Source organism: Crinia signifera, chromosome 2, assembly GCF_055691185.1.
Source record: "Crinia signifera chromosome 2, ASM5569118v1, whole genome shotgun sequence".
Classification (NCBI taxonomy): domain Eukaryota; kingdom Metazoa; phylum Chordata; class Amphibia; order Anura; family Myobatrachidae; genus Crinia; species Crinia signifera.
In genome coordinates this window covers 129,840,939-129,905,790 of record NC_139218.1, presented here as the reverse complement: position 1 = coordinate 129,905,790, position 64,852 = coordinate 129,840,939, and the positions used below count along the sequence as shown (strand labels likewise).

The 64,852-nt window shown below is 43.5% G+C and overlaps 1 protein-coding gene across 1 annotated transcript; it reads right to left on the bottom strand.

Annotated features, from left to right (window-relative positions):
* Window positions 1-4,566: 4,566 nt before the first annotated feature.
* Window positions 4,567-48,796, bottom strand: LAMB3 (laminin subunit beta 3). Its single transcript, XM_083172824.1, has 20 exons — window positions 48,560-48,796; window positions 47,014-47,087; window positions 45,286-45,468; window positions 44,801-44,864; window positions 41,321-41,514; window positions 39,041-39,161; window positions 35,611-35,799; window positions 35,282-35,437; window positions 33,602-33,798; window positions 29,483-29,579; window positions 27,089-27,458; window positions 24,051-24,211; window positions 23,703-23,908; window positions 22,334-22,537; window positions 21,061-21,205; window positions 14,060-14,267; window positions 12,886-13,027; window positions 8,780-8,956; window positions 6,143-6,296; window positions 4,567-5,024 (listed from the first exon to the last, which is right to left on the bottom strand). The coding sequence occupies exons 1-20, from the start codon at window positions 48,666-48,668 to the stop codon at window positions 4,885-4,887; spliced, it is 3,291 nt and encodes a 1,096-aa protein (XP_083028950.1). The 5' UTR covers window positions 48,669-48,796; the 3' UTR covers window positions 4,567-4,884.
* Between the last annotated feature and the right edge of the window lie 16,056 nt (window positions 48,797-64,852).

The window sequence follows — 64,852 nt, the reverse complement described above, 5'->3', positions numbered from 1 at the left end:
TATTATCCTGCTAGGAGGGGGAGTCAGCCACAGAAGCAATATCAGCGGTATTAAATTAACTGATTAAAAATTGCAGGCAACAGCTAAGAACACAGTTTTACTGGCTAAGGATGTGGAATGAACACTTATTGAAATATGGCAATAATAAGTGAACATTTATGGATTGTTTTCCTTTTTTAACTATCCTAAACTATTCTAGCATTCAACAAAAGGCAGCCAATAGATTTCATTCAGAACAAGGCTGCTGGCAGTATCATTCGGGGCCGGCAGGTAATGTCATTGTCAGGCAAGCCTGGAAAAGTGGAGCAAGGCACTGTCCCAGCGGGAACGCTTCCTTTATGCTGGTGGCCCAAATATATCAGTTTAGCAAAGATGGCTAAGTTGTAAAGAACCAAAGGAACATGGACATACCAGCAAACCAGACTAAATTAATAATAGTGATTGTAAGAATGCGAAATGGGAAACGGTTTACGCCACATACTGTACTTGTTTTATAATGAATAAGAATTACATTAAATCGTTTTTGCTTTTTACATAAACCAAGTAATGTATTACTTTCCCCATCAGTACATGCAGCTGACGCTCCACTAGGGGATCGATTATGCAAAATATGAGCAATATAAAGGCATTTTATTTGAGTTTCAGTGACATTGGTGTCCCTCAGTGGTGGAACATTGTCCCCAGAGTTCTGAGACAAGGTACTGTATCCTCTATAATGGCTCCTTCCCCACCCCCACTTCTCATAGTTGCCGCCCAAGAATACTGATAGTACCTATGTATTACAGACTGTTACAATTTAGATGCCATTTAATCAATGTTTTGGCGGCCATTTAAATTTATGATAAATGTTTTATTTTATGTTGCGATAGATGTGAGTGCTCGGACCCTTTACCACTTTTATGAAAAAGTTGGAGAACAGAACAAAGGAACACTGTTTAATATTATTTGGTGATTGTGTAACAAGTACATCTCAATGACTGTAATAAGCTAGACAATACCCAATTTGTTGAATAGTGACTTTATTTTTTTTATTATCAAATACATACAGTTCATGATATAAATAAATATATAAAATATAACCATTAACCTAGAGTATTAAAATGTCTTCAAAAGTATATTTTTATGGAAAATAATGAAAAAAAGGTGACTTAAAATTATATATAAATATATATCAGGCTAGCAGAAGTTAACAGCAGTAACATGGCTTAACAGACTTGTAAAATATTTAAATGAACAGGACATAAACATATTTTTGCTTATTTTCTAGAACTTGCTTTTGCTGTATGTACCAAAACGATTTTGACTCAAACACATAGGACATTCTGGGTGAAATGACTACATAATTACTGTATGTTTATGGGTAAGAATAGCAATGGAAGTGTGGTTTTATGTCACTTGTAACTTATTGCCCCAGCTGCATGACATAAATACTGTGCAAGGTACAATGAAAGCAACGTTAATGAATAATATACACAAAAATGTCTAGAAAGGATTTCTCTCTACATCTGCCAGTTTTTTTTTATAAATATATTTACATGTTTTTCACTTGAATGCTCTTTTCAGCAAACTGAAAGTTGTATACTTTTTTAATAAATATTTCATTTCACACACATTAGCACCATTTTTACGAATGTTTCTTTAAGTATGCAAATTACTTTCATCATTATTTATTATCAGTTACTTATATAGCACACACATATTCTGCAGTGTTTACAGAGAGAATTTTTCCAATCACATCATAAAAACCATCTGACGTTTGAAAAACAATATGCACTAGAAAAAGCATTTAAATCTAAAATATATGATTTACAGTTTACTTTATTGGGCACATATCTGATTATCAGCTTAGGAAAATCTTGCTTACTATTAGCATGCCATCCATGCGAACAAAGCCAATGATGGCCAGCCATCACTATCTGTTTGCAAATTGACAGATGGCCAGACAGTAGTTTCTGCCCCGGAAAACTCAGGCATTGCCTGGACGATGGGAGGGAGGGCCGCTGCCATCCCAGCACAGCGCCTAGACTTACTCAGCACCAGACCAGTGGCGGCTCCTGCCTTTAGACTTAAGGGGGGCTGCAATTTCCTGGGTACTGCTCGTTGCAAGCAGTCATTCATTATTTGCAGGTTATTAGTTTGATTTGCACTGTACTAGTGTTTGTCTGCATTAACTGTAAATACATGATGTACTCATAAGCACACAAACACAGGTACAGAGCAAAATACACACTTTTAATAACTTTAATATTAATTAAAGTACACAAAATGATACTCTTAATAAAGATCTACACTCAAATATAATTAAAAAGTAAATAAACTTCCATGCACCTCTCTGGTGCAATGCATAGCTTCCTTCAGCTGCATCACACTGAGTGACTCACTGAAGTCTGGGCATGCTCACTGCAGAGATTTGCTTCTGGGCTGCACAGACAGCAGCCCATAGAAGCACTGTAGCTCTGGTGATTTGCACAGAATGGCTTCCTGTTGGAAGTTGTTGCTGTCATCTCTCCATGAACTGGCAGCCCAAGAGGGGGAGGAGTTTCCAGCTCTGTGTATGATGATCAGTAGCAGCTTCCAATAGGAATCTTCTACATGCTGACCTCCTCCCCACAGGGTTGGGCTGTTGCTGGGTCTGCCCTGCTGCTTCATGGAGCCTGGTGAGAGGAGGTTACCAGCATGTCAGAGACACAGACAGCCAGCACCAGAGCTCCTGAGGGGGGTGCCCACGGGGGGATGCACCAGAGTGCTGTCTGTCTGTGTCTCTGGTGTTGTGATTTTAACTGGAGGGGCTGCAGTTTTGCAGCCCTATAGCAGGAGCCGCCACTGCTCAGCACTGTGAACAGGGGGAAAACCATTTGATGGTGAGTGATTGCGAATGGTTTTCCCCCTGTGTGCACAGCTGTGAATGTATTCACTGCTATGCACAGGGGCAAAGGGAACTCTGGCGGGGTGGCGTTTATTTGATCGATGGGCACCAAAGATTCGCTTCCCAGTAATCAGGTCTTAAATACAATATTTGCAAACAATATGCATGATAATGGTATCGTTAACAATATTATCATGCATATTGTCTAGTGCAGTGTTTTTCAACCACTAATGTGCCTTAAACTGTTCTCAAGTGTGCCCCCAGATCTAGAGATGCCCAAACCAGTTTACAGCAACCACGAGTTCAACTGTTATTTACTGATCTCTTCTTTTCATGTAAAGGGCCAATGTTTTTTTTTTTTGTTACCTGTGGGGACCAGTGTTATTGTTTTTTATATGGGGCCAATAGGTTTGTTTTTTTTTCCTGTGGGGGCCAATGTGTTTTGCCCTGTGGGGATCTCATGGTGCGCCTTGGCAATTTTTAAATCTTATTTAGTGTGCCGCAAGGTAAAAAAAGGTTGAAAATCACTGGTCTAGTGTGCACAATGTTAATGATGCATGATCCTGTGGGTAGTTGATGACCCCCCCCCCCCCCCCCCCCGTCACCTGAACACACAGTAAAAACTTGTATTAAAAACTGTATTGTCATGTTCAGCCGGGGTCCAGGTGACGTCACAGACAGATATTGTTAACGATATTGCTCAATGTGTATGTGTATGCTCTAATTGTTCGTCCGGCAGCACCACCGATATCGTTATATTGATGGTGGAGTATGTATACAGATTATGATAAAATTATAAGCTATGAGAAGTACTTTTATCTGCGATACACTACATCATAATACTGTCATCTTATTAAGAAGTATGTTATTCTTTATGACAAGTTATAACAGTACAAGGGATGTAACAGTAAAACTTGAAAATACTAAAGTGATGTCACAGTTTTTTGGCATTTACTAAACACAGGATTGTTATTTGTTTTATGTGCTGACAATGTAATAATATTTATTCTAACAGTCTACAAAAATATACATGAGGTCATCACAGCTTAAACATGACCGGTAGATTAAATTCCAACAATGAGCACGTTTCAGCTGTCTCTTTCTGGCAGTATTATGTATTATTAACAGTAACTTCTTGTGCCTACATGAGCTTTATATAGAGTACATGGAAACATTCACATCAGTCTCTTTCTCAGTGAAGCTGTAATCTATATAACCTATTCCCCGGGCACCAAGTCTAGTGTATCTTTGTCAGAAGCTCATTCATTAACCAGTATATGTTTGAAGATTACCTCTCCTGTTACTTCTATTCTGTAGGGCATTTGTTTAAATTATTTGGTAAGATATCTTTTCATATTCCCATTTTATTACTTTAGGAGTTTTAGGGGGTATTCAATACCCGCCACTATTTCCGCTGGGCACCTATGCAAGGCTGCCTTGCCCGAACGCATTGGAAAGGCCAATTGAAAGAACGGGCCCAACTTTGAAAGCTGGCAATAGGGGGGGAAATTTACTAAAGGAAATTTGTAAAAAATAGGTGTATTTGTATCCAGAAATACACTTATTTTTGACAGTTACTATCCCGAAAATACGGCAATTCGTATTCGTATTGATGTGCTACGAATTGCCGTATTTTCGGGATAGTAAATGTCAAAAATAAGTGTATTTCTGGATACAAATACACCTATTTTTTTACAAATTTCCTTTAGTAAATTTCCCCCATGATGTCGAGCAAAACAAAAATGGGCCAGGGTCACGGCTGTTGGGACAGATCGACAGTTGTGACCCGGGATTGAATACCTCCCTTAATGTTCTTTAAACTATTTTTTTTGCAACTATTACAAAACATAATTCAATATTAATTACTTAGAAAGTGCAAAATGTGCAAATACACTGACCTATAACAAGTAATCACATGTGGGCTTTTAACAGTGCTTAGTGCTGATTGGTTGCCTGTATGACTGCACATTTGTATGTAGAGATAAAAGCTAGAAAAAAAATGTCAGTTCAGCATATTTTTAATCCCTGCAGGTTGCATAGAAGATAGCTCTGGCACTGATGAAATCTCGGATTTGTATCACCTCCTCTTCCAATCCCTCCAACTCTGAAAATTTGTCCATCACAGATTGCCGCCCCGCTAACAGCTCACTTTCAATTTCTGATACAAAGAAAGAAATAACATTAAAAATAGACATGGCAGTGATGGTGGACATTAGACACAGGCATGGTGGTGATGGTGAACATTAGACACAGGCATGGTGGTGATAGTGGATATTAGACACAGGCATTGCGGTGATGGTGGACATTATACACAGGCATTGCGGTGATGGTGGACATTAGACAAAGGCATGGTGGGGTTGGTGGACATTCGACACAGGCATGGTGGTGATGGTGGACATTAGACACAGGCATGGCAGTGATGGTGGACATTAGATACAGGCCATATGTGTAGTGGATTTGTACTTTTAAAAATGAACATGAATTGCTTAGTATTTGCTTAGCGGAACCCCCACACACTCTGTAAGCTGTTGCATATACCCCCAGCCCCTTTGTCTCCGGGAGTAGACGCTGTGTGCATGCACAGAGCAGTGACAGGCTGGGAGGACACCCACCCCCCTTCCCCCCACCGTGGGACACTGCTGATTCCCATGTGTGGGACGCATGACCATCCCCCAAAAAAGCCAGGACAGTTAGGGGGAAAAAATCAGGAGAGTTAGGATGTATGGAATTGTGAGTCGCATGGAATATTGTTTAGACTCATATAAAAAAAAAGATTTCTGAGGGTTGGATTCCATTTCATCCATCTGCTTATTGATCTTAATGTAGGTGAGCAAACCGTATTACTGTTTCCTGTAGGAGTTGTGCCGTGTCATTTACGTGCATTATAAACATACAGTATATAACTGGTATTCTGTCATTCATAATTGGGATCTGCCTATATCCTTTATTTCTTGATGAATAATACAATTCAGTCCCCATGTAATTACAGACTGGGCAGTTTCAGAGTGAGTAGAAGGAGCTCAGGACTGTATTAGAATCAGGTCCTTAGGCGCTTGTATAAAGTGTGTGGGAAGCTGCTGAATATACAATTGCAGACCCTGCCAATCAGTATGCAGCTCCCGTAGTAAGCAACTAGTCATAATCATGCTTACATATTAACCATTTTGGTACTCACAGAGGACAGCACTGTATCAAAGATACACAAACCTGTTAACATTTGTCAGGAAGAATATGGGACCAGCAGACATGTAGAGTACACACATAGTGATGTCTTACCTTTCATCCTTCTTATCATTCCCTCTGATTCTTGGAAAAGACGGTCAGCCTCCATCTTGATGTTTGCAACCTTTTCACCCTGAACCCCGAGGTTGGAGTTTTGGCCTAGGCGGCTCTTAAGCAGTGCATATTTTTGCTTCACAACAGCTAGACCCTGTGTGTCAGATAATAAATATAATTACTATTTAACAATTTCATAGAATCAGGAATATTGCTTTATAAATAATAATTATGTTATTCCTTTCTAAATGCACTGACTACACTATTTACAAGCTGGCGATACTGGGACAGACATTGAATTGGTGGTAAGGAAATCTGGGGTGTTATCTATAGCATTCATTACATTTATTTCTAAGACTGCACCAGAAAGGGCAGCGACAGTTTTCCTAATGACTTGTTCCCACAAATGAGTTTAGGTTAGCAGGGGAAAAACGCAGCGGGTCTAATGGTATTGCTTGCAGTCCCTGTCAGCTGCAGCATTTGGGTAGTACCAGGCACCATACTTTAAATTGGGGGCATGTTGCCCTCATTTTGAAGGTGTGATAGGGCTAGGGTCAGAAATTTCCAGGACCCCAGTGTCTAGATCCTACACCCAGTCCAGATAAGCTTCAGCATATGTAGGCTGGCCGGTGTCCGTTACCATCACAAATTGCAACTGATGGTGATCTGAGAGTGCGTCCTCAGATGCTACAATCATATACTCACTAATGCTAACAGGAGGTGTTTATCCCTCAAAGATTGCTTAGCTGCTTCCTTGCAGATGTGCAATTCCATACAAACGTGGGTCCATTAACAGTAACATACTTTAATTGTATTGTGATTTTTAAAAATTAATTGTTATTTAAAACACCAATGATTATTCACTTAATTGATTGTGCATTAATCACTGCACATGCTGTCTACAGTAATACTATATATATATACTGTGCTATCAGTAATACTTCTTGTAGATATTTATGGGATGGTTTATTCACTTTAGCTATTCGGTTACCCATTTAACTACTATTATCCAGCATCATGGGCATAACTATAGAAGGTACATGGGCTGCCATTGCTATGGGGCCCAGAGGCTTAGGGGGCCTGGGCCCAGATTATAAAGATGTATACCAATTTCCCAGATTTGGCAGCGAAGCAATTTAGTCTGATCCATTGTCCAGTCTGTATTGTGTGATATTACACATTTGACACTGTGGGGGAAATTAACTAAAGGAAATTTGTAAAAAAAAATAGGTGTATTTGTATCCAGAAATACACTTATTTTTGACATTTACTATCCCGAAAATACGGCAATTTGTATTCGTATTGATGTGCTATCAATACGAATACGAATTGCCATATTTTCGGGACAGTGAATGTCAAAAATAAGTGTATTTCTGGATACAAATACACCTATTTTTTTTTTACAAATGTCCTTTAGTTAATTTCCCCCTGTATGTCATAATGTGAATTGGGGACACTGTGTTGCATTATATGTACTGGCAGCCCTATAATGTGACAGCATGTAAATTTAGGAACTACAGTACAATGGTTCATAAACTGAAGTAGGAGACTACTATGGGGCAATTTATTAACTAGGGCACTACTATGGTTTAGAGCAGTGGTTCCCAAACTGTATGCCTAGACACCCTGGTGTGCCTCAGTATGCTTGTAGGGGTGCCTTGGGTTGGTGGTCCAGAACCAATTATAATTAATTATGGTCAAAATAATAGAAAAAATCTATCTCTGCTGGTGGCTGCCAATCATGAAATGGGTGTGGATCAGTTGGTCAGCAGCAAGTTGTTAGACAGTCATTAGGTCGACATGCATTTAGGTTGACCTATGTGTAGGTCAACATGCAGGTAGGTTGACATGAGTCTAGGTCAACATGGGTTAGGTCAAAAGGGTCATAAAGTCGACAGGCTCATTAGGTCGACAGGGGTAAGGCCGACAGGGTCATTAGGTCGACATGGGTAAGGTAGACAGGGTCATTAGGTCGACATTATTAAATTTAACTATGAAATAAACCCACTCAACTTAATATAATATATATTTTTCAAATTTCTCCATAAAATAACTTTTGGCCTAGCAGTGCTGCTGTGTAAAACATTCTGATACTCTAATGTGCAGTGATTCAAAAAAGTTTGGAAACCACTGGTTTAGAGAATGAACTATGGCACTAATATGGGGCATAAAATGAATAACTGCTGTGAAGCGGTGACTCTTAAGAATGCCTGGGATAGGGGCCCCTTCAATATGTTGCTATGGGGCCGACAAAGGGCCTTATTTTGGTTCACTCTTTCTGACAAAATCCTTCTTAGATGGACAAAACCATGTGCATTGCAGGGGAGCATATGCAAAATGTGCAGAGAGAGTTAGATTTGGGTTGGGTTTTACTTCAAAGTGAGATCTATATTGAAGTGTAAAAATAAAGCAGCCAGTATTTTCCCTGCACAGAAACAAAATTACTCACCCAAATCTAATTCTCTCTCTGCAAATGTTACATCTGCCCCCCTGCAGTGCACATGTTTTTGTCCATCTAAGAAGTATTTTGTCAGAAAGAGTGAACCAAAATAAGGCCCAAAGTTCTGGTTATGCCCCTGTAGAAGTTTTTGAATATATGTATCGGATTTGGACTTTTGGAAGAAAGAACACCTATACCTGTTGTGCATTCATAGCCTTTCCATGAGCTCCATCCGCTGCCTGCTTGGCCTGACCGGCCTGCTGTAGACTGTCGGCAGTTCTCTCACGCAGCTTCTGTACACGCTGTGTAAAGCCCTGAAGCTGAGCACGCATGTCTGTCAGCCCGCTCTCTGCAGGGACCAAAACCTGCTGAATCTGCAAAAAGAATTTGTTCTGCTCAGTTGGGTGTAATACAGGATAAAATAAACCGTTCTATAAATAAGATTAAAAGGTGCAAAATGTATGATTGTTTTTAGTTGTTTGGTATTTTTATTATGGTCAGCTAAAAATGTCTTGCAAATTTTTACTAGTCCGAATTTCCATGGTACCCTACATTATAGGGGTGGCCAGCGGCGTAACTATATCCCTGCAGCCCCCGCGGTGGCGGGGAGGCGCTAAGAAAGTGAGGGCGCCGGGGGGCTGTGGGGCTATTGTTACCCGCTGCCGTCTGCCCGGGACCTGCCGCCGGCGCATCAATCTGGTGCCCGCCCCCTCCTAACAGAACAGCAGCAGCGCGTGCAGCGCTGCCTGACCCCCCTCTCCTAACAATGCAGCCACAGACCCCCCCCCTCACCTAAGAGTGTAGCCACAGCACGGGCAGCACTGCCCGACCCCCCCCTTTCCTAAGAGTGCAGCCACAGCAACCCTTCTCCCTAAGAGTACAGCAGCTTACCCCCCCTCCTCCTAAACAGAGCAGCGGATACCACCAACCCACCTAAACAGAGCAGCGGATAACCCCCCCCCTGCCCGACCAAGTGGCGGATGGCACCGGGGAGCAGGGGATAATGAGGCAAGCAACAGCCAGGAAGCAGGTGCTGAGAAGCAGCCAGGGAGTGGAAGCCGGGCAACGGAACAGTAGCTGAGCAGCAGCTGGTGCTGGGGACCAGGAAACCCACTGGTGAGAAGATTTGCCTCACCTCCCCACCCATACACTCATCCCCTGTCACTTCATCCCCATCATCTCTACTCCCTCTTGCCCCTTATCACCGCCCCTCCACCACCTCACCCTCTCTATCACCCCCTGTTTCCTCACCCGCTCTCAAATAACCCATGGCCACCTCAACCCCATCTCCTCACTCGGGAGAGCCGGGATCGAAGACAGATGTGGCAGGTACCGGGATTATGCAGAGGGGTAAGGGGGGGCGCTGCTAAAATTTGTGGCAGGGGGGAGCATATTTAACAGTTACACCACTGGGGGTGGCCAGCATCAGAGTGGCCCAGCAGGGGACCAGGGCAATTGACCAGTTGGCCCCGGTTATGTTTTACCCTTGACAACTTTTAATGTCATTGGGCAATTAATAGCTGATGACTGCCTGGCGTCGATAACAAAAGCATCTTGTAGCTGCTGGATTAGTCATCTGCACGCTGAAAGTGAGAAGATATGATTGCGAAGGTGTGCGGGCTGGTGTCATGACAACTGCTACATCATGACCTCACACATCAGACCTGCTCCACATCATGATGTCACATGCCGGACTCATCTCGTGTCTGGTGTCATATGTCGGACCACCACCCAGGTTTCCCTCCCAGACCTACACTAGGGTTGCCACAACATTTTTAAGTTGAAAGCTACCTCTCTGACAACTCCATCCTTGATTCTATTCAGTCTTACATTTGCCCACTGCACTCCACTGAAACTTCCAAGTCCAGGGGCTCTTCCCTCTGCTTATCCTACTGGAACTTTCTGCTTCAATCAACACTTTGGATCCTCCTCTCCACCTCCACACAATCCACACTATTTGGCCTCTCTAGCACTAGTCTTGCCTAGTTCACCTCATGAACTTCTCCTTCTCGTTGTCTGCTTCTGGCTCAACCTTACCCCTTCCATCTTCTATGTCAAGATCCCCCAGGATTCTGTCCTAAGCCCTCTTTACTTCTCCCTGTACACCTATTCCTAGGGTGCACTCATCAGCTTTTTTGACCTTCAATACCACCGCTATGCCGACAACATACGACTATACCTCTCCTCTCCTGACCTCTTACCCTCTGTCTTCTTTTGGGTATCCAGCTGCCTCTGCCATCTTCTCCTAAACCCACTCACTGGTCATCTCATGACTCAAATACTGAAACATTTCTCTCGCTGGCCTCCCACGCTTCCAGCTCGCACCCCTCCAGCTTTGTTCTCAACTATGCAGCTAGACTTATCCTACTCTGCACTGGCTTCCATTGCTCTACAGATTCCTCCTCACGCTCCCCACCATCATATACAAGGCCCTCTCTAACTCCACTGGTCTCTACATTTCAAACCTTATTTTGCTAAATACTCTCTCCCACCCTCCCCAGGCAGCAAATGACCATCACCTCTACTCTATCCTGGTCACTGCATCCCATACACATATACAACATTTTGCTTTCCCCTTCTCTGGAATGAGTTCCCTTGCTTTATTAAATTCTATCCTTGCAAATCTTAAAACAGGCACTGAAAACCCAACGGGTTATCATTACGCACAATTCCGCAAAACCAAGTACCACTGCCACTCTCCATACCCGCTGCCTCATGTCTTGGTTATCTGCCTTCAGGCCTCCTTGCCTGCACCTCCTGGTACTTGGCTGTCTTCCCCTCTTCCTTGCTTTACTCACAGCCCTCTTCTCCCAAACTTCAATTACAGCTCTCTCCTACTCGGCTACTATCTCTAACAGCAGCTCTTCTCACTATTAATGGTTCATATCTACTTATGAAAACCCATCCCTAGCAGTACGCAGAAAAAACCTTTGCTTCCCTACATCTCAGCTGTATTGTGTACTGAGAATTGTGCTGCTGATTGTTACCTGTGTTCTTTTTCAGTTTTTCAGTTATTTTAATGTTCAGTTCTGTGTACCCTGTATTGTTCTAATTTGTGCCATATGTATGGTGCTGCGAATCACTTGTGGCGCCTTACAAACAAAATGAAATATTAAATCTAATAGGAGCCTGTCTCTGCAATATATAAAGCAAAGTGATCGCTTTACTTTATTTTGCGGACCTATTGCACATGTACAGTCATTAGGCCGCGCATGCATATGCACCAGTGGCTGTTACCATGCAGGAATCCAGAGGATCCCTCTCCCTGTAAATTATGCAATAGGTATCTCATAGACTACAATGGCTAGCACCATTGCTACTGTGATGAGAAACAAGGAAAGTGCAGATGATGTCTTTGATTACGACAAAGAGATCCATTTGTAACTCACAGCCTGGCTTAGGCTGTGCATGGAGGGTAATGTTACTTTAAAGGTACATATTCAGATAAACCCAGTGGGAATGTGGAGCTGTTGGGATGAGTGGCAGGGTGACACGAAGGAAACAGACCTGAGTGTGATCTAAGGGGGAAGAGGGGAACATATGCAGTGGGAGGTGAAAAGGGCACAGAGCTGATTTTAGAGGAGGGGTCATCCCCAAAAAAATGTTTCTGGCATTGCTCCCTCTTCTCACCAATGTCTTAATGATACTGTTTTCTAATGCCAAATGGAATATCAGAACTAAAATCCGCCAGCTCCTCATTGTTAGTAAAGACAGTGGCTTCAATGTGACTGGCAATGACCTATTGGAAGTCCTACTTGCCAGTAAACCGCATGGCAGGCAGTCCCATTGGGAGGTGTTCCCTTCCTCCAGGACTGCTAGCCCGGGCTGAAATACGCAGAGAGCTTGCTTCCTGTAGGAGACTCCTCTCTGCCTCGCCATGCAGCCCTATCCGGCTTCCATGGGGTGCAGCCGACGCAGCCAATAGAATCCAGGCTATTGCGCATGCGCAGTACTGCCCTGATACTGCACATGCACTGGGCCTGGCATCTGTCAACTGTAAGGCGCCGGAACCCTGGCAGGAGGATCTGGTGTAGACCCAGTGGCGGGGACAGGAACAGATCCGGCAACGTGGCCAGTTTGAAATTATCCTTATTATGTTTTAAAGAACATAATTGTTATATGTTGCATAACAGTAACCTAAGAGATTAGCTGCTGTCAGCGCGCATATCATCCATAAAATGAATGAGTTTTTTGCAATGGTTTATAAAGAAGAGAGTAGAGTAAACATAGTAAGAGGTTATCATTAGAAAGGCATGTCCACGGCCCTCAGTGGTCCTAGTTGGGGCCTGCTTTTGTGTCTCACCTCTTGCATGCGATCCTGGATTTGCTGCAAAGATGAGCTTGACCCACGGATTTTGTCCTCAGCTTCCTGGAGGGATTTTTTTGCTTCTCTTATATTCTCTACCACACCATCCACATTATTTTCAACATCTTTAGCTTTCTTACTAGAAATTAAAAATGAAATCAGAAGCTGCTATTAAAGCATTGATTCACAAATCTTATATGAGCTTATAAATTATATGAGCTTATATGATCTTAAATATACTGCACCAGGGGTGAATTGGGATTGAAAACCAGCCTGGGAAATTTCCCTCATGGGAGGCGGAGTCTGGGGCTAATGAAGGGGCAGGATCCCTTTTAGGGCTTGATTCTGGGTTGGATACAGTTGCATCCATCTTTGTTTCTTTTCCTGCAGTTGTGTCTGCAACTCTATGCTAATTCCACTACAATGTCTTTTCCTGGTGTTATTGGTTGATATGGAAATTAAATTGACCCTGGAAAATTTTCCAAAGAGTGGACCCCTTACATGCCCATATCGCCAGCTTGCCTACTACCCCCAAACACACCCACATCAGCATGCCACCCTCTACCCCTGACACACCCACCACACCACCATTCTGTCACCCTCTATCCTCTCCTGGCTGCAGGTGGTGTGCTGTCCAATTTGAAATACTTCCTAAGGATTTCTGTTGCCAATCCGCCCCTGTACTGCACTGATAGCAAGCATTGCAACAGAAAGAGTGCAATATATATATATATATATATATATATATATATATATATATATATATATGCTATATTATTTAGTATGTGCAGTTACTGTGCCAAGGATAGTGCATAGGTAACAAATGTATAGGTAAATCAATAGAAATCTGTATTTGTGTACTTAGTGTTACAATGTAGTATGTTACGGTTGTCATGACGATGTTGGCGCAGACTGCAGATACACACTATCATTCCTATTTAAAGTATAATCTTCTAAAGTAAAAATAAAGCAAGTATGTGAGTATAATGCAGCTCAATCAAGCATTCTTGCGTTATTTGATACTCATTTGTCGTGTATAGCAGCAGTTCCTGGAGTATGAGATTGAATGTACTTCATGAACACTTGACATCTGAGTAACCTTCAGGGTCAGTTAAACTGCATCCAAGGAGGTCAATAAAATGGGCCTATTGTATGACTAGATTGTACCTACCTGGCTTCCTCCGCCTCACTCTGCAATTTCTTTGCTCTGGCAATATCCTCTTTTGTCTGTGACAACACCAGATCCACATTTGGTAACTTCCCTGCTATACTGCGAATTTCATTAATCTTCCTTTGGAGAGAGGATGCATCGACTGGTAGTTTGAGAGACAAAATATACTCGCTGACCTCTTGGATGGTGGCAGGATCAGTCGAGGGCTCTGAGAACAGAAACATTCAGTGTCACTTATTAGTTTCAAATAAGGAAAGAAAATGGTGACTGGGTATACCTGTTGTTGTTACTATTATGGTAATACATATTATACAAATTCAGGTTCTTAGGTTATGCTACAAAAAAATTTCTAGCACATTTTTTTTTTTTATTATTTGAAATTACTATATAATATTATATAATGTTGTAACAGTTGAATTAACAGTTGAATTAACAGTTGGGTACTTGTTTCCTAGCACGGCGTCCACTAAGCTAATTGCTTAGTGTGCTATTCTGCGTAGGAGAATCGCATCGCATGGGCCATTTTAGTGCTGTGCGATGCAATGCAATGCAATTTTTTTATGTCATTTATTCACTGCTCTGTATGCCCCAGGGCATCGCATCGCATTGCACCTCCCGCAAAATCGCATACGATCGCATGCGATTTTATAGGGTGTGCAATGCCATTACATTAGCTATACAATAATATGATTGTATGACATACCAAGAGGTTTTAGCCCCCCCCCCCCCCCCCCAACTATCCACGCCACCCTGAAGCGTGGTGAGCGGCGGCGGAACGCATCCTCCGACGTTTTCATACCCCCACTATACACGTCGGCGTGTAGTTGATTTTATATAGTGTCTGAAGCATGGCAAGCGTAGCGATCCCCACGAGGGGACACAAATCACATGTAAAGTAATCTGCATCCCCTCGTGGGGCTCGCTGTGCTCGCCACTCTTCGGGCTCGGTGGCTCGCTGCGCTCGCCACACTATATAACATCGGCTCCACGCCGACGTGGATAGTGGGGGTATGAAAACGTCGGAGGACGCGTTCTGCCGCCGCTCGCCACGCTTCCGGATGGCTAGGAAACAAGTACCAACAGTTGAATATGAAAGAATACTGATCACTTCCTTTCATGTTTTCTACCTTGGGAAACTATATATTGTAGTAAAGGTTGACTTGATATTCATCAATTTTTATCAATAAAAAATAAAGGAAAGAGAAAATTATCTCAATTGATTTGGGCTTCAGGGGCTGACAGATGAATTTTTATGTGAATTGTTACATGTTCGTAAATGTCTTATTCCTGGAAAGACAACATTGATTTACATTGATTTTCATCAGTTTGAAATAGATCAAAATATTTAAAATACTGTATATCCTATTAGCACAATTTCAAAATGTTTAAGCTTTTAATTCTCCTCCTGCATTTGAGGCAATAAATAAACGAAATAAAGTAAAACAGGGGTCCCAGTGGAGGGGGTGGGGCCTAATTAGGCAATTCTATGCTAATGGTGTCATTTTAGCCCAACCCCTGCAAACACGCTCCAGTCTCTGAGTTTTCCCTCAGGGGGTGGTTCTAATGATGTTATTAGCCTGGCTCTGTAAAGTAGCTTTGTAGAATTCTAAATGTACCTGAATATGTACATCCTGTAATAGCATACAGATTACTATAAAGGCAAGCTCATTGCTGCTCAGTCCAGCTTAATATGTGCCATTAAGAATGACAGCTAGGCATTAGACAGGGAATGATGTACTAATCCCTTTAGAGTGACAAAGTGGAGAGAAATAAAGTACCAATGAATCAACATCTAGTTGCCATGTTTAAAGCTTGTGTTTGAAAAATCCCAGTTAGAAGCTGGTTGGTTGGTAGTTTATCTCTTTCCACGTTAAAACTCTCCAAAGCTTAGTACATCAATCTGTCACATATTAGGCCCCAGCGGTTCTCAAACTGTGGGTCCTGACTCCCCGGCCTTCTCAGCATGGGGTTGCGACATGTTGCAGACCATCAGGCTTATGACTTTTCTAATATCAGTCAGCAGAGGCGTAACTAGAACGATATGGGCCCAATAGCAAAATCTTGGACAGGGAAAGAGTGAGAGAGGGTTCAGGAGAGAAACAGTGCCAGGTAGAGTTGGGGAGAAAGGCTGTCAGAGAGGGTGTCGGGAAGAAACAGGGCTAGCGAGAGAGAGCACAGGTAAGAGATAGGGGTTGGAGACTGCTAGAGAGAACGAAAGAGGAGATGGAGGAAAGAGAGAGGGAGGAAGCGTGGGGAGGAGAGAGTACTAAGACTAGGGAGAGACAGGAGGAGTGAGAGTTTGGGCTGAGAGAAAGATGTGCAGTAGGAAAGAGAGCAGGGAAGAAAGAGGGGGGGAGAGCATAGGAGAGAGAGAAGGACAGCCCCCCCCCCCCTCCTATAGATGGTGCTATATAACTGCTACCTTACATCCATTACTTACAGGTGCCGCTGTGTAATTACCCTCCCTCACACAGTAAAAGTGCCGCTGTGTACGCAGGAGCTGGTTGGCTGGTACTTTATCTCTGTCTACTTTATCTCTCTCATTTAGGGCCAGATGTGCTAAGCTTTAAAAGTGATAAAATGAAGAGTGCTAAACAGCCAGCCAATCAGATCAAAACTGCCATGTCACAGGTTGTTTTAAAAAAATTACAAGTAGGAGCTGATTGGCTGGTGGTTTATCACTCACCATTTTATCACTTTTCAAGGTTTCGTACATCTCGCCCTTACAGGCTGAGCATTACAACAATTTAACTCTGCACTTTATCTCTCACCAAGGTTTGATATAGTATTTTACAAATGTACAGACCAGGCTTGCCTACCCTCCCAGAATGTCCGGGAGCCTCCCGGAAATCAGGTCCTTCTCTCAGCTCCCTGGGAAGGTAGGCAAGTCTCCCGCTTTGTGGTAATAGCCCCCGCTCACCCCATGCCCGCTGGTTTAATTACTGGAAATAGCGGGTCCGCAGAGAGGGGGCGGGGCTAAAATGACTCACAAATCACGGAGTTTTTCGGCATGGGTAGCGAGGCCAAGTGATGTCAGCCTTGCTACCGCCCCTCTGACGTGTTGCCTCTCCGGGCTTCTCCCGGAGAGGTGAATTTGAAAGTAGGCAAGTATGGTACAGGTACAGATACAGATGGAGCCCCTGTCATCCTGGCAGGGGCTGGTGAAATTATCACCAGCCCCCGCCAGCTTCCACCAGGAGGTTTAGCGCGCATGAGACGCTCGCCATCGCTGGTCCCCCTCGCCGTCCCGACCCCCCCTCCTAACCCTGCCCATCTCCCTGAAGCAGAGACACGCAGGGACGCACTGCACTGCCGTCGAAGACTGGGATTCGCGTGCACATGAGACGCACGCGCATCCCAGTTTTAATGGAGTCCCTCTCCACCGGCGCTCGCCGGCACTGAACGAGAGGGGCTACATCTGTATGTTACAAATATGTGACTGTAGACTGAACAGTTTTATGCTATTATTGATCTTATTGATATTATTATGCTATTATTGATATTATTTATGCTATTATTGATCAGACCATGTAGAGGCTTATGCTTTTACAGATGATGGTTAACAAGCCTTGGGGATCATTACCGGAGTCAGCATTACCAATTTATTTTGCTCTAAATCACTTAGAGATGTTGGTAACTACCAAGCGCCTCCTGTTGTTATGAAGAGAACTTGTTCAGCAAAGTAATCCCACAAATGCCGTCCTGTTAATAATATGATAAGCTGACATTGTAAAAAGTCAGCAGCTCGGCTTATTGCTCAGACATGGTGTGTGATTACGGAGTCTGCACAGGTAGCACCTGAACCTGGCTCACGTGTGACCGGCAGATTATGATATCTTTAGGACTCAGACATCAGTGTCTGCCTAGTGTTATAATGTAGGTGCAGAGGAATAAGTGTCTGGGACTGAAATTAGCTTAACAATAAATAGTTTGTATTATGTCAGTGGGACATCTCTAATTTGTTTGTACAGTAAATTGTAACTATGTTGTTCGGATGATTTTAATGGTACTTAATGTTTATATTGTGATAATGTTCTGTAAATTCTATTTTAAATTGCAATGTCATTATTTTTCATTAACTAGTTTTATCATCAACACTTCAATCACAATCATTGAATCACTGGCTACTATAGCAACCGTTCTCTCAGTTAAATGAGCCTGTCTCCTAAACATAATGGACCTCATTTACACAGCCAGTGGCGTAACTAAAGAAGGTGCAGGGGGTGCAGCTGCTATGGGGCCCGAAGGCTTGGGGGGGGGGCCGAGGATGCAGCAGGCAATCCCCTGCATCCTCTATAATTACAGCACTTTTGAATATTTTTCCTATATATTTTTTTTCTATGTAGTGCAGCATTGAGTGGTCGGATCTGGGAATGAGGCGGGTGCTGGGGTCCTGATAGGGCAGGCTGCGTCTAGCGCCAGACTTAAGGGCGCGGCAACTGCCCATCCATTTGCCGGGCGCTTGCTGAGATTGTGCTAACAGCGGGTGCCCCGGCGGGTGGCGGCTCCTGCAGGGATGTTGAAGTGAGAGCGATATAAAGCATTCCTGTCACAGTCAGGTTGTAGCAAGGGTTCTGCTCTGTCCATGCCGGGGAATAAGCCTGCGCCTGTCAGTACTTTGCACAGTGTTCTTCAGCATCGTTTTTCCAAGTCACCAGTTTGCACAGTGTTCTTCAGCATTGTTTTCCAAGTAGTCACCTCAGTGTGCTTCAGCATCATTTCCAGTCACAATTACCAAGTCTTAACAGTATTCTTCAGTCTCATTTTCTAAGCCACAGTTGCAAAGTCTTCACAGTGTTCTTCAATCTCGTCTCTTAATCAGTGTCATTAATTCCTCACAGTATTCTGCAGTATCATTTCTGAAGCCAGTCCGCAAGTCTTGAGGTTACTCCATAACATGTCCAAAACATGGACTGCCCCTGTTTTTTGATTGCTAGGTTGTATTGCCAATCCCCCCCACAATCTCCTTTCACACAGAAAAGCAAATTATTGGGTCAAGCATTTGTATTTGCTTTTTTCTGTGAAAGATAATGGGTGAGACTTAATAGAATGAGAGATTCAGAAAATGAGAGATTTTGTGAGAAATCTCAAGTTTTTTTTTAAAGCGGCAATCATTTACATTGCAAAATCAAACTAATTTTGCAATGTAAATGATTGCCGCTTAAAAAAACCCTGGAGATTTCTTACCAAATCTCTCACTTTCTGAATCTCTCATCCTATTAAATCTCACCCAATATGTGAATGCTTGGATTTAATTATAATAAGAAGTGGATTAATGACTAAGATAACGCTAGAATAACCCCCTGACTGGATCTACAGTGTGTATTGGCAGGCTGCACTTTGGAGTCTGAGGATTTAAAAAATCTGTCTTTTTGTGTGTATGTGGATCTAGCTTTATGTGGGTGGGCCAATTGATACTCCACCCATATTGTAGCTCTGCCCACAATATTCATAGTGAGGTGCGCTAAATCTATGTTCGCTTACAAAACAAATTAGGCTTGGCCCAGCCCTGATCTATAGGCTTCATCGGCTGCAGCCTAAAGAAGCCAGCTAACGCAGCGCGGTAAGGCAGGGAGTGGCTTCCTACAGAAAGTAAGTTCTGTGCTTATCACAACCGAACTGGCAGTCCTGGAGGGAGGAAATAAATTCCAATGGGAGTGCCTTTACTGCAGATGACTGGCAGGTATGCCTTTCATTAGATAGTCACTGCCAGCCACAGTGAAGCCAGTGCAGCCTCATGGAACGCATCTGGCTTCACTAAGGCTGAGCAAGGTGGTAGATTTTACTGGGGGAGGGGGGAGGGGGGGCAGGGGGGGATTAGGTGCTGCATTCCCAGGTAAAAATCTGTCAATGGTGGTTACCATTTATTGGCTAGCTCCAGAGTCAGATTAACCACTTAGGTGGTATGCCCAAAACTTCCGGCCTGAGCTGTGCTGCTGGAGTGGGCTATCCTAGGAAAATTTCAGGGCTTGCCTCTCATGAACAGGTGGGCCAGAGTTGCCTCCAGCGGTGCACCACTGGTGCACCACCATTTGGCAGCACCTTGCCCCGCCACTGGTCCCCTCCAATGATCCTCTCTGTTGCCATTCAGGGAAGCTTGTGTGATCGAATGCCTGAACATACGACTGCCAGAGCACCCTAAGCATAACCCACCCCCCCTCCACACGTGCGGCTCTGAACTTCCCCGAGCAGTGTCAAACAGCCGAAGCCAGAAGCAGCAGCCCTAGGGAGCAGGGCTGCTGCAAAAGGCAGCAGCTGCAGCTTCAGTGGTGAGTATTTATGGGGCAGGACAAACCTGCTCTAAGGTGGGTGCACAGGGGGTAAGTAACCCCATGTCCCCCTTTCACTAGGGGCCCCCCTGGAGCAGTAGCAAACTTTGTTAGAAGTAACAAAATAATAATACAAGTTGAGTATTCCTTTTCCAAATATCCTTTATTATTAAGTGAAATTATTATAAATCTTTTTTTTTTTGCTAAAAGCACTACTGGGGACATCTGTACCAGCACTACTGGGGACATCTGTACCAGCACTACTGAGGACATGACTGGTACTAAATATGTGCAAGAAAATGATTGCTTAGCATTTAAATTCAGTATCTGAGATCATACACAAGATACCTCAAGATACACTATTGAAATAAAACAACATTCTGAAATACAGAGTAATCCGCTATCCAAAATTCTTCTGGTCCCGAGCATTTTGGATAAGGGATACTCAGCCTGTAATAATAATAACTGTAATATTCTGCAAGGCGGGTGCCGGATTACTGGCCAACAGTCGGGATCCTGACTGCCGGTGCTCCGAAAGGGGGGGCTCCTGACACACAGGGGCTATTCTCCCTTGTGGCGGTCCACGACCCCCATAGAGGGAGAATATAATCTATGGCGAGTGTAGCAAGCCGAAACACCGGCAGTCGGGATACTGACTGTCAGGATCCCCACTGTCGGAGCCCTATATACTATATATATATATATATATTGTTCTCTGATCTTGAACCTCACCTGTCAAGAAGTCTCTAACTTGTTGTATGAACTGTCGACTGCTTCCTATATCCTGTTCCATGCGATTCCTGGTCCTGGACACTTGTTCTGTCAGATGTTGAGCACTATCTTTAATCTGATTCGCAGTTTTCTCTGCTTCTCGGATCTATTAAATAGATGTTATATGACTGGGTTTAATTTTGTCACTATACACACTTTAACAACCATTAAATAGTGTGTAAATCAATAGATGAGGACATAGAAACAATCAATGCATAGTATTTGGTGGATTTCTTCACTTACAGAACAACTACATTTTAGAACTACCTGTTTATTTAAAAAACATAAAACACGTACATTTTCAGTATTAATTTTCTGTACATGCAAAATTCACCAAAACAATGCTTACTGGCATATGTATAGGCAATGCCGCCGACAGGGGGGTACCATGGGTACAACTGTCCCGGGCCCTAGCCTCTGGAGGGGCCCGGGCAGCTGCCCACAGTGGCACGGCACCACCCCCGCACCCACACAATGCACTCCCCCCCCCCCCCCCCTCGGCCAGGCACGCACAATACACAGTGCAGCCTGCAGAGCGCCGAACCTAGGATACAGAGGTGCTCGGCACTCTGCAGGCTGCACTGTGCAGTGAGTGCTCCAAGTCCTGACTGTTGGAGGAGGGAGAAGATGCTGCGCCGCCGCTGCTGGAGGGAGATGTTGCGAGGGGGGGGTGCCAGAGGGGTCTGCCGCTGGGGGCCCGGGCTGAAGGTCAGTCCCGGGCCCCAACATTACTAGTGGCAGACACTGTGTCTAGATCTATAATTCATTCAGTTGGGTTTAAAAGTAAAAGTTTAGATGTAAAAACATTTGTTGTATTTGACGTCTGCCAATCTAAGAAAAGAATGCAATGGATTATCCTCTCTGTAGCTCTCCGCTCTCTTATCTCATAATCCCTATTGTTGGGCTGACACCCTCTTTCCTGGGTGTGTAGCCTTCAGAACTTTAAATGTAGCTGATTCCGTCCTATATTTTGACTATAGCCTGGTTTAATTTAAACATTTCTCCAGGCTCTACAACCTTAAGAAAATAACATACAGAATAGTCCGGAGGTAAATATATGCTATTGGAAAGATCCTAACTGGTAGACCCTTACAGCTGTAAAAGCAGGTGATTATAGGTTGTACATTTTTTATTTCCTTTAAACCCTGAAGTAAGATTTAAATGCTAGCTCCAACTTCACTGAAATGTGAAGTGGTAACATAACAATGTACATATGATCCAGATTGCCACATACCAGCTGTGCGTTCTTCAGCAGTTGGCTGTTGAGATTCTGCAGGTCCTGGGCAGTTTTTTCTGTGTTCCTTAATGCATTCATAGACAAAGGAATTGCTCCCCTGCATAGAGATCCCACATTGCACAATGTATCATTATTCCTTTGACAAATAGTTCCAGGGCAATTTTCTGGGGTACAGGGATCTGTTCTGATACCCTCACAGATCTATAATACAGAACATTGTTAAGATGAGGAGATATTTTATTAGCGCCTATAGTCTGTTCTGTTTTATTATCTTTTATTTATATGGTACCATAAGGGTCCCATGGATGGTTTATTTGTAGCATTTCACAGGGCGAAGATGAAGAGGGGAAGCAAGTTGTGCATGTGAACACAGGAGACAGCAAAGGTGACTTTGAGGGGAAAATTAGGATAAATTGAATAGGACAATGCAGGAGAGAAGATAAGCGATCCATTGGTAACATAACAGCAATCAAGGTGAGAGAAGTTTTAGTGGACTTGAAGTGAGAAAGGGATAAATCTTGTATATAGTATGAATATGAAAGTGGCAGGGTTGGGAGAGTGAACAGTAAACTTGGTAGATAAAGGAAATGGAGCATTTCCACCTTAGAAGTATATTGGTGAAGGAGAGATGAACCATAAGTTCATCTGTTACGAGATGGCCATATGGACAGTTGACAATATGGAAAAGGACAGATAGCAGGAGATCAGTGGAAGAGTAAAAATATTGGAGTGTCATCAGCATGCAAATTGTATTGCAAATGACTTGGTAAGAGAGCAGTACCAGTGAAATGTAAATATGATCTATGGCTGGGGTAGCCAACCCTAGTCCTCAAAGCTACCAACAGTAGTAGTAGTAGTAATGTTTTGCAGGTCTCCTCACAGAATCACAAGTGAGCTAATTAGCTCCATCTGTGTATCTTTTAAAATGTGTCAGTGATTAATGAGTGCAGCTGTGCAGCAGCTAGGTTGTCTGGAAAATGTTAACTGTTGGTAGCTCTCGAGGGCTAGGGTTGGCTACCACTGATCTATGGGTTGTAATGGGTCTATGAGGGAATCGGAGGATAGAATGGAAGCATTAAGGTACTTGAAGGTCAAAGGTAGAGAAATATATGGTGGATATTAGAGCTAACTGAAGGGTTAATGGACAGTTTCTTGAAAAGGGCAGGCAAGGGCAAATGTGAAAGATGAGAGGAAGGCACTTTAAGTGATGGAAAGGTTAGCAAGATGGGTGAGGTGGGGGGAGGTGCACAGGGATGTGACATAAATAGGTGAGACATATTCTTGTCACCATATCTTACTTATGATGACTCAAAACAGAGATATTTCTATACATATATTATACAGAATTCATTGAAATGTAAATTACCCTGTTAATAGTCGGTGTAAGATTTGGGTAGGACAGCTCCTCCTTCAGTGTCTCTAGGTCCGACAATGCCTCTTGGGTATTTCCTTCAAGGCCATTTACCCCTTTCCTGATATCCCTGGATTGGGATACAGTTGCCCCAGCTGCTGCCACCCTTTCTGCTGACTCCAGTGATGACTGGTATGCAGCACTAACAGTCCTAAATAAACCTAGGAAGAAAGCACATGACTCAGATGCAATGTAGATAGCTTTATGATCTATGATAAATATGTTTCATCACTAAAATTCAGGTTTCCAGTATCAGGCCTATGTTAACAAAGCATGTAAGTGACACACAGGACACCAGTTTACCTGAGGCATCATTGGAAATGCTGTTCCCTTGTTCAGTTGTTTTACTCTGATAAAGCATATTCACACTGTTGAACTTGACCTTCAAGAAATTAAAGTCATTTGAAAGGGATCCTAAACCGTCCACAGCAGACAGGTCAGGATTCAGCTGCCTGGCATCACCTCTACAAAAGAGAAGAAAGAAAATATTCTATTTCATTTCACTATAAGCTTTGTCGCCTACTTGGCAATGTTAGGTATCTATAAATTAAACAGTATATATATATATATATATATATATATATATATATATTTACATATTGTGTATTTGTTCGGCACTCTCATTGAAGGAGCAAAACACCAGGGTGCCTTCCCAGTAATTTGTACAATTTACCTCTTAGATCTTGAAACGTCGACAATGATGCTGTATGTATAATTTCTGTGCACCATGAATATGGTTTAACACCTAAGCCAACTGAGTGCTGCCTGCTTCTTGTGGACCCCGCCTTAGGTCTCAGGATACTTGGATTTTACATATATATATATATATATATATATATCACCAAGATTCCAAATCGCGCTAATAGCCTGTTTAACACACTTAGTTAATAGATATCAGGCAGCCTCACCACTATGCTCCCTGAGGGGTAGGGAACAAACAGACCACAACACTTTTACCCAATAGTGGTATGGCGCCAACAATTATAATGTAAATGTCCAAATAACACAATCGTATCCAATGAAGCACATAAGAGGAATCTTCCAGCACTTATTTATTGGTCTTCAGAGGATTATCTGAGTAAAATCAACGAGTAGACAGTTCCCAACGCGTTTCGTCTCACAGAGACTTCATCAGGGAAAACATAAATCTTTTTGTGTAAGATTAAAGTGAATGGGTGAAGTGATTAACTCCTTATTTTTCTCAAGTGCCTCTATCTGTTTAAGGCTTGATATATCCTAATTAATATGTCCAATTCTTACTGTGCAATTAAAAAGATGGCAATATAATGCCTAAAAGATTAATAGATAAAAATAATCCAGTTGGCCTCCTCTCCCGCAAATTATTTTTACCTATAATGTGAATGGTAGGTCAATCATCCAGGATATGGTAAAAGAACTCCAATGCTGCATCTGGTCTCTCCAATGGAGTAATATGTAATTTCATGACTGTTTATGTTCTTTGAGGGCAGATTTCTCTGGAACCAAACAGCCCAGTTTCATGGGACCAAAATCATTCGAAGCCAACTCAAAAGTTCTTCAATATGATACTGGTCTCATTTAAATGGGTTAGTTGGTTCCGAAGATATAGCTGGTTGGTTAAAGGGGGGTAGGGAGAGGGGTGTGGTTGTCTCTCCCCCTCACACCAGAAAATGCAGATCTTGGGACCATATTCCCGGGTAAATCCCTGCATTTTCTGTTGTGAAAGGGGTATTATTTCAAACAGCCGTGACCTGCAGTGCTCTGAATACAGCTGGGCAGCCCCCTGCTCTCTGCCCAGCTGTCAATTACTGTCACCCCTGCAGCTTCAGCTCCAATTCTTCTCCCCGCTTTCACCTCAGCCCGCCCCCCCCCCCCTTTACTCATGTGGTGCCGGCACCCGGCGTGCTCCCCTGACGTCATACACAACAACAGCATGCACAATATTTAAAAAGGCCACTTGGCTAGAGGGGACACCAGGAGGGGAGTGGGAGAGTGCTCTGCGCTGCGCTCTGCTTCTCTCCCCATAAAAACAGCTGCACCGCTCTCCATCTCTCCCTGCAGCAGCAGTGAAGGCTCATATACAAATTTACAGTAAGTGGCACCTTTGGGGGCATTGCTTAAGGGACGCTACAAGTGGCGGTATGTGGGGGCATTACGCATAATGTGTGGCTTAATGTGTAAGGGGCATTACGGTGTGTAGCATCATGTGTAAGCGGCATTACTGTATGTCTGCAGCATCATGTGTAAGGGACATTATGTGTGCAGCATCATGTGTAATGGGTACTATGGTGAGCGGCATCATGTGTAATGGGTACTATGGTGCCATGAAGCAAGAACCCCCTAGCAATGAGCACGTAGGTAAGCAGCACTTATGTGGCAAATATATAATGGGCATTACGGTTTGTTATATAGTATGTAATGGGCATCATGATGTGTGGCACAATGTGTAATGGGCATTATGGTGTGTGTGGCCTTATGTGTAATTGGCATTACGGCTTGTGGCTTTATTCGTAATGGGTATTACGGAGTTTGCCAAAATGTGTAATGGGCATTACTGTGTATGGTCTAAAGTGTAATACCACACCCCTTTTTGTGATGCCACGCCTCCTTTCCATGAGTACAAAACCCCCTTTTTGCTGTGCGGCTACGCCGCGCAAAGGTCCCCCTGCTGTTGTGTCTAGATCTGGGTCCACCCATTACCATAATTCTAGATTCGCCTATGTTCAAATGATGATGCTACGTATATGTTTGCTTTTCGGTGCGTTCGTCTCTCATTGGCTTAGGCCTTCGCTCGATCACCCGCTCGGGGGCAGCGACCCCACCCAGATGGGTGGGTAGTCAATGCTGTAGGTCAAACGGATACCGCTTGTTAGGGTAGGCTTGATTATGTATGCAGATTGTGTGGGTGGAGCTTAGTTAATTAGCCGTTCTTTCTGGGCCACCATTCATTAATTAATTATTAATAAATTAATCTAGCTCAAAAGTGCTAAAATAAATCAGCTAACAAATTCTGCCAAACCTAAGTCTCCAAGTCTTTATTTCAGGCTAAGTTTTTAAGTTTTGAAATGTGAATGTATATACATGCTAGAGGTCACAAACATCAGATGCTAGGATGTTTATAGGGTGCAGGAAGGTGCGGGAGTTTGTGTGAGAATGTGCGATTTTTAAAGCGGTGATCATATAAATGATTGCCACTTTCAAAATAAGGAAATTCTTACACCCCACCTGCGGCTTCTCATACCCTATCATATTTACCCCTGCAGGTTTACAATCAATAAAGGATAAATGTTTACGTACATCCAATCTCACCAGCTGCTACTAATTGAACATTTCCATTAAAATTGCATGCAGCTTCCCTTTACCTCATTTTTGCCAGTTGGTTTTCCAAATCTAGGATCTCACTGTCTGATATTCTTGATTCACTGGACAGCATCTGGATACGCTGAAGTTCAGTTTCAACACTGGCCATCTTCGGTCCAAAGTCAATGTCATACTGTCCTCCATGTCCAGCACTAGCGTTTCTCAGTGTTTGCATTTGGATACCAAAAACTGTAAGCTCATGGTCATAAAACTGGAAGCAGGAATGGCAGGGTCTGCAGTTGGGGAATGTGTCAGTGTATCCTCTCTGGCAGGAGTCACACCGTGCTCCCACAAATCCTGGCCGGCACAAACATTTCCCGGTTGCCTTGTCACAGCCATTCTCAAGTGTTCCTTGGAAGTCACAGTTGCATTCTGCATTTTAATAAAGACAAATGTAAATTGGTTTCCAATATTCAGTAAAATCAATGCACAAGAATATCCCTGACATTGCTGGCTTATTTAGGTTCCAATAGCTTGCTGATACCTCATCATATGTTCTACATCTGCCGATATGTAAGCTGGTGTATAGAGCACTTAGATACAATGCGAAGCAAAGCGACAGATTTTGTGTGAAACCGATGAGGCCTGATTTATTGCCTTACGCTAATACCAAAATCCATCTGACTTAGGATCGGAGATATGCAAAATTATAATTATTCACTTCACTATGGTCAAAATTTACTATTTGCATCTGTGCAAAGAAATCCGTCCAACTCAGCAATAGTCCCAAGATGCTATCAGTGGAAGGAGGAAACAGTTCTATGAGGTACATGGTACTGCAGTATAAGGTAAAATTGGCCCTGCTGTTACACTGTGACGCTGTGAAGGCAAAATCTCAGTACAACTGGTTTGTGCTTGGCAATGGAGGTTAATTTACTGAATGTGTTATGCAAATAGGCTATGTTGAAGTTTATGTTATACTTCAACTGTTGTTGAAACACTTAATATTTCTCAGGTTTCATCTCTATGATGGATAAGTGTATTCAGTGTACAAGGGCCCAAAGCCGTCTCAGTGCAAGTATCACTATGAGGGGTCTCGCTTGGAGATTGTAGTGGATTGGGAGGTGCAGTGGCGTAAGTTTATCCATGTAGCTCGGAGGCAAGATAAAAGCTGGTGCCCCCCCATAGATAGATAGCTATAGAGAGGGAGAATGATATGGGGAGGGGGGGGGGGGGGTAAATGGAGAGAAAGAGAGGAGTAGAATGATAGATAGGGAATCATGGAGACAAAGTGAAACAAGAGAATGTCAGAGAGAGATGGAGAGGGGGGCCAGGTAGAGACAGGGGTGAGAGAGGGGGCTTGGTAGAGAGATGGGGGGTCAGGCAAAGAGAGAGATGATTGAAAGAGAGCAGGGCTAATCAGAGAGAGATAGTGAGAGGGGGTCAGCCAGAGGGAGAGAGGGATAGAAGGGGGTTAGGTAGAGAGAGAGAGAGAGAGAGAGAGAGAGAGAGAGAGAGAGAGAGCGGGGTGTTAGGCAGAGAGAGGGGAGTCAGTTAGAGAGAGGGGAGTCAGGCAGAGGGTACGAGGGGTTCAGACAAAGAGAGAGCACGAGAGAGCAGTGAAAAAACAGAGCTACGTCATGCGCAGCCACACTCACAATATGAAACACAATAGGGCGTGATGCACAGTCATGTGTGCACCATAGTCATAGTGCAGTGGTTCCCAACCCTGGTCCTCAAGTACCCCCAACAGTGCATGTTTTCAGGTCACCCGGCAGGTGCACTCATTATTCAGGCACATTTGAAAAGGTCCACAGGTGGAGCTAATTATAGCACTTGTGAGTCTGTGTGGAGACCTGCAAAACATATACTGTTGGGGGTACTTGAGGACCAGGGTTGGGAACCACTGTCATAGTGTCTCTTACCATCTTCCACATGTTGGATAATATGTATATTCAGCTTCTGTTTAAAGATATGCTTTGCTTTATATATACAATAATTTATATGCAAGTGTGATAAATGACTGCAGTAAGCTTCTAAAGTTGTCATTTTTCATAGAGGGCAGGATGCACTAATCTTCAAAAGTGATAAAATGTAGAGTGATAACTAGCCAGCCAATCAGCTCCTACCTGCCATGTCACAGACTGTGTTTGAAAAATGTCAGGTAGGAGCTGATTGGTTGGTTGGTTGTTTATTACTCTCCATTGTATCACTTTTGAAGCTTAGTGCATCTGGCCCAGACTATGTCCAGCATACTGATACTGTAGATGGGGGTGTGCCACAAGGCCAGACACCGTGACTTGTAACATCAGCTTTCACCTTCAGCCAAGGCTGCTTTTCCCATGACAAAGCCATAGGTTGGCTCGTGACCAATGCGTTTGCATTTTATCCCTTGGGAGTCAATGTGCTACTGAATAAACATGACATCATACAAAAGATGAGCACTTAAAACAAACCTCGGCATCCAGACTGTAAGTTTCCATACATCTTCTCTGGGCACTCAGTACACAGTCGGCCTCCAAAGCCATTCCTGCACAGACACTGGCCAGTTACCTGAGCAGAGGAGAGTAAGCTATTAGCTGCATAGAATATGCCAGATGTCTGCTAATAAATACCTGTGCATCAGAGATCAGTTCTTCTGTGATTCAAAACACTATTTATGTGCAAAAGTATACTTGGCAATATGAACTTGATCAATTCTTGTTTGTATCACAGAATAATGTACTGTTTTCATATAAGAAAAGTTACTACTATTTAATTGCCCAATATTTTCTGTATTCAAGTTAAAGTATGTCCCTTAAATCAATCATGTAATTGTGCTTAACAGAGGTATGCCTTGTATAACATGTGTTATACAAGAGGCTGACCTCTGTGACCTCTGGTTCGCCTCAGATGTATTTTTCAGATCCGAGCTCAGATGGACTGAGAACTATTTCTGTTCTAATCTTACTAACTGATTGTAATTCACAGAAGGTGTACATTATGGAAATACTAGAGAGCTTTGCTGCAGGGTGGTGAACAGTTTTTTGAATGATTTGAGTTTATCCCCGAGAGGATGACAAAAAAACATCAAAGCTCTTAAACTAATAGCCTCTTAGACACTGCTTATTATCCCAAAAATGTGTGACTGCAAAAGCTAGAAGGCTACATACCCTTATAATGTCAGCAGGAGAGGACTGGGATAGAAAACCAACCCAATAAATTTGAGGAAACAGCTCTAATTGAGGTGGGAGGGAGACGGGATGCTCCCTACACACTCGGCTTTACTCTGAGCCAGTAGTCCCGGCTTTCATTGCGACTTTTGCTACAGTAGTGTCTGTGACTTAATGGTAATGCTATTACAAAGCCCTTCTATGGTGTACGGCACACCCTTACTACTCTAGATCTTCATCCATTTACTAATTAAGAAAGATAATTATAGCAATCACTGGTAAGTAAGTTCTTATTTATATAATTCACATTTATTTTTACCATAGGGAACCTTTAAAAAAGTTTAAATAGGGATTATTATGGTCTGTAGTGGAAAGAGATTAAGTACCATCGATCAGCTTTAAACACAGTGCTAATTTAGAGATTATGGGCCTCATTCTGGTTGACTCGCTCTTGCTCGAATTCGCAAGGGGGACCGAAGTTTTGCATATGCGCAGCTGCATTTCTGCGGCGCATGTGCATACACTGGGAGCGTGCGAACTAGGCACTTAATCTGTTTGTGATTGCACACTCCCTGCCTTGCGAGCGGGGGGCGGAGAGGGGCATGTGGTGCTGGCCAGGGGCATTAGCATATTCATATGCCCAACATTTCATGGGCGTTCCTAAGAAAACGCTGGGCGTACATATGGTAATGCGATCGTGACACATGTGCGGTGGGCAGGCAGCTGATATAACCAGATGTCTGCTGCCCGCCCATATCACTGCACTTCTTTGTTCATATGTTCCAGAGATGTTCCCACTGGCATGCAAATGGTTGTTTATGTAATACATCCATTTGTGTGCCGGACAAACAAACCCGGTATGCAAATGGGGGCGGGCATACAACTATTCACACGGGAAGGATCTGGATGACTTGCAAGGGTGCAAGTCAACCAGAATAAGGCCCAATATGTAAACACAATGTCCACAAAGAATACAGTTTTGTTTCTGATGATCAGCTGGGTACTAGCCAACTGGTATTAGAAATTACCAATTCACCTCCAGAAGGTGTCCGGAACCAGGTTGAATGGTTCAGTCTATTTTGTTTGCTCTTCAGTTTGTGTTTGGCATTTGACTCACTGGTGGCCTCCAGTGGTAGGTCTGTGCCATATCAGCTCAATATTCCGGGAGCTAATTTTTCACTAGTCTGCGAGGTAATGAGCTCGTTAAGCACAAGCTTGGGAGCTGCCTGGATCTCCACCAGGTGTAATTAATCACTTGAGCCCTTTTTAGGGCAGGCTCTCCTGCAATACTCAGCCAGTGATAGCTCCCTGCTTCTAGTGTCCAGTTCCCTAAGCTTTCTGCCAGCTAACCCCGGTCCCTGTCTAGAGTGCCTGTGCCTAGTCCCTGGACTTTATCCAGTCCCAGTCCTGGCATCAGTGTTTTGCCGTTGGTTTGTCTATCATCACGCTGTTCTCAGCTCCAGTACCCGGTCCAGTCCCACTGGTTATTCCTATCTTGGGTCATGTAAGTGCTCCTGTGGAGCCTGGTTATTTTCTATTTTGTTCTTTTGGAGAGCTGCCAAGCTCTTTTAGTTATTGGGCTGTTCAGCCCGTTGTTTAGTTTTGGGGGGGGGGGGGTTTAGGATTGCGCCCCGCCGTGGGCCAAGCCCATTTCCTCCCTTTGGTAGTTACCAGTTATTTACCTTCGTTTCCTTTTGCTTGCCCTTTCTATGCCTTTAATAGGCAGGGCCTCTCCCGTTCAGTCCAGGTTTTTGTTTTGGGGATTCGCCTCTTAGCCTTGTCTCCTTTTTGTGTGGAGTTTCCCTGTACTCCATCTCTTTTGCTTGCGACTGGGTCGCATTCCCGTCATTGGTCAGGTGCCGGCAGATAGGGGCATCTTTCAGTTAGGCCCGTTAGTTAGATCATCCTCTTGAGTTACCCCTGATGATCGCTCACCTTTTGTCCATCCATAAGACCTGGCTGCATTGATGTTGGAGCGGGCCTAACTCGCTTCTTCGGACACGGCGGCCACAGGTGAAGCCTAGTTCCCACAGAGGTTTGTCATCTGCCCGTGAGTCAGTGTAGGGTTCGCTGTGGCCATTCTAACCTGCAGTCCCGGCTACGGGCTCACGCCTGACCTCCAGCTCCCTGCCTCCAGTGGCTTCCCCCAGCGCCCAAGCGGCAACCATAACAGAAGGTGACTATTGCATCCCCAGACTATTGTGTAGTCTGGGAATGCACAGGGAGGGCTTAGGACAGTGGTTCACATACTGTGTGCCTAGGTACCCTGGGGTGCCTAGGTACTGTATGTTTGCAAGGGTGCCTCGGGTTCGGGGTCCATGACCAAATCAAATTATTTATGCTCAAAGCGATAGGCAAAACCAGTGCTGGTGGCTGCCTATCATAAAAGGTATGGATAATTAGAACCACAGATATTCTAGGTTGCCCTGGTCAAAAAAGTTTGGGTACCACTGATAACATGAGCCCACTCAATGAAAGGTAACACAAGAAGTCCAGCCAGAGTGCATGACTGAAATTATTAGGCATTATGGCATCATTTATGGTGCCCTTGATCTTTGGAACCTGGTACAGGTGTACCCTTTTGTGTACAACTAAAGCTCTTTAACGTGTAGTAGCTCTAGGATTGACACAATCCTGGAGTTACCAAGTTGGATAAGAACGATAGATATGACTTACTCAAGTCAGTAGTTACAAGTCAAATAGGTTGAACATGAGGGACTAACGTCTTTTTTCAACCTTAATTACTATGTTATCGTCTTATGTCTTATGTCTTATGTTATCGTCTTGGTCAACATGTGAATTGGTCTAGTCAAATAGCTCCTTGTGTATGATTTTTGCTTTATAAAAGGAACTGGCCTCTAAATCTGCCGCCATTTCATGCCTGTGTCGGTTGCACAAAAAGAGCTTGCCTTCTTTAAATTCTTCAGTATTCTATAGATGTCCTATCTTGTATTGAACTGTGTGTTTGTGCATCACTAAGACAACCAGCCTCCTTCAACCTCTGGACCATGATAAAAAAAATGTGATATTGAAAGTTTTGACGTGTTCATTTATAAAATCAAATGTAAATGACTACGTGAACATTAATGAGATAATAATAAAGTAGGAACTAAAAAGCCTACAAATTACATGATATGGTATTACCTGTTTTGACAATTTTAATGAATTTATAACCAATACCAAAACATAAAAATGGATTTAGATCCAAACCCAATACCAAAATCCAAAACACAGGGATCCATTATGAAATTAAGTCAGCTGTAATCAATATCTTGACTTTTATATAGTCATGCAATTCATTGGTGACCTATCCATATAAATCCGTAATATCCATACATATTGCAGTAGAGACATGCATTATTATATATGTGATGAATGATCTACACACCTTACTTATTTATATGATTTGACGTCAGCTCTCACCTGATTACACTGGAGACTGTAAGAATTCCGCGGATGACACCCACACATCTGACAGCCCCTCCCACTGACAAGGTTCCAGTGGTGGGAGGTGCACTGGTCACACCGCTGTCCTGTAACATTTGGGAGGCACTGACACTGTCCTGTTTCACTGTTACATTGCTGGTCTCTTTCTGTTCCTTGTGGGTTACAGTCACACTCTGAAATAGAATGTAAAAGATGCTTCATTAAGGGTCAGACTGATATTTGTTTAAATAGGGGCTTATTTAGTTAACTCAGCATTTGCATTTCTCCAGCTTCTTAGCTGAAGAATGTGATATCAAAGTTTACTTTACATTTAACTGCAGTGGTTTTTTTTTTTTTTTTTTTGCATCCACTAGTGTTTTACCACAGAGAGATATTTAATTTAAATAAAGTTAGATTACATATGCGATAGTTAACACAATGCGACTGACCCCCTAGTTCAGTGTTTTATAATTTTTAGAATTTAATTAGCAAGTTCTGTGATCTTTCAGGATTTTGAGTTACAGTAGATTTAGCGTTAGGTTTGGTATAGGAATTAGGCTTGTGTAGGATTAAAAATCAACTAACAGTATTGTCGGTTTAAAAAAAAAAAAAAGTATACATTGGAATACTGTTAAAGCAATATAAGGCCCAATATTTAGATTATAAATATATTTCATTCATTTTTTTCCTGCACTTTTAAATATTGCAAATCTGCGTGCCTCTCTGATCCAGACTCCATTGCTTTTGAAGCTAATAGTGTATAATGAATGATATGCAACCAAAGACGTGGTTGTATACGGTTGTTAGTTCGGCATGAGGAAGGTCGACCATTGAAGGATGGCATGCTCCAAGGTCGACTCCTCTGAAGGTCGACATGGGGCTAGGTCGACAGGGTAATTAGGTTGAAACATGCATTAGTTCGACATGGAGGAAGGTCGACATGGAGTATTTAAATTTTTTGTGACCCGACATGTGCCGACAGGCGGTATTTCATGCCCTACTATCCACTAGGGCATGGAGGGAGAATAAAATAGTGTGTCCAAAGCATGGCGAACCCAGCGAGCAATGCAAGGGGACGCGGTGTAACATTACAGTGTCCTTGTCGACGGTGTCGACATTCAGGACAAAAAAAGTGGGGAAAAACGAATGTCAACCTTTTGACCGTCAGCCTTGCCTATGTCGACCTAACCAAATGTTGACCTTCTTCGTCTGCATACCCATCTCCATCTTTGAACACAAGTCCCTAGTAGTACGTTGATCACGTCCTCGCTACTACATCTAAGCTGTAGTGTGTATTGAATTGTGGCGCACTTTTTTTGTTACGTTATTTATTTATTGTAATGTTAAGTTTTTTCTCCCTGTCCTGTTTCATTGTATACGGCGCTGCGAAACACTTGTGGCACCCCTCATTAATAAAATATAATAATAATAATCGCATCCTTTCTCACCAACTCAATTAAAAATCCCATCCCTCTGGTGGATATAAAAATCAGTGTACAAATGGTAAAAAATAATAAGCTAGCAGGAGATACTGCAGATTTGGTTTAATTGTGAACCGAAAATTAATGTTAAACACATTAACAATCACCACTTATAAAAAAATGGCCTCCAGAAAAGAAATAAAGGATAGGGCTAATTATTTTATGCTGTACTGTAGGACTTCTTCATGTCACTTACTGGTACAGCCTTGTGGGTTCTCAGCGCTCAGTAGGAAATATCCGGGCTTGCACTGGTCACAGCGTTCTCCACCAACATTTTCTTTGCAGATGCATTGCCCATTCCTAGGGTCACAGCTTCCGCTATCTACACTTCCCTCCGGATCACAATCACAAGCTAAAAAAAAATTGAGATTTCAAAGTGCAAGTGAGAAATGAAATATAAACATGAAATTTAGGCTTGGAAAAAGAAGCATAGAAATGTGCTGTATTTAGTGAATAGTGCCACAAATGTAATGACAGAGCTACAAGCGTGGCAGCGCAGAGTATGATCTAGAAGAGGGAACTCACATATACAGGCATCCCGGTGATCGATGTCCCTATTTGGATTCCTGTAGTAGTCTGGTCTGCACTTTTCACAGTTCTTCCCTGCAGTGCCATCTGCACAATCCTCACACACACCCCCACTCACTCTGCCACTGGCTTCATATATGGCAGGATCAAAGTGGCATTTCTCAGAGTGATTGTTACAGCTACACTCTAAAATGGAGAAAGAGCTGATTATTCAAAGAGTAAAATGAATACAGAACCATAACCATAGGGCAGCACCAGGGCCGGCGCCACCACTAGGCAGGACTAGGCATTTGCCTAGGGCGCCGGCCGCTGGAGGGCGGTACTGAGCCGCTGAGGTACCATAAAGAGGTACCCGAAAGCAGGGAGCGGGGAGCAGGTAAGTCTGTGTGATCCATCCTCCCTCTCCCCTCTCCTATCCCGCCCGTGGCATGGTCCCTGCTCCCCCCGCGCCGCCCGCTCCCCGCTGGGGGATTTCAGCGCGGCACCACCTATGCTCCGGGGGGGGGGGGGGTAGTATCGCCCGCCGCAGTATTGCCCGCCGCACCCCCTCCCCCCCGTGCCACAGTATCGTCCGCACCCGTGCCCCCCCGGCGGGCGGGCGGACGGGCGGCGCGGGGTTTTTTGCCTGGGGGGGGGCGTGGGGCTTGCACCGGCCCTGGGCAGCACAGACGGTGTAATGGTTAGCATTACCCCACAATGGTTCAATTCCCACCATGGCCCCAACTGTGCTGAGGAATATCGATTGTAAGCTCCACTGGGGCAGGGACTGATGTGAATGTTCAAATATTAAACCGCTGCGGAATATGTGTGCGCTATATACATAACTAGTAATAAATAAAATAAACCACAAAGTGGATCATCGACACATAGGGGGGGGATTTATTAATATGGAAGCTCTATTTCAGGTGGGCAGCCAATCAGATTTTATCTATTATCTTCTACAAGGTACTAAATCAGAATCAGAATCAACTTTATTGGCCAGGTGTGCTTGCGCACACTCGGAATTTGTTTTGGATATATAGTGCAGCATCAAGCAGGGATGAGGGGGGAGGGGGGGGGGGGGCATTACATAGGTTACATTTACACAATTAGCAGGGACAGTACAGAATCACACAGAGAATATATACCCGCCAAGCTGCACAGCGCCTAGGCAGCCATCAGCGGCGCCACTGGTCGCTGCAGCAGCCAGGTAGGTGACAATATAAGCAGGGACAGTAACAGTGTCACACAGAGAACATATACCCACCAGGCTGCACAGCGCCTAGGCAGCCATCAGCGGCGCCACTGGTCGCTGCGGCAGCCAGGTAGGTGACAATATAAGCAGGGACAGTACAGTATCACACAGAGAACATATACCCGCCAAGCTGCGCAGCGCCTAGGCACCGCACAGCCAGGTAGGTGACAATATAAGCAGGGACATTACAGTGTCGCACAGAACATATACCCGCCAAGCTGCACAGCGCCTAGGCAGCCATCAGCGGCGCCACTGGTCGCTACAGCAGCCGGGTGGTAACACTATGAGCAAAGATACACAGTACAATTATCACACAGGGGAAACACAGGGGACACAGGGGGTTACATATGCTGAGTGCACAAATCCTAGGCAGCCATTTGCGGCGCCAGCTTCCTGTAGGAAAATAAATAAGAAGTAGATTCTGATTGGTTGCCCATAGCAACATCCTATCTAAAACAGAACTGTCATCTTAGTAAATTTCCCCATAATGCAGTAACAGATTTTATTATACTATTATATAATGTATGTACATTGAAATATTCATAGTTCTAGTTCATTATATTGTAAAGGGCAACAAAATTTGCTGCGCTATTTAAGAAACTGTAAATAATTAAATAAATAATACTTATCACACAGTATAATGTGTATTCTAATAGGGCATTTAAGATCAAATAAAAAGATTAGCCTTCCTAATGTAACACAAAATCGAAATAATAATAATAATCTAAATCTAAATGTATTAGTAAAAACTTGTTGAAAATGAGTCAGAAGAAACATAAACATTTTTGAATAGTGATATAGTATAGATACTATCAGATTGGGGAGCACTGTGAATACTTTTTAAACATTACTGGGTACTTATTAAAACTCACTTTGAGAACTTTTCTAAAAATGTATCATTATCGAGGCACATGTAAAGCACAGATGGAGAAATCCTGAACCATACCGTTTGGTCTACACAGTGCAGTTCACATTAGTGCCCACAAGATGGTAATAAAACACTGACTTCATCCCTCTACTTCTAGTTCAAAACCAAAGTAACAAGCTATTTAAAGGTCAATTGGCACTTGAATTCTAAAGCACTGGTCCACAGCTGATTAAGAGAATATTAGAACATGTTAGAACATAGAACAAAGTAATCTTATTTCAGCTTGTAGATGAATGCACACTATTCCCCTTAAAGAAATTAAATTGGCCAAAGTAACCATTTTGTTTGTGGGGATTCTAGAATTTAGAGTACGTGTTAGAGAAGAATGGACAATGGATAAGCATAAAGCCTAAGGGGGTTATTCAATCCCGCGTCCCGGCTGTCGATACGTCCCAACAGCTGTAACCCTGGCCCGTTTTCATTTTGCTCGGCCACATATCGCCAGGCGGGATTCAATGCCCCCCCCCACCCTGACGATCAGTAAAAAGGGGGCGTGTCTACAAAAACGGCCGTGGATTGTTGAGATTCGGCCGTGATCGCATCGGTTCACGGACGTTATCGACAAACCAGGCCCGACAGCTTTTAAAGTTGGGACTAGTCTGTCTCTGCAATGCTGTCTGGCAAGACAGCATTGAATAGGAGCCCAGCGGTGGGGATTGAATACACTCTAAATCCTGAAATCCTGTTTCTGCCAGCAATAGAACATTTTGCTCTATGATAAATAGCAAAAATCTTACGCTGCCACAACAACATAGTTGCCTGCAGAGGCGTAACTATAGCACCGCAGCCCCCCGGCCGCGGGGGGGGGGGGCGCTGTGCATGTGTGGGCGCCAGGGGGCTGTGGTGCTATAGTTAGCCCCCTCCCGTCCGCCCATCTGCCGCCCGCCAATCCGCCACCCGCAGCCTTACCTGACTTCACTGGTCCCGTCCCGGCTCCCTTGCTGGCTTCATTCTGCTAGTGAGACGGACCACAATAAAATGTCCGCCCCATATAGCAGACAGTTCTCTGAAACTGTCTGCTGTATGGGGGCGGACATTTTGTGTTGGTCCGTCTAACTAGCAGAAGAATGAAGCCAGCAAGGGAGCCGGGACGGGACCAGCAAGACAGTTAAGGCTGCGGGCGGGGGGTGCGGCGGGGGGCGCCCCCCGTTAACGGCGGGGGGGCACCCAATTCATAGTTACGCCACTGGTTGCCTGAATACTGTGCTAGTCCAGGTGCTGGATGTGGAAGGAAAGGAGAGAATAAAACTGTGTATGAGACCTACGTTTGCACTCATTGGGGCTGTTTTCATGTGCTGGCCTCCAGGGCAGGTCATTGTACAGGTCACCACAGCGTTCACAGTTTGTTCCAGCAGTATTGTGTTGGCACACACATGTATCATGTACCTAGTGGAATAAAATACAGAACATACAGTAAATTATAAGTGGATTGTTATCAACATGTTTAAGACATACAAAGTCACATATATTGGTAATTATAAATAATATGGAATGACCATACTTTATTAATAGAATAACTGAGATAAAGAAGACATGAAAAAAGAATGTGATTAGGAAGAATGCTGCAATCACTTTAAATGGAAGGGAATGTTTGGCGATAAAGCCAAATTGACCTGCATGTTCAGCAGATGGGAGACGTTGCTAACGATGCATGGGATCGTGTATCGGTAACGACATTGAGAGTACACACTAGACAATATTTTAAGAAATATCACCAAAAGCCCCTTTCTTATTATGGGAGAGAGATATGAAAGCTTAGAGAGAGATAAAGTGAACACAGCTAGACCAGTCTACTCCTGTCATTTTTTCAAATATAGCCGGCAGAATGGCAGTTAGGGGCTGATTGGCTGGTACTTTATCTCTCTCCAAGCTTTGTTACATCTCCCTCTATGACATTTTAATTATTTGGCCCCTGTGTGCTCTGTTTCACCAGACTTTGAAGAAGATTATGTAACAGCTCTTATTATATTAAATATGCAAAGAAATATTGTTTTCTGTGCATAATAAAATCTGCCTTAAGGCTTTACTGAATTTTAATTGGAAAAGTTAAAATGAATCATAGAAATATTTCCCTTGTATTGGTGTCAGGAATATATTATGAGTATTTTTGAACACTGGCGCACAGAATAACTAACAGCGACGATTCTAGTTCTGTACATCTTCTAGTGCAGTCTACCAAATAATAGTAATCATACATAGCTGTTATGGGCAGGGCTACCTTCAGACAATGTGGGGCTCAAGATCGACACAATAAGCAGCACCCCCGACTCCCCTCTTCTCAAACCCCCAACATACCTGGTGAGACCTCGGGGGTATTTTTAATTAAAGTCGATCTTGGGTCCCTTTAAAATCGATCAGAATAGAACCAACATCCCCACAAAATCAACTACAGTTTTTCAATTCCAAATAGCTTATTTACTAAGGGGTTTATGAAAGTTATTTCTAAGATGGGATTTGCTATGGCCAACCAATCAAATTATATCTATTATCGGTACTTATGTAATATCTGGGCTCCCGTTTTACTTATAAGACTGCGTCCCCTCGCTGGGCTCGCTGCGCTCGCCACGCTTCGGGCACGGTGGCTTGCTGCGCTCGCCACACTGTATAAAATCAACTTCATGCGTAGTTGGATAGTAGGGGTATGAAAAAATGGGGTGCATTTAACATGGGAGCCCAGATAATACATAAGTACCCTATTATCTTCTTCATAGCAACATCCCATCTTCAAAAGAACTCCCATCTTAGTAAATAAACCCCCAAGAATTGATTTTTATTTGTTCCATTCTGCTGCCAAGGGTAGATTTGTGTCTATTTGAAGTTCTAAATGTGCTTTTTACTGTCAATAGAACCAAACATGAACTTAATATCAACAAAATTATACAAAAGCATTTCTATTGGCCAAAACAAGTCACTCGCTACCCACTCGTTACCCACAAACACCTTCATTCCAGGTCTAATTTGCATATCCACAATTTTTTTAAGCATTGCTGTGTCTTTATAAGCCATGATTTATGAGTGCCTTACATGCTAGAATTATCAAATAGAACTGCTTCTGATGGTTCTACTGAAAATATTGATTTTTGGTCGATCTTCAAATCAACTATTAGTAAATATTGGTTAGGAATAGAACTCAATGGTAAAATATTGATGGTTGATGGTTGATGGTAAGTGGTTCTTTTGAAGTGCAAATATCTCTTTCAGTCGGATTTAAGTCTATTTTGAATTTGGTAAATATGTGATAAACAAAATTGACCAAAAATCCATCAACTGAAACACTAAAAACACGCTTTAGTTAATATACCCCTGGTGCCTTCAGCAATGGCAGCCCTACTTTACCTCTACATTGCTTAAAGGGAAATGTGAAATTTGTTTATGATTAAATTATACTTGACAGACTCTTTCCCTGGTCTCCCTTGTGCTTGGGTCCAGGGCTGGAGTCCAGACAGACCCCCCTCATGCTGCCCCAGTTATGGGCAACAGAATTTAGTTTTTTTGGTCAAGTTCTCACACATATACCCAAGTGTGGAATGTTATGTTCATTTTACCTGAATGTCACCAAATGGGTCTCTTCTTGGTTCAATGCCTGGTATGCATTGGTCTGCATGGCCGTAACAGAAGCAGCTGCCATGAATGCGCATCTCATTTATAGCATAGAAGGTGCTGGGTTCTCGATATCTCTGTGGTGGCAGCCGTGTTAACTGAGTGAAATTTATTCTCAGGTTGGTAAGCTCTCCAAGCTCTGAAAAATAAGGTAAGTATATATTTCTTTAGACTTCGTAAACTCTACAACAATATATACTGTTGTCATGCCATACATGTGAATGCAGACATATGATTTTATACAACTGACTATTACAAACCCCAGCTGCATGAGAGCTTGTCCAGACAAGCGCTTTCAAAGAATCTTTCATGCCCATTAAGTGTAGGACAAAAATACTATAAGATCACTCATTTCTGTTTCTACGCACATCTTCAGTGCATGCAATCATCTCTAGCATTTTGATTTGGCTTATAGTGAACAGCAGATACAGTATGCGCAGTCCAGAAGCGTAGCGTGGGCGGTGCCGGTATAGCACCAGCTCTGGGCGCTGGAAGCTATCATGGTGCCGGAGCTGTGCCTGCACCGCCAGCTCGCCCGCACCCCTGCACTCTTGTCTGCCGCGCCATCTCCCCCGCTAGCTCCCGGCTCCCCGCTGTATACGGGAGACATGGTGCTATTTAAAATTCATGTCTCCCGCTGGACCGCTAGCCAATAGGTGCTTGCGGTCCAGCAGCCAATCAACTGGTGGCTGCTGGATCGCGAGCGCCTATTGGCTAGCGCTGTCCAGTGGGAGATGTGAAATTTAAATAGCAGTGCACGTCTCCCAGGTAAAGCAGGGACCCGGGAGCGGGTGGGGGTGCCGACCGCACACTTTCTCTGACGGGGGGGGAGGGGGGGCTCCACACTACTCCCACTACTGCAACTACTCCCTCCCTGTTCCACACCACTCCCTCCCACCTCACTCCACACTACTACTCCCACCCTCCCCCCCTGTTCCACACTACTCCCTCTCACCCTCTGTCCCTGCTTTGCACTATCACTCACACCCTCCCTGATCTGCACTATTGCTCCAACCTTCCCTCCCTGCTGGCAATTTGAGTCCCCCTTGGCAACAATATTAGTCCCCCTTGGCAACAAGCAACAAGTCCACCTTGGCAACAATATTAGTCCCCCCTTGGCAACGAGCAATTTTAGTCCCCCTTGTCAACGAGCATAAAGCTCCTTGGCATCGAGCATGAAGCCCCTAGCATCGAGCATGAAGTTCCTAGCAATGAGCATTATGTGTCAGATGTGTAATAGGCATTACGGTTTGTTATATAGTATGTAATGGGCATTATGTGTGACCTTATGTGTAATTGGCATTACAGCATGTGGCTTTATGTGCAATGGGCATTACGGTGTGTGGTATAATGTTAGGCCGCCTCCCCTTTTGGCCACACAAGAGCCCCGCCTACTACAAATCGGGGGGGGGCGCGAAACATGCCCTTGCTCCGGGCACTGTGGCACCTAGCTACACCGCTGGCGCAGTCCCCTAAACAAGGCTGGTGCACGGGTTCTTAGCAGCCAAGGCAAAACATGAGCCTATAGCTTCCCCACCACCAATTACCTACTCCCTAGCCAGTAAGAGGAAGTGGAGGCTGAGTATTATAAGTTCCACAGGTGTCTGCAGTGGCGTATCTATAATGGGTGCACACTGCACCCATTTTACTAATACTTACCCTCCAGCGTCCAGCAGCAGGAGTGCTGTCGTAATTGCTGGAAAAATAGCGTGGCGGACATTTTCTGGCGATGTGCAAATGCGTAGTATGGACTGTGCACTCTAGTCTCCGACCCTACTGCGCCCAGTGCTCGTGGCACTGCTTCTGGCAGAGAGAGGAGGGAGCCCAGCTGGTGGAGGCTGCACACGGGACTCCTTCTCTCTTAAAATGCCCCTGGGCGCCTGACTGCATTGAATACAAGGATATATTTCTCCTTGTTTATAGGATTGGCAAACACAGTGGTTCTGGCATCTTAGACAGATATATACAAAGCATGGATACGGTAGAGACGTCCTTGCCCCCAGACCATTGACTTCTGAGAGGTAAGGGTCATAGGGTCGACCAACATTAGGTCAACAGTCATTAGGTCAACATGGTCATAAGGTGGGCATGAGCACTAGGTCGACATGAAAAAGGTTGACGTAAAAAGGGTCGAAGTGCATTTTTTTCTTTATTTTTTATGTCTATGTCGATATTATGTCTATGTCGAAATAAGTGTACCAGGTCCTCTCGCATTGGCTGGCTTCACTCGCCATGCATCTGTAAGGATGAATAACTGTATCTGCTGTATAGATAATAATAATAATAATAATAATAATAATAATAATAATAATAATAATAATAATAATAATAATAGTAATAATAATAGTTCCAAATGCAAAAAAGTAATTTGTGGTCCTGACCAATGTTAACTTGACATAACAAGTCCTACACATCTACAGTACAGATTATAGCAATGAAATACTGAAACATCCTTAAATAATGGTAAAGTCTGTATGTGGACTGGTTGCATGAAGGTTGCTCTCTTAATGGCACATAGAGTGTACTCAATATTTTTTGGGTGGTAACATGAGCCTTGTATTAGTATACCATCTTCTCCACTGCTGGTCTGAATTGTTACTTAGGGGGTTATTCAGACCTGATCGGTTCTCCGCTTATTTGCATAGCCTCCGCCCGCCAGAGTGAAATCCCGCCCTGTGCAAGCCTGCAAAAATATCGCAGATTGGCAATTAGCTGCAAATCCATGCACAACTCACTCACCATGGAATGATTATTATAGTCTGTGTATAACCCCGGACTTACTTGTACGGTGAAATAAAACAGGTTAATTGGGGCCAGAGCTGACAGAACTACACTGAAAGTGCTTGGGCACACCTGTATTTTCTCTGTCACTCAGAGAAAATACCCGGGCGATATTCACAAATGACAGCTTCCTGTCAATCAACTTGCGTACGGCCAGTGATTTAAAAAAATTATGGATTTTATTGCTGGATGGCCTTGCACATGCATATGCAAGCCTCAATTATCGCCAACCTGCGAATTCGCAGCCCAGAGAACAGATCTGAATAACCCCTTTAGTACCAATGAGGGGTGTTTTAAGAGAGGAGGAGGCAGAAAGAAGGAGCCGCCTCCACGATTCTGGCCTCCTCCTCTCTGCCAACTGCCGCACAGCAGAGTGTGAGTTCTGTGGTAATTTTCATGGCAATTTCTGCAGTGTTGCTGGCGTTGAAGTGGGACTTCGGTGGAATAAGTATTAAAAATGGCTACAGCATGTGTGGTGTGTACCCCCCTGGACACACACTGCACACATTATAAATATGCCACTGGTACCAATGTAACTAATGCACCCATATTTTGATTGTGTTTCAGAAGTGAATGTAGGTAATGTGGTCATGGCAAGCCAAGCACTACCATGGTATGAGAAAAGACAAAGCTTATATTCTTACGGTGGATTTGTTGACTTTTGGACACTGGAACTGAGATAGCCATGGCCATTGGGCTAAATCGTATCTAGAGAAAGGAAATGAGAGAGGCTATTAATGTATAAGTAGGATTACACCTTCCCACTGTCCACATAAACTCTGCTTAAAGATTAACAAAAACCAAGCACTACTTCCTATTTATTTAGCACCTTCTAGAAAATAATGGATAGAATCTGATTGGTTGTCCATAGAAACATCCCATCTTCAATCAAACTCCCATATTAGTAGTACATGCCCAAAGTAATGAATTGCATTGCAAAATGTTTCATTCAGTGTATAAAAACCAGATAACATTATTTTTGTACTGATATCGCATAAAATGTATTCACCATTCTAATGTTTGAGAGTTCTTAAAAATAGACTAGTATTACCCCATTTCAATGGTACTGTTAACAGTTGTGTTTTTCCTGCCCTGACAAAAGTGAGACTGCAGTTAGCAGACTTATTACCTTTCCCCCCTGTGTGGGGTTCCCTTGTAGCTCCTGGCACCGCACATCCTCAAGGGTTTGGGGACGCCCTTGTCTTATTTGTGGGAAAGAAGCAGCACAGTTGAAGGCTAAGTACTGATACACCTGCCATGACTTTCCGGAGTCTGAAGATCGCTCGATCAGCATTCCAGCTGGCCGGGGGCTCTGTAAGGAAGAAGTGACAGGAGGAGGGGCAGTCATTAAAGAAAAGCAAGCACCGGGATGGAGGAAAATAAGATACGTCAAATTAGCTTACATACAGTACAGCTGGAAACAGCATGTTTTGTAACACATACACTAGCAGCATATCCTACTCTCCCAAGGGTTCTCAGCAGTGTTTTCTTTTTTTAATCCCTTTTTTTAATCTTTGTGATAAAATCTCCTTACCAATTTTTTTTTATTGCTAAAGCAATTCCATTTAATTTATTTACAGTAATTTTTTTATTGAGCATTTTATTGTTATACAGGTTGAGTATCCCATATCCGAGTATCTGTTATCCAAATTATTCCAAAAACCATATATTCCAGAAAGTGGAAAAAAAATTTTTTTTTGGTTAAAACTTACTGGTGACATTTGTAACAGCCCTACTGAGGACATGATATGTAACCGGCACTATATATGTGCAGGAAAACGATTGCTTGCCATTCAAATTCATTGCCTGAGTTAGTACACAAATTTTGTTTCATGTTTTTAAACCTTGTTTTTTGAACAAATAAAATATATTTGTGTGTATTTCATGTGGTTGATGTGTTTATACAGCATAAATGCAAGATACTTCAAAATACATAATTGAAATATTAAAATATTCCGAAATACGGAATAATCCGTTATCCAAATTTCTGCTAGTCCCGAGCATTTTGGATACGGGATGCTCAACCTGTACTAGTTATGAGCCCGTAAAAATTATCCAGATAATCTGTATGAACACTGTGGCCCTGGCGCATGCTCTGTCCTCAAATCATCGGTTAATTGTGACCGATTCTGGACTACATCTTGAGCTGAACCAGCCCCAGGGTTACCAATGGTAGCTGAAATGCCAAAACATTGGATAGTATAGCCTAAGTCACATATTGGAATCACACATCATTCCCTATGACTTTATTTCACTTTAGAATCATATAACCAACAATAAGCAATTCCATTAGCAGAAATGTCTTAGGGGTTATTTAGTAAAACTTGAAGAGAGATAAAAATGTGAGAGATAAAGTATTAGCCATTCAGCTTCTGTGTGTGTGTTCTCCCAATCAATGCGTTATAAATATGAAAGGAGAACTATGTAATAGTTACACAACAAAGCCTTAAACCTCCCAAATATTTCCTGCGCAGTCACGATCCAAGTACCGTAACTCTCTAGCTGTGTCCTTAGCATCATTTCCATTAGACTGACCTGTTTACATTTGACACGACATGCATAAACTTTGAATATCATTCATCAAACCTCTTTCTATGGGGAGGGGGAATCTATTTACTTATGGAAGTTTGAGATACTAAAGAAACATGAAACAAATGTAGTTATTTCCAGTGTGAAATGGCCTCATTTACTCTGTTCTAGGCTGCTAAGTATGGTGATGCTAGATGTGTCCAACTACCGCTGAGTAGTAGTAATTTATGAGGGCGCGGCAAACCTAAAAGAGACACAGGTAATGCCTAGTCCTGCATGTGATCACATGTCTGCCTTGGAGGCTGAAAACAAAAAACGAGGGACCTACCCTGAAATCCAGCGTGACGTCACTGAGCTGAAACTTCCTACCCAGGTCAAACTGCAGGGAGACCGGATTAACTCCTGTGAAGAGCATAATATATCACAGACACATTTATTGGATTATTCCACATAACAATCTAAGTACATCTATTATGGAGTTGCACAAATACAGCATTTGTTTGCCTTTTTACTAATAGCCATTTAATAGTTTAGAATTTTCAGGCACATGGCGGGATGTTCTATCATCCGCATCCCAGCTCCGCCCCCCTTCGCCGCCCATCGCCTGCATAATTATCGCATATGCTCTAACATATGCAATAATTATGGCAAAGGACAGCTCTTGCGTTAAGAGCTGTCCTTTGCAGTGAGAGTCAGCGGGTCCTGGCGGCTCCCACCCTCCCTTACCCGCTGCTGCTGCACCGGGCTCTCCTCCTCCCTGCACATGGAAGAGGATCGCAGTGCAGGGAGGAGGAGGTCAAAGGTCCGGGCAGCACAGCAGTGTGCTGCCTGGAAACAGGTGAGGGGGGGTCGGTGCGGCGGGGGTCGGTGCGGGGCGGCGGTGGGTCGGAGCCCATAGGCTTCTATGGGGCATCGTCAGAGTTGTCTGCTGATGCCCCCGTCGCGGTAACCCGGCAGGGGATGTTTAGAGCATCCCAAAATGCGGTAAAAACCGGGTTTTTACTGCATTTTTAGTTTAGAGAATCTCCCCCACAGTCTGGTTCATTACATATTTCATTAAATAATATTTATATGAGTTCCTTAGTTATCTCACAAAATCCATTTATATCGACTAGAGAGTCTTTGTATACAAAAAATAATTATCTTAAAACTATCTTGCTTAAGGTGCCCACAGACGCATCGATCCCGGCGTGCGTTGTGGGCTTAACTAGCACACATAGCATCGCATCATATGCCTTGTGCATACGATGTGCATGCGATGCGATGCTATGCTAGAAAAAGCTAGTACAAAAAGTATGTGCAGCATATACTTTTTGTACTGTGCGATGAGGTGCCGCGGGAGCGCGCACCCCATCGTATAGCATCGCACTGCCGGGATCGATGCGTGTGTGGGCACCATTAGAAGTGAACTACATGTATCTTCTCTTGTCAAAAACAAAAAAAATGAAAGTGTGTGATGTTGGACAGTACGGATGGTGTGATGGTTAGCATTACTGCCTCACAGCACTGAGGTCATGGGTTTCATTCCCACCATGGCCCCAACTGTGCGGAGTTTGTATATTCTCCCCGCACTTGCGTGGGTTTCCTCCAGTTACTCCAGTTTCCTCTCACAATCCCAAAATATACTGGTAGGCCAATTGGCTCCCAACAAATGAACCCTAGAATGTCTGTGTGGGTGTACATGTGGTAGGGAATATAGATTGTAAGCTCCACTGGGGCAGGGACTGATGTGAATGTTCAAATATTCTCTGTAAAGTGCTGCAGAATATGTGTATGTGCTATAAAAGAAACTGTTAATAAATAAATAAATGTTCCAATATAAAATAACGGGGTTTAGCAGCTTACACTCAGAGACGCCTTTTTTTAGAACTTACCATTCTCAGATTGCCACCACCGAAGGTTACCGATCGGAGATACTACATTAATGATACGGTGACTGAGTGCTGAATATGGCTCTCTGGAATCACAGCGACAACATTGCATTTGGGTCTGAAAGAGACATGTAATGTCATTTGTATTGTGCGATCTAAACAGTCATAGGTGTATTCATACAGGAGGAACAGAAACAGCTAATTGTTCAACATACTTCAATAATACATCCATCACTTGGGCATAAACAGGGCCGGTGCAAGGCACCGGAGCGCCCCAGGCAAGTCGGGGTCGGGGCGCCCCGGTGCCGGGGTGGGGGGCGGGCGGCATCCCTGCCAGGGGTGTCCCTGCAGTGCAGGAGCGGTCAGTGGTACCTGCGGCGCCGTCATGTGTATAAAGCTGGCTGCGGCCGGCGGGGTCCCTGCAGTGAATAGAAAATAACTAGCGCGTCCTGTGCCGCTGCGCGCATATCGCTAGTTATTTTCTATTCACTGCAGGGACCCCGCCGGCCGCAGCCAGCTTTATACACATGACGGCGCCGCAGGTACCACTGCCGCACGGACACCCCTGACCGCAGGTACCACTGCCGCACGGACACCCCTGACCGCTCCAGCAAGTTTTTTCCACAGCCCGCTGGGGGTGAGGGGCGAACTGCCGCCCTCCAGGTGCCGGCGCCCTAGGCAAATGCCTAGAGCTGCCTAGTGGTGGCGCCGGCCCTGGGCATAAAGGATAACTGACAACTGGATATCAGCTACAAAATAATATGTACATTATCCTATATACCATCCACTATAGTTATTGTGGAGTGCCTCACACTGGGAAAGGGGGGTTGCTAGCAATTTACACAAATCTGTAATTACCTATTCAACATATGTTAGTATATTTCCTTAACATGCTCTGTTGGGTACTGTTTTGTCCATGGCTTAATTTATCTCATAGATATCAACTCTGATATATTATGCAGACATACAGGGACAAAAGCCTTGGAATAGCACCAATGGTAACAGAAAGAAAACTTTAAACTTATTTTGCAATGGAAAAGTTTTAAGAAAAGTGAACAGTAACAAAAGCTGGGGATCGGGGCTACTGGCAACACTTCACAAACAAAAACCACACTGGGCAACCACCTCGTGGTGACAGTTACACATACTTGCCTTCCTGACCCGCTCCATGAGGGAGAAAATTCTCTGTTTCTGGCCTTCCCTGGTAATGCATGATTGCCATCTTCTGTGGGGAGCTAGGTAATTGATAAGAAACCACAGGTCATGGCAACCATACATTACCAATGAAGTCCAGGAACAGAACATTTTCTCCCTCATAGATTGGGACAGGTAGGCAAGTATGCAGGTACATCAAACTCATTGATAACTTAATAACTGGAAAAGGTAAACCCGGGCCACGCCAGGTATTTCAGCTAGTTAGAATTACAAACAATTAGGAGAGAGATGTGTCAAGCAGTGAAAAAAGTGAAGCGCACCAGTGGATAAGTTGCCCATAGCATGAAATCACCTTTAAGGTAGCATTTATCAAGTACATTCTATAATATGATTGGTAGGTGCTGATTGGCTGCTCAGTGCATTTTTTCTACTGGACCACTTTGTATTTTTTTTTATACAACTCCCCCTGTTGTTTACAATTAAATAATGTGGGCAGGATGTTATAGTATTATTTTTAATGGAATAAAGTTGAGACAATCTGGATTTTGTCCATTTTTTTTTTTACTTTAAAATTTGCCAGCTATATCACACTTTTTCATAGACATTTTGGCATCTACCACAAATCCAACCTTTGACACAATTAATAACTTGTTTACGCAGTAGTTACCCTCACTCTATCACTCATTCATTCATGTGCATCATGTGGCCCAAGTCATCATTGAGTGAGACCATTGTGTGCAGTGCAATGTCTCGCAGTTAACTTTGTGCATAGTTTCCAAACCACCAATAAAGGGAACAAAAAAATGATCATTCTAAAATATGTACACAAGTACCTATAATGATACACAATAATGCAGGATGCAATTGGGTGACATAATATTAAAATAATTAGATTGAAATCAAAATTGTGTATTGAGGTATGGAAGACGGGCAGAGAAATATCAGGAAAATACTCATACGTGCTATAAGCATCTTCCTGGCAACATCACAGAACCTCTGTAAAATTTTCCATGATTATCTGGCCACAGAATGTCACTAGTCTGATGAAATGAATGCCATTTAGTCCAATTGGAGTGTAATACGGAGACTAAAAAAAGAAAGGTTATTCTCTAGACTATGAAATAGATCTTTTTTATGAAGACAAACTTCCGTTCTTTGACACACTGCATGGCCGGCTGACTGTTATATTAAAATTTAATGTAGATTTGACCAGAAATGATCATGGTTCATTGAGCGGCCAGGCAGCAAAAAATATCCATAAGAAAATGACAACAAATTAACCCTAGAATGTCTGTGTGCGTGTACATGTGGGATGTGAATGTTCAAATATTCTCTGTAAAGCGCTGCAGAATATGTGTGCGCTATATAAGAAACTGTTAATAAATAAACAATAAATGCAATTTTATTGTTAATGGTAATATATTTTTTTAATTATTCCACATTCCATTTAATAATTCATGCTGAATGATAGATATGTATTTAGTAATAATAATAATAATAATAATAATAATAATAATATTTTATTATCCCTGTGCTTCTGTGAATCCCTCCCACAAATATACTGGTAAGTTAATTGACTCACAACAAATTAACCCAAGTGTGAATGTGCATGCGTGTACATGTGGTTGGGAATATAGGGCCCGATACAACTTGGATCACATATGATAAGCTGCTCGTAGCAGCTTATCATATGCAATCCTTAAGCAATGCAAATGCAGCAGGAGGTGAGGAGTTTTAGCAGTACCTATAGAATCTCTATAAATACAATTATTATTAATTATTATTATTATAACACCTACATTTGCGATTGCATCAAACTGCAATTTAATTGCAGTTTAGGGAACTTTGCAACCATCGGTTGTGGTATTCTTCTACCACTGAAGCCTGACTAAATCTAACCTTACTCGGCTGTCTGTCGCAGCCCAGCTTGTAGTCCTTGGTCTGGCCACTTCCGGAAAAAGGGAACGTCATGCCCCATTTTTGGAAACACCAGCCATCGTGCGCAAGCACAGGACACCACCATCAGCCATAATTCACGTAGGTTAATTATCCCCGTAGATCGTAAGCTCCGCTGGGGCAGGAACTGATTTTAATTGGCTAAATAGTCTTTGTAGATGCGCTGAGGAATACTGTATGTCTGTGCTATACAAATAACTGATAATAAATAATAACTTTCATGTTCAAAGATATATCTGAAAAATGATTACATTAATATTTAATAAGATACATGTTAAAATGTATTTTTAGATACATATTCATGCAGTAGATACTATTTTTGTGCTAGATGCTGTTTAAAAGAGAAGTGGTCAGTACCAATGTCTTATATCACAGAAATAGCATGTACATGATAATAGGCATCCTACGGCCTTCAGAGCAATAGGGTGAAAGTTATCCAGGGCAATGAAGTGAAATTGATCAAGGCCCACAAATAAACCTTTGTATTGGCTTTTGCCTGCATCCATTACATGAACTAGGTGAAAGGTTACTGGGTAAGAAGTCAGTCTGTATAAAGAGCAGTCTTCTTGTCTATGCATTTGCTATGAGCAGCTTGCTAGGAATTCCCACAGACACACAGCTGGTTTTAACAATGTGCAGTTTCAGATTTATCAAACAGAAATTTGACATTTGAAATATTTGTGACGCAATGCTGTAACCTCTGCATGCTAAAAAAGGAAAAATGGAATGTCACAACATTGATTTTCAAAAGCTGTGTAATTTCCTATAAATGTAGCAATTAAAGTGTCAGGGGACTCCCATTATGTCATTTATTTTCAGGTGGGGGGAGCATACGGGCTCTGCATGCATTTTGGATTGCTAGTGGTGTTTTTTTGTTGTTGTTTTTTTTTTTGGACGGGGGGGGGGGGGGGCTTGTGGTAGGGGAGAGTGTTTGTCAGGGCCGGATAAAAGCAGGGGCAAAAGGGGTCAGCTAGGAGCCCCCTGTGGTTGTCATGTATATATATATATATATATATATATATATATATATATATATATATATATATATGTAGACAATAATCCGCGTCACTCAGGGGGTCTTGGTATAAGAGATATTTATGGGTCAACGTAAATCAATACATGTGCAACAAAGCTTTGTTGCACATGTATTGATTTACGTTGACCCATAAATATCTCTTATACCAAGACCCCCTGAGTGACGCGGATTATTGTCTACATTTATCCTTATCCCACCGTGGGCACCTGGGGCAGCTGAACCTTATCGTTGGGAGTGCCGGTTCTATACAGAAATATATATATATATATATATATATATATATAATTTTTTTTTAAATTATTATTATTATTATTATTTCTTAGCTAAAGGTTGTGGGCAATGCAGTGGGGTAGTGCTACAGCTTTGCCTATCTGCCAATGTGACAATGATTACCATGGTGCTGAGTATCAGGTGCCAAGGCACACTGACTGCACAAGTGTGCAGTGCATTACTGGGAGTTGACTAAGTCCCATGACACTTTGCACAAGAGGTCAGAGTCTGAGAGGTTTGTGCTGAGCTCTGATTGGTGGAGCTCATTACATGCTTCTCAGGCCCATGGAGGACAGCAGCAGCAGCCTAGTCATGGGAGGGTTTTTAATCAGAGGCAGCACTGAGACTGTGAGGTCTCCTACAGTCCTACAGAGTAAGGTGCAGAGGGACAAACACAGGTTTTTCATGTGGTATGTATATGTGTGTATGTATGTATATGTATATCTCCCCCCTGCAGTTACCCATTGACCAAGTTTATACTGCCTTTACTCTGTGTTTTGACAGTGTAATATTCTCACATGCAGTTTGCGGCCATAAATGACAAGAGCAAGGGGGCCCCCCTGTCTGAAGTGCCCCAGGCCCCCCGAAGGCTTAATCTGGCACTGGTGTCTGTGCAGACCAATAGCTTCTCACCCACCCCACCCACACCCCCATTTGGTGCATCCTCATCTCCCAAAACAGCCAGCGTGGACCTGAAGATCGGATGTCCCTTCCGGCCTCCCGAGAAAGTGTGCACGTCTCTTGGATCCTGGCTGAAAGCAGCTGTACTCCATCTGTGCCTCCCCTATCTCCAGAGCCACCGACTATACTGACACCCCCTCCACATGGCAGTGAAAGTGGATGTTGTAGAGTTAGGGGTGTGGCTGTGATAATGCTTGTGGCTCAGGGGCTGCATGCAATCACACACAGGGCCCGAATAAAGTTTCCAGGTGCCCGACGCTAATGCACATGTAGCTCCCCTGCAGCTTGATCAGCCTATTGGTTATCAGGCAAGACCTGTCCTGCGCATGTGAAGAAAGGCTCCTGCACATGGGCTGGCTTCCACCATTGGAGATGTATGCAAACTCTCAGGTTTATGTACATCTCTGAATTAGGCCATGGCATACTTACCAACATGACCCTCTCCAGGAGGGATACATTGCTTTGCTCCTGGACTTCCCTCTTAATGTAGGATTGCCGTCACCTGTGTTGAAGCACCTTTCTCCAGCAATTACCCTGTTCACCACAGGTGATGGCAATCATACATTAAGAGGGATGTGCAGGAGCAGAGCAATGAGTACCTTCTGGAGAGGGTCATGTTGGGAGGTATGCCATGGATGTAACATAAGACTTGCCTGGTACGTTTTCTCCGTCCACTTTAGCTCTCTCCAAGCTTTGATAAATTTCATTTGCATAGTGTTTATATAAGGACAAAAGGTACTTGTGTAGTTTCACGGTGCCAGCATGGCGTTCTACGCTCAGCAAACTATCAGCGTGGGCGAGCGGAGAGAGCGCCGCAAGGGGACTCAGACGCACGGCGCCATGTTGGCGCCATGAAACTACACAAGTACCGTACAAAATTATATAATTATTATTTTATAGCATTATATGAATATGTACTGTATTATTATTGATATTAGCAGCAGTATATTATTATTATTATTATTATTATTATTATTATTATTATTATTATTATTATATGATTTCCTATTAATACATTGTAGCAAAATGCTATTAAAATGATCTGTTCATCTTATAAGCAATTGGGCTATTTTAATTTTTAATATAACATTTATTATTGTAAAATTGTGTTTCTGACCATATTCCAGACAATGAGATACTTATAGTGCTGAGTCCAACATAGCATTCCATTCCTCTGTCTCATTTACTATAATATAACCACATAGGCAACGTACTCATCAATGTCCCAGCAGGATTGACCTCAATCAGCTGGCTGCTTCATAACGCTATTTTCTCAATGCCTCATCATCATAGTAGTAAATGAGAAAATGAATTCACTCAGAAATTGCAGGAACTTCAAATCATACTATAACCTTTGTACCAATATTTTAAATATGTTACTTCCTAACAATTTGTACTGTCCTAGTACAAATGGTTCAAGAGAGGTTTGTAATACCACAATAAGACTGAGTTTATAGCTTAAAAAGATCCAAAACTTATTATTTTGTATTCTAAATGGGGAATGCAGAGTATTTTTTAGTTGCAGCCTTCCTAGTAATAATCAACAAGAGGACAAATGTATGCTTCACACAAGAGCATTGATTCCTGAAATACTCTGCACTGGCTCTCATATCTCCCCCCCACCTCAGTCAGGTGAGCTGAAGATGAATATTAACAAAACAAAACTGTACTCTGACCTGACCTGGTAAAACACACCTTAATGGTATTGTTATTGCAGAGGACAAAACTACCATCGCATATTATGGTAATTTGGCAGTTTACCATGCTTTGAACACAGCAGATATAAAAAAGAAATCCAGTTACATACAGTAGTTACATAGCAGGTACGGCTGAAAAAAGACTTGCGTCCATCTGGTTCAACCTGGTTATGCTATATATTATGTTATTCTAATTTAAAGTCTGATTTTGTTACTTAGATATAACCCTGGATATTTTTGGCCAATAAATGATTGTCCAACCTTATTTTGAACGTATTTATTGTGGTCGCTGATACAACTTCGGCCGGAAGAGAGTTCCAGAGTTTGACAGTTCTAACCGTAAAGAAATTTTTCCTGCCCGCTGAAGAAAATCTTTTTTTCTTCTTGTCTATACTCATGCCCTCTGGTCCTATTTTCCATTCTCGATGAAAAAAGGGATTTAGACAGTTCCTTGTGTTGGCCCCTAATATATTTATACATGTTGAGCATGTCCCCCCTTAGACGTCTCTTATATAAATAATCCCAACTTACTTAGTCTTTCCTCATAGGTTAAATTCTCCAATCCCCTAACAAGCTTTGTTGCTCTTCTTTGTATTTTTTCTAATTCAGCGATATCCTTCTTGTAGTGTTGCACCCAGAACTGTACTCCATATTCGAGGTGAGGTCTAACCAATGCCTTGTATAGGGGCATAATCACTTTTGGGTCCCTAGTTTCCATACCCCTTTTGATGCATGCTAGAATTTTGTTAGCCTTTTTGGTACTTATGTAGTATCTGGGCTGCCGATTTAGAAATCGGATCGGATCGCATCGCATCGGATCGTATCGCATGCGACCAAATCGTATGCGATGCGATGGTCAAGATTTTTCCATAGGATTCAATGTTAAAATGGTCTGAGTCCATTTTAACATAGAATTCAATGGGAAAAAGGGGTCCTTTTCCTTTCCCCACTATCCAAGTGGGCATGGAGTTGGATATAAACCTGTGGCGAGCGTAGCGAGCCACCGAGCCCGAAGCGTGGCGAGCGTAGCGAGCCCCGCGAGGGGACACAGAATACTTTTTAAGAAATATGCGGCCCCTCGCGGGGCTCGCTTCGCTCGCCACGCTTCGGGCTCGGTGGCTCGCTGCGCTCGCCACGCTATATAAAATCAACTCTATGCCCACTTGGATAGTGGGGAAATGAACAGGACCTTCTTAACATTGAATCCTATGCAAAATCGCACCGAATCGCATCGCATCGCATCTGATTGTATGCCTTAAGGTAAGGCATACAATCACAAAATCGGCAGCCCAGATACTACATAAGTACCGCCTTTTTTGCTGCTACGTTACAATGGGGGTCTATTAGGGGGGGTTTACGTTACGTTACAATGGGGGTCTATTAGGACTCCAAGATCCTTTTCGAGTTCTGAATTACCTAGTACCTCACGACTAAGGGTATAACTTGCACACTGGTTGTGTCTCCCCAGGTGCATAACTTTACATTTATTTCCGTCGAACTTCATTTTCCACTTGTCGGCCCATTCCTCTAGGTTTTCTAGATCCTTTTGAAGTGTGGTAACATCCTCCGATGACTTGATAACTTTGCTTAGCTTTGTATCGTCCGCGAAGATGGAAACATTGCTGAGTAACCCTATCCCAATATCGTTAATAAAAATGTTAAACAAAATGGGCCCCAAGACTGAACCCTGTGGCACTCCACTTAGTACCTGTGTTATATCTGATACTGCCCCATTCACAGACACTCTTTGTTCCCTATTACACAGCCAGTTCCCTACCCATCTGCAAATATTCTCACGCAAACCAATGGCTTCCATTTTATTTATTAGTTTCTTGTGTGGTACCGTATCAAATGCTTTAGCAAAGTCAAGGAAAATCACATCCACAGCATTCCCGTTGTCAAGGTTTTTGCTAACCTCCTCATAGAAACATAGTAGATTGGTTTGGCATGAGCGATCTTTTACAAACCCATGCTGGTTCGTACTGAGTAAACGATGAAGGTCTAAATATTCCAGGATACAATCCCTTAAGAATCCTTCAAAAATGTTACCCACTATTGATGTTAAACTAACCGTTCTGTAATTGGCTGGATCCTTCTTATTCCCTTTTTTAATATTGGCACTACTTCCGCTACTTTCCAGTCTCTTGGCACTATACCTGTTGACAGGGAATTGCTAAAGATATAGTGTAGTGGGGTAGCTAGTTCGGTACTCTTTACCTAGCACGGCGCCCATCGCGGTCATCGCGGGCATTGAATGCACTAAAAAATCGGGTGCGACGCGACCGACGCGATGCCCGCGATTTCCCATAGGGAACAATGTTAAATGTCTCAATTGACCCGATTTTTCTGTTCAATGCCTCAATTGACCCGATTTTTCCATAGGAAACAATGTTAAATGGCCCACAGAGGCCAAATAGGCACCCTGAAGTGTGAAATGGCCCCCACAATTGTTAACGCCACCCCACGATCAACGTGAACCCGAAGCGTGGCGAGCGCAGCGTGCCCGCGAGGGGCGGCGGTATGCGTCCTACGACCTTTTCATACCCCCACTATCCACGTCGGCGTGGAGTTGAGAATAGAATAGTGTGGCGAGCGCAGCGAGCCACCGAGCCCGAAGCGTGGCGAGCGCAGTGATCCCCGTGAGGGGACGCGGATACCTGTGAAGCCCGCGAAGGGACGCGTTTACCTGTGAAGGTATCCGCGTCCCCTCGCGGGGCTCGCTGCGCTCGCCACGCTTCTGGCTCGGTGGCTCGCTGCGCTCGCCACACTATTCTAATCTCAACTCCACGCCGACGTGGATAGTGGGGGTATGAAAAGGTTGTAGGACGCGTACCGCCGCCCCTCGCGGGCTCGCTGCACTCGCCACGCTTCGGGTTCACGTTGATCGTGGGGTGGCGTTAACAATTGTGGGGGCCATTTCACACTTCAGGGTGCCTATTTGGCCTCTGTGGGCCATTTAACATTGGTTCCTATGGAAAAATCGGGTCAATTGAGGCATTGAACATGAAAATCGGGTCAATTGAGACATTTAACATTGTTCCCTATGGGAAATCGCGGGCATCGCGTCGCACCCGATTTTTAGTGCATTCAATGCCCGCGATGACCGCGATTTTTTTACCTGCGATGCCCACAATCAAAATCGTGGGCGCCGTGCTAGGTAAAGAGTACCGCTAGTTCTTCCCTTAATTCCATTAGTACCCTTGGGTGAATCCCATCTGGACCCGGTGATTTATTTGTTTTAATTTTGCTAAGCCTCTGTGTTATTTCACTGGGCGTGAAATCAACAACGCAATCTGGATTATTTGACCTTCTTGTGGTAGGTGTTCGTACCTCAGTCTGCTCTCCCTTAGTAAACACTGATGAGAAGAACTCATTTAACAGTATTGCTTTTCCATTTTCCTCTGTAACCTTTCTACCATTGGGGTCCGTTAGTGGACCTATGTTTTCCTTAATTAGACGCTTACTATATATATTAAAAAAAAAAATTGGTGTTGGATTTGCTTTCAGTAGCTATTCGTACCTCATATGATCAAAGTGTCCAAACAATAAACAAAATGGCACAGACAATTAAGGCTCATACACATGTGAAAAGGTGGGGTCTGTTATGTGGGATGGGATCCGTCATAAGGCCCCAATTCACAGAAAACCCAAACTTTATAAATAAACAGCCCTATATGCTCCATAGCACTACATGCCCACTAAAAATGCTGCACTACACAACTAAACTACTTTATTTCCACTATAAGGTCCATTTCTCCTCAAACTTCACCCAATAAGCAGCACTGCCTTTATTATTTTAAATCCACCCTACCACACTTTACACTTCACTATATCAGTATTCTACTTCCACCTTCCCTAAATGCTACAGGGGATACACAGATAAGCCTACAGGGGCTACAATAATGTGAACACCTCCCCCCCCCCCCCTTCGCCTGGTATTGTGTACTGATATACAGGCAAGTATGTCCTGATCGCTATACACTATAACACATCGCCACGCTGCCTTGTACAGTACTTCCAATCCTAGAATTGCTGCAGTACAGCAGTAGACTACATACTTTTACCTGTATGCTGCATGTCACCATTACGCTAGAGGCAGAACCGTGGGAGGCAATGGAGTCATCTGCCGCCGGGCTCCTGCTCCCAAGGGGGCACCTCTGCTCCCCATGCAAGAATAGATCAGTTATTTAAAAGCCAACAATATTGCTTCTGTGGCTAAGTTCTGAGAAATATATGTGTTAGCTATCTATATTTCTTAACAGAAATACCTATTTTATATAAGGTTTTATTGGGTTGTGTTGTGTATATGTGTGTGTGGGGGGGGGGGGGGAGGCACCAATATATATCTTGCCTCCGGGCATCTGAAACGATCTTACGCCACTGCATTACGCCATGGGAGAAAATAAATACTTCCCTATAAACCTATGCACTGTGGTGAGGCATTAAACTAATTAGCCAGCAAAACATACTCTTTTACACTACATGCATCACAATTACACTACACTATTTAGTACACCACACAACCTAAAAATAAAACAATTAAACCACACTATCGGGATCGACGCAAAATGGCTCCTCCCTACTTAACAAGTCCCCACCAAGGTATTACCAGACAATGGGGCAGATGTATTAAGCCTTAACAAGAGATAAATGCAAGGGTGATAAGGAGAGATAAACGTCCAGCCAATCAGCTCCTTTCTGACTTTTTTCAAACACAGGCTGTAACATGGCAGTTAGCAGGTGATTGGCTGGACGTTTATCTCTCTTTATCACCCTTGGATTTATCTCTTGTTATGGCTTAATACATCTGCCCCATAAAACCTTATTTGGTGCCTTCAGTGAAAGTATCCCATGCTCAGCCTAATTAAGACCTCTCTAGGCAATTTATGTAAAACCACAATCCTATTTCTTTGTGTTTCACCTATGTTAGAGATGAAAAGTGTAATTGATTGAAGTGTCAATGCAAGACAAAATATTTATTTTTCCTGTCATTAATAGCATGCCTCTATTTGGTAAGAATGAGGATTATCTTACCTCCCTGTCCAGCTGATTTTACCCCATCTTGTTTTATTACTTTATTTCCAATTGTAATGGGATGTAGTTAATATCTCAGCTGTCTGAAGGGTTACATCGACACCCACCCCGTAATAGAATCCAGACAGTAAGTACCGGAGATAGGGGTAGATTTATAGTTAGGGTTAAGCAGTAGGCTAGGGGGAAGGTTAGGGTTATGCTGCAGGGGGGTGAGGTAGGGTTAGCAGGACCACAACTGGGGGGGGGGGGGGGGGCTGGCTAAGGGGGCACATGCCCCAGGTACCGGATGTGTTACCCATGCGTTTGTATGCAAAAGGGGGGAGACAGAGTCCAGACAAATTACTGCCTTGACCAGAGCCGGACTCGGACCAGAAATCGGTCCTGGCATTTTGAGCACACAGGCCCACTAGAAGTTGGCGGCACCCTTGCACGGTGAAAAGGAGGAGTGGCCACACGGAATGGAACCATGGCATCATAAAAAGGAGGCATTACACATTATGGAACACACCGTGACTCCTCGTGTCCTTACATGCTGCACGTGGGAGGCGGCTCGTGAGGGGCTAAGTGCTAATGCTAATAACACTGGAGAGACCGGCGGACATCCTCCTCACCCAAGCACAAACTAGGCCCACAAGGCCATCGGCCCTTCTGGCATTTGCCAGAAGTGCCAGATGGCCAGTCCGGCCCTGGCCTTGACCCCAGTTATGAAAATCCTAGCTTCTGCCCTGGAGTTAGGGTGGGTGAGGGTTAGGATTAGGGTTAAAATACTTATAGAAATCTGTCAGGATTTGGAGTGTTAGAATGCCGCTGTCGCCATTCTGGCCACCAGGATCCTAGGCTCCAAGATAATGATACCAACTTATTGTAAAGTGCAATAGTATATGGCAATATGCTAGCACAATATAAATAAATGTCAGTAATAAGGTGTACACCCGAGTCTGCATACTGCAGGTAAGTGCCCTTTTGCTTTTATCTTTGCTGTATACATACAGTATTGATGTAATTATTTCAGAATACAAAATGATGAACAAATGGGTGAGTGTTGATAATAATAAGGCCATGCACCAGAGTGAATGGTAAGCCTATATATTGATCACATCACAGTAACAGGTATATTAATATATACCTGGTATTGCTATGGATACAATATATATACCTTTCACCTTTTTGTTTCAGTTGAGGCAAAGTTGAAGAAATGTCCCTCCAGCACATAAGAGCTCTATAACTACAGTTACCGTTGTATGATGGACACTATAAAGATTCAAATTAGGACATCGAACTCCAGACATCTGGTACCTGCTGTATGCATATTGCAAAATGTACACAGTGCATAGAAATCAATAAACCTAAGAGCTTGGCAAACTAGACTTTACAGAACACATAGTTAAACAGATACACTTCTAAATGTGCCTATACACGGGGAGATTTGCTGATCTCTTAGCGATGTGTCAGCGATGTGTGCGGTGCGAGCTGTCAGGGCCAGTGTTCTCGAGGGTCGACATGTCATTAGGTCAACACAAGCATTAGGTTGAAATGGGCTAGGTCGACAGTCAAAAGGTCAACATGGGGTTTTTCACTTTTTTTGTAGCCAACTTGTGCCAGCAGGTGGTATTTCATGCCTTACCTTCCTCTAGGTCGTGGTGGGAGAATAAAATAGTGTAGTGAGGCACCGCGCTGAAGCATGCCGAGCGCAGCGCACTGATACATTGTCCATGTTGACATTCAGGTGAAATAAACCCCATGTTGACCTTTTGACTGTCGACCTAGCCCATGTTGAGCTAATGCTTGTGTCGACCTAATGACTAAGCCTATGTTGACTTTCCCATGTGTCGACCTTGGCTCATGTCGACCTTCAGTGGTCCACCCAATGCATGTCGACCTTAGTGCTGTCGACTATATGACCCATACCTTTAGTGGCTGTAGCCCAGACTAACTGAGCACGGAGACTGATGTTTTTTTATACTGTACTATGACTATTATTATGGGTCAATAACATTATAATAGTTACTTTATGCAATTTTACATGGTCAGTAGTCACAACTAACTCTTTATACTGCACTTTTTGCCAGCCAGTATGATATAAAGGAGAGGCCTGCATAGCATTCCCCTGCACACAATGCTATCATTCATTGCACACGCACCCTTCTCTAGCAGCTATCATAAACGGCTCATTATATAATGTATGTCAAAGTCTATCAAATTATGTTACTATGACAGCAAGCATAAAATCATAACATTTGCATAAGAAAATGTAAGGAAGGCAATTCCCTGTCAGCCAGAGGTGTAACTAGACCTTTGTGAGCACCAAAGCAAAGTTTTGAATGGGCCACCCCTGTTCTCTTGAGAGCGCCAGGTGGCAGTGGTTTGGGGTGTGTGGATTTGAGTTGACGGGGATCAGAATAGCAAAGAGTAATTTCTTAATTATGGCTTGTTTTATAGTGTAACCATAATACTTATATTGCTCTTCTTTGCTGTACAAGAATCACCTGGTTCCTTAAGAAATGGACCTTGTAACAGTTTGCAAAGACGCTCCCCACACCACCCCAGACTGTGACACCTTGCCAAGATAAGTTGGTCCTGAGCCTGGAGTAGCATGTGCTTTAGGGTTAGAGGCTACAAGACCCGGTGATGTGTAGCAGCTGGGTTGAACCAGCAGCTCAGCAATAATCCTTCTCATCTAGGAAGGTGGGTCACTGGCAGGCCTGGCGACAGGGGGGGGGGGGTCAAAGGGGACATCTGACCCAGGCCCCGATGATCTGGGGGCCCCAAGGCTTAGCTGTAGAGTCAGGTGTCCACTCAGCCACCCGCCCGATCAGTAATCCAACCCGGCCCCGGATGCTCAGCAAGTGCTACCTGCGAGCCGCTCAGCCACCTGCTGACCTCCGACTGCTCAGCCTCCCCGCCCCAAGCAGCCAGCTCACCCTTCGGCTTCACACAGCCACTTGACCGGCCGTACAGCCCCATGGCCACCGTGAGAACTGGAGCAGGGATTGGAAGCTGAGGAGCAGAGAGGCGGGCAAGTGAGAAGAATGGAGATGCTGTTACAGAAGATGGACGGGAACGGAGTGGTTTGTACAAGTCAGTGATTGAAGGCATCGTGCAGCTCAGCAATCGAGGCACTGCCCACTGACTGTCAGGCTAGGCAAGAAGTGGCAGTAAGGACCTTAGGAGGCTATACATCTGAGGGTGCAGTACAGTTACTAAGAGCGCAGTGCATATGTAATGAGCGGCTCATTCATATGCACTGCACTCATTATTACATATGTGCATATGTAATGAGCGGCTAATTACATATGCGCTATGCTGTCCATTGGATTTGATTAGTTAGCGTCCGTTGCCAACAATACAGATTTGCAGGGATGCAAACCTGTTGCAGGCGAGTCTTTGCCGGCATTGAATACTGTCAGCCGCTAGTTCCGCTTGAGGGGAAAATAGTGGATGGTATTTCATACCCCCTTAATCTTGTTGTGTGGGTCTGGGATTCAGGGGAGGGGGTTGGGGGGGGGGCAGAAATATAAGTGTACCGGGCCCCAAGATTTCTGTTGACGGCCCTGGTCACTGGGACTGTGTAGCCACTCACATTAACGAGCTACTGCCCATCGCTCCACTGCAGATATGGTCTTACGAGATGATGACATAATCTCATGAGTCTGTTAACTAGAAGGCTTCAGGCACAGTGAGTGACAAAGTGTTGATGACACCCCTCTCCTGCCCTCAAACTACCAGAAAGGACTGTTGGTCTCGGAACCCATGGATAGCGGAATATTAATGAAAGAAAAATGAGAAGAAAGAAAAGCACAGTGTAGTGGGTTGCTTGCTGGGCCAGCAGGCCCCTTACGTGGCTGGGCCCCATAGCAAGTACACCCCTTGCACCCTCTATAGTTACACCCTCTATAGTTACACCACTGCTGTCAGCCATATAAAAGTAATTAAGTTGGCTGTGTTGGCGGGAGATAAGATTGGTAACGCCCACATAAATAGCAGTGATATAATTACTATTACTGTGGTAGCATAGCTGAGTAATTATTCATTAACACAGCTTCAAGTATTGTACCTCAGTGGGGTTCCGAACTAACACTGAGCTATGGTTTACTGTATAATATGAACACACCACGCAAGGTCCAAATCCTCTATCCTAGTTACTGACTGTGTTAAATTACTTTAAACTCATAACAATAGTAATTTTCCACCTACATTTTCCAGTCTGAAAATTACAGCTTCTTAAGGAGACCACACACGTTGCAATATTGGACCAGTATACTTATGGCAATGTGTTTGTCCAGAATAACAATTGATAGAAGAACATATCAGAAAGAGATATGATTGCCGCTTACCACATGCATAGTGAGTATATGCATTAATATATGTGACCATAAATGCAAAGAACAGATCTTCCTAGGAAGGACAAATTCATACATACAAACATACATACAGACATACTGTACGCACATGCAGCTATTTGGAAGG

Excerpts from the sequence above, each read along its gene's own strand:
- LAMB3 (XM_083172824.1), bottom strand. The coding sequence starts at position 48,668 with ATGCAATGTTGTCGCTGTGATTCCAGAGAGCCATATTCAGCACTCAGT. Across the intron at positions 24,212-27,088 it reads AACCAACTGGCAAAAATGAG|AGGTGATGCCAGGCAGCTGA; the intron begins GTAAAGGGAAGC and ends TCTCTTTTGTAG. Across the intron at positions 6,297-8,779 it reads AGGCTATGAATGCACAACAG|GGTCTAGCTGTTGTGAAGCA; the intron begins GTATAGGTGTTC and ends TCTGACACACAG.